The following is a 71,542-nucleotide window of genomic DNA, read 5'->3' as shown; positions in this document are numbered from 1 at the left end:
CGAGCTGCAGCAGAAGATTGATGTGGCAGGGGATGATCTTGCATTAATCAATATGCGTCTTGACGAGTCGCAAGGTATGTATTCGGTGCAATCCCCATACATTTTTGTGGTATAAGCATGACGCTAAAATCTGTGTGCTGGAGTATGCGTGGCTGCAGATGGTGCTGCCGCCGTTGAAGTTCTTCGAGCGGAGCAGGCCCGGTGTAGCAATGTTGTTGCCGAAAAGGCATCGGCCGAGCTGAAAGCGGAACAAGCTGCATGACGCTAGGACGAGGAGAAGATATCCATGGTGGCGCTTGAACTGGAAAATGCCACTGGCCGCTGTGAATTTCTGGAGAAGGAGAATAAAGCCTTAACGGCTGAACTAGACAAGGCCTTACAAGAGGCGAGGGAAGCGCGTTCGAAATCCAGAGCAATCCGTGAGGAGGTTCGGCGGGCTAGGGAGATTGCAGCTGGAAAGCCATTTTCTGCTGCAAACTAAGTTCGGTGACCCGAACTATGCTCAGCTTAACCAAGTGTGGAGTTCTCCAGACGAGTTCTTGGACTTGCCGAAGAGTTCTTCCGATGCGGCGCAGTATTACCAAGCGCAAGATGGGTATGCAACGGAGAAGCTTTTTTGGTCGCAGTTTGGCGCATCAAAGCGCCCTCTGTTGCTCAATGAACAATTGTCCCAATGGGCCGAACTTCATAGGATATCCGGCGCTGCCATGAAGGATGTCATAATCCGGTTGTGGCCAACCGAGCCTGTTCCGAATAGCTATTTCGGTTTGGTGCAGAGGCTTGTTGACGCGGTGCTGCGTATCGACGTTGTGAAGCGGTCAACATGAATTGAGGGTGCACGGATGGCTTTTGCTCGAGTCAAGACGTTCTGGGGGAAGATGAAGGCCATCGATGTTGCGACCAAGAGTCCACCCAAAGGCAAGGACCGTCCGGAACCGGAGCATTATTTTGAAGACGTCCTAGAGGCCGCCCGCTTGATAGAGGGTCAGTGCTCGAAAGACATAATGTTCGAGTGAGATATATGGGAATTGTAAAAGACAATTTTATAGTTAATCTGTTTTTATGTTTTTGCTCGAAAGCTTGAATTCCTCCTGTGCGGCCATTTTAATATAATCTGAAAGTTTTCCAGTCATCGGCTTCAGCCCCCTCGTAGGAAGTACGGGGGTGTTCGGAAAAGCATTTAATCACTCTTTATCCAACGTCTTGGTCCATGAAGGAGGTGATAATGCGGCGAACCAGGCAATCAGACTATAGGGCGTTAACACTTTCACTTAGCCATAGGAGTTTTATGGTGGGTCTACGACATAGCCCCTGGTATGTATGCGGCGTATGGTGCCTTACATATTTGATCTGAAAAAGATCCTTCGTGTGACATGGAGAATCACTAAAGATTCCAAGAAGTCGTCAAGTGGTTGACCAGCTCAAGCCGCATCATGACAGTTAGTTTTCGGCTTTCTCTACTAAGGTGCTCGTCCAGTTTAGACCAGGGCACAATCACAGTAGTTCTCCCTTTACTACCCTAGCCGATAGAGCGGAACGTAGGGTAGCAAGCACAGGAGTCGGGCAACCCAACTATTGACCCAAGACAATGATTCGGAGCTGATGCATATAAGGCCAAACTTGCGACGCCGAAGTATGCTATAGAGATGTTCGGACTTTTACTGGCAACTCATTTGTTCCCACACCAAGCCCCTGGCAGGTGATGCCAAGGTATTTCTTTGAAATAACCTTAGGAGCCATATTTTGTTGGGGAAATAATGCGGATGATTAGTTCGGATATTGTTTACTGGGAACTGAGCGATATGCCAATGATTAATTATGATATATATATATAAGCCATCCTCCCGGCTATTTGACATGCTCGGGGTTGGAGGCGGAGGAACAGGCATAGTACATGCTCAAGAAATAGAGTGCGGTCTACAAAAAGTTATTTTGGACCTCCTGTTGCACGTCTGCGCCACCAGTCCTCGGTGGGGGGAAATCCTTGATGGAAATAGCCCCTTAGGTGAGTGTACGGATCCGGACTCCGATAGAGCCAGTTTTCATATGTTTGTCCTATTCGTCACCTGTTTTTAAAGGATAGCGAAGGAGGAAATAAAGAGAAAATAAATAATAATAATAATAATAATAATAAGTTACTGGAGTGCTTCCAGGCTTGTCCGTATTGTGCTTCCGCCAATGCCCACGGTATCTTGAGTGCCTAGTGATGTATGCGCGGTACAAACTTTGTAGGTGTACGGAGTGGGCGGCGGAAGCCGGGTTGCTATTTCCGTTCTAGGAGTTCTTGATCCTCGGGTGGACATTGCTTCTGATCCCCGATGTTTCGTTGATGAACCTTTCCGTCATCCCTGTCGCTTGGTGGCCTCCTCCCCCTGTGTTCGGCGTTGAGCTTGCCGGCCTGTTTAAAGACCCAGCAGTTTCTGTTGGTATGAGTAGCCGGTTTATCGGGGTGGCCATGAATCTGGCAGGGTCGGTCCAATATCCTGTCCAGGTTGGATGGTTCGTCTCGATTCGCCTTGAATGGCTTCTTCCGCTGACCGGGCTTGAGGTTGCTGAATCCGGCGTTGACCGTTGTGTCGCCTGATCTTTCATTGTCATTGCGACTGTTGTTTTTGCTTCCTCGTGGCTTGTTGTTGCCGTCTCGGATTTCGGAGGTGCCCTGGTTGCTGGCGCTATTGCTTCTACGAGCGAGCCAGCTGTCTTCTCCCGCGCAAAAGCGGGTCATCAGAGCAGTGAGGGCTGTCATGGATTTAGGTCCTTCTTGGCCAAGGTGGCGTGCAAGCCATTCGTCCCGGACGCTGTGTCTGAAAGCCGCAAGGGCTTCCGCATCCGGACAGTCGACGATTTGGTTCTTTTTAACTAAGAACCGAGTCCAGAGCTCCCTGGCTAATTATCCGGGCTGTTGGACAATGTGACTTAGGTCATCGGCATCCGGTGGCCGGGCATATGTTCCTCGGAAGTTATCGAGGAAGGCCTCTTCCAAGTCCTCCCAGCTGCCTAAGGAATTTTCAGGCAGGCTGTTTAACCAGTACCGAGCTGGCCCTTTTAGTTTTACTGGGAGGTATTTAATGGCGTGGAGGTCATCCCCACGGGCCATATGGATGTGGAGGATGAAATCTTCTATCCATACCGCGGGATCGGTTGTCCCGTCGTATGATTCAATATTGACGGGTTTGAATCCTTCGGGGAATTCATGATCCATTACTTCATCAGTGAAGTAAAGCGGGTGTGCGGCGCCTCTATGTTGGGCCACACTGGGACGTAACTCCGAAGGAGTCCCTTTGCGGTTTTCGGCTCGAGCGTGGCGAGGTTTGATATGTCCGAATAGGTAGCCATCGTCGCATGTCAAAGCATGCTTTCGCGATCCATAGATTGGTCTTGCGTATTCTGCTCTATTGTCCGAGTACCTCTGCAGGTCGTCTGGGTAATTGTGACCTGCGTTGTTCCTGCCTTTACGGCGAGGTGGGGCGGTCTGGTGTTCGGCTTGAGTTGCCTCTTTATCCGGACAGAGTTGACGGCGACCTGCCGCATTGTGTGATGATGGTATGGGCTCCAACGCCCCGTCATCAGACTGGTATAGCAATATGTGCTTTGGGTAGCTTTTGGCTAGGCCACTAAGGCCGTATTCTTCGGCGACCAGGACTTCGGTCCATCTGTCGTTGAGTAGGTCTTGGTCAGCTTGAAGCTGCAGCTGCTTCTTTTTCAGGCTCCTTGCCGTACCTATCAGCCTGCGCTTGAAGCGCTCCTGCTCGAGGGGCTCTTCGGGTACGATGAAGTCTTCGTCGCCGAGGCTTACCTCATATTCGGAGAGCGGAAGGTAGTTGTCGCCCTCCGAACCGTCGCTGGGTGGGTGAGGGAGTCCTGGATTAGGGGGTCCTCGGACAGCCGGACTATATACTTTGGCCGGACTGTTGGACTATGAAGATACAAGATTGAAGACTTCGTCCCGTGTCCGGGTGGGACTCTCCTTTGCGTGGAAGGCAAGCTTGGCAATTCGGATATGTAGATCTCCTCCCTTGTAACCGACTCTGTGTAACCCTAGCCCCCTCCAGTGTCTATATAAACCGGAGGATTTAGTCCGTAGGACAACAACAATCATAATCATAGGCTAGCTTCTAGGGTTTAGCCTCTACGATCTCGTGGTAGATCAACTCTTGTAATACTCATATCATCAAGATCAATCAAGCAGGAAGTAGGGTATTACCTCCATCGAGAGGGCCCGAACCTGGGTAAACATTGTGTCCCCCGCCTCCTGTTACCATCCGCCTTAGACGCACAGTTCGGGACACCCTACCCGAGATCCGCCGGTTTTGACACCGACATTGGTGCTTTCATTGAGGGTTCCACTATGCCGTCACGATAAGGCTTGATGGCTCGTATTGTTGTCAAGGACAACATTACCTCTAGGGGAGCCCTGGCTGTAGGCCAAACTCTCCGACTAGGCGGCTTCGTCATGACCGCCCGTTCGGCCGTCGCACCGATGATGACTTCTCGGGTCATCAAAAACAGCCTCCACGTCGGCTCGGGATTCGCCGAGCAGATGGATCCAATGGAGCTCTCTTCCTTTAACGAGCTCTTGGATCGCATCGCCGCCCTCGGAGTCGCTACGGACTATGATCGGATCGGGCTTAAACCCGACCAAAGGGAGATTAACTCTCCGCCGGTCACCCATCAGATAGCGGTGGTGGAGGAGCAATGTAGCGATTCTTCCTCTATTTTGAGGACAAACTATGTCCGGATTCCCGAGCTCCCCGAGCCGGATACCCATCTACGGGAGGACATGGCCCAAGCTTCGAACCTAGAATCAGACAGCGGGCCAGAACTATTGGGCAACATCCCGGAGCCCGAACTGCCAAGCTCGGAAACTCCTCCGCCCCTGGGTCTCAGATCGGGTCAGGGTTTGGACCTAAATCTACCCACCCACCCAGACATAAGTGATCTTTCCCACATTAGACAAGAGCCCCAAGAGACAGTACATCGCTATTGGGCCAAATTCCTCCTTGTAATGAGCAAGGTCAAGGACTGTCGCGAGGAAGACGCGATTTCATTCTTTTGCAAAAATTGCACGGACAAGGGAATCCTCAATGCCATAAGTCGCCGTAACATAGCACACTTCGCTGACTTGGCGGCCATAGTACAGAAGTACTGTGCGATGGAAAGCGCCTGGAAAACCCAAACAAAATTCTGGGATCCTCCGGCTCTCACTAAACCCCCCGTCCGAACTAAAAGGGTGTACTCTCGTAAGTCACCTGATCCAATTACAAAGAAACCAAAGCCCACTACAGGGCATGGAACTGTATTGGAGGGATGGCTCAATGGGCCATGCAAAATTCACAGTACACCGGATACCATGCCAACACACAGCCTTAGAGCATGTTGGATACTCTGGCAGGTGGCCAAGAGCGGCGAGGATCTCCTCATCAACAATACCACAGAGCACCATCCCGTGGAAAATAACAATACAATATTGACATTCTTCGAGACCTTCGCCTCAAATAATAGGCGCAAATGAGCACTCCGCAGCCTTGCCGAAGTCTGCCATGTTGCAGCAATAAATCCATGGAACGACACGGCCATAACCTTCAATGCCAGTGACGAACCTCAATTCCGAACAGCCCGAGCACCAGCCGCTTTGGTCCTTAGTCCAATTGTGGACGGCTTCCGGCTTACTAAAGTGCTCATGGACGGTGGCAGCGGATTAAACCTCATCTACGAGGAGACTCTTAACAAAATGGAAATAGACAAGAGCCGCATTGAGCAAAGTAGCACGACCTTCAGAGGAATCATCCCTAGTGGGGAGGCACGATGTGCGGGAAAAATCACACTAGATGTCGTATTCGGCACGCCGGAGAATTATAGGTCCGAAGAAATCACATTCCAAGTGGCCCCGTTCAGTAGCGGATACCATGCCCTTTTAGGGCGGGAGGCATTCACAATCTTCCAAGCTATACCCCATTATGGGTACATGAAGCTCAAAATGCCCGGGCCCAATGGAATCATCACTCTAGCTAGTGATCCGGACATAGCACTCCGCGCCAAAAATAAAACCGCCGCACTGGCCCTTGAGGCGTTATCCGAAGCCCTTGCGGCCGAATAACTAACTGCGCTGCGCTCCACAGTGGACAGGGACAACGTGATACTCGACAAAAGACCCAAGTCCACCTCATTTAAACTAGCGGACGAAATAGTCAAATTCCAGGTCCATCCAGCGGACCCTACAAAAACAGCATCCATCGGGGCACAGCTGAACCCCACAACAGACGCCGCACTGCGGGAGTTCTTGCGCGAGAATTGGGACATCTTCGCGTGGCATCCTTCAGACATGCCAGGAATCCCACGCAGGCTGGCCGAGCATAGCCTAAACATTCTAAAGGGATACAAGCCGGTCAAGCAGACACTTCGGCGTTTCTTAGAGCCTAAGCGACAAGCCATGGGAGAGGAGCTAGCCAAGTTACTCAAGGCCGGATTCATTAGAGAAATAAAATATCCGGACTGGCTAGCAAACCTGGTAATGGTACCAAAGAAGGACAAATCCTAGCGCCTATGTGTCGATTTCAAGAACCTTAACAAGGCTTGCCCCAAGGACCCCTTCCCCCTCCCCCGCATCGATCAAATTATCGACGCTACCGCAGGACACGACTCATTGTGTTTCCTCGACGCATACTCCAGATACCATCAAATTAAGATGGCGGAGTCCGATCAAGCCGCAACGGCACTCATCACTCCATACGGCCCCTTCTGTTTTAACACCATGCCTTTCGGGCTCAAAAACGCCGGTGCAACCTATCAACGCATGATACAGACATGCCTGGAAACACAAATCGGCAAAATAGTGGAGGCATACGTAGACGATGTGGTCATTAAAACCAGACACGTCGAATCCTTAATAGACGACTTGAGGCTCACGTTCGACAATCTCCGAACATATGACATCAAGCTCAATCCGGAAAAATGCATTTTCGGCGTGCCCGCCGGTAAGCTCTTGGGCTTCATCATTTCCAATAGAGGAATTGAAGCAAATCCGGCCAAAATCCGAGCTCTATCATAGTTGGCTATCCCAACAGACCTCAAGCAAATCCAGAAATTAACTGGATGCGTGGCTGCCTTAAGCCGCTTTATCTCCCGATTGGGAGAAAAGGCACTACCTCTTTATCGCCTTCTTCGACGCACCGAACACTTCGAGTGGACGGATGCGGCCACGGCCGGATTGGAAGAAATAAAAGCCGTCTTGGCCAGCAACCCAATCTTGGCCGCGCCAAATATCGGTGAACCAATGTTGTTATATATAGCGGCAACACACCAAGTTGTAAGCGCAGTGCACGTCGTCGAACGAGACGGACAGACATAAGTTCCCGCTTCAAAAGCCGGTATACTATGTATCCACTGTCCTCACTCCATGCAAATCACGCTACCCACATTATCAAAAGATAGCATATGCGGTCTTCATGGTATCCCGGAAACTACGACACTACTCTCAAGAGTGTTCAATTACAGTGGCCTCTGAAGTACCACTCAACGACATAATAAATAACCGCAATGCCACAGGCTGGATTGCTAAATGGGCTATTGAGCTCCTCCCGTTCGACATAACATACAAACCACGGCGAGCCATTAAGTCACAAGTACTGGCTGATTTCGTCGCCGAATGGACAGAAGCCGAACTCCCTAAAGAGTACGGCGCGTACTCCAATTGGATCATGCACTTTGACGGCTCTAAGATGCTGGCTGGTCTGGGGGCAGGCGTCGTCCTGACATCCCCCACCGGAGATACAGTCCAATACGTACTCCAAATATTATACACGGACTCCAACAATGCAGCAGAATATGAGGCCTTGTTGCATGGTCTCCGGATGGCACTCTCCATGGGCATTCAATGCCTAGAGGTGCGTGGGGATTCGAACCTCGCAATATCTCAAATAAATGGAGACTTTGACGCCAAGGACCCAAAAATGGCGGCTTACCGCAACACCGTCCTCAAAATGTCAGCTCGGTTCGAGGGGCTCGAATTCCACCATGTGGTCCGAGAAAACAATCAAGCGGCGGATATCCTCGCCCGCATCGGCGCTAAGCGCGACCCTGTCCCACCTAATATCTTCTTGGAAAGGCTGTTTAAGCCATCCTTGGTGTGGGAAGGGGAGACCGGCAACAACAGTCCGGATCCGTCCACAACGCCAGATCCCGAACACTCTGACGTAATCGGAGGCTCGGCCACCGAAATAACACCTTCGGCCCATGTGATTATGGTTGTCATCGCTCCGTGGACAGAACCCTTCTTGGCTTACCTAACTAGGCAAGAACTCCCTGAGGACCCAAACGAGGCACGTTGCATTGTGCAGCGGTCTAAAGCCTACAAGGTCCAAGAGGGAGAGCTTTATAAGAAAAGCGCTACCGGAGTACTTCGAAGGTGCATCTCCGAAGAGGAAGGACGACAACTTTTGGCAGAAATTCATGCTGGACTCGGCGGCCACCACGCCGCAGCTCGGGCCCTTGTAAGCAAGGCCTTCCGTACAGGTTTTTACTGGCCGACAGCCCGAGCAGACGCACGGGACCTCGTCCAGCATTGCGTCGGTTGCCAGCTTTTTGCAAACCAAAGCCATATGCCACCTATCGCTCTCCAAACAATCCCCATTACTTGGCCCTTTGCGGTCTGGGGGCTTGATATGGTCGGACCCCTTAAAGGAGGAAGCCATAAGAAAAAGTACCTATTGGTCATGGTGGATAAATTCACCAAATGGATAGAAGCCAAACCAGTTAAAACGGCCGAGTCCGGACCAGTGATAGACTTCATATCCGGGGTTGTACACCGTTACGGAGTCCCCCACAGCATCATCACCGATAACGGCTTGAACTTTACAACCGACGAGGTAAAAACTTGGTGCGTCAACATGGGCATTAAGCTCGATTATGCCTCCGTCCATCACCCCAAACAAACGGTCAAGTCGAGCGAGCAAATGGTCTTATTATGAGTGGCATTAAACCCAGATTAGTGCGATCCTTGAAGGAATCAGATACGCACTGGGTCGAGGAGCTCGACTCCGTACTATGGGGGCTGCGGACCACACCGAATCGCACTACCGAATACACACCGTTTTTTATGGTGTACGGCGCAGAGGCAGTACTGCCCTGCGACATCATTCATGACTCACCTCGAGTGCGCATGTACGAAGAGCAAGAAGCCGAGCTTGATCGGCAGGACAGTTTGGACGCGCTGGAGGAGGAGCATGGCGTGGCAACAGCCCGCTCCGCATTCTATCAGCAACAGGCTCGACGGTATCAAAGCAGAGAAGTACGGGCCAAAACTTATAACGTTGGCGAACTCGTTCTACACCTACCAAAGAATAAAAAGGACAAGCTCAAGCCCAAATGGGAAGGTCCCTTCGTTATTGACAAAGTTCTAACCGGTGGAGCGTACCGTCTGCGGGATGCATCGGACAATCGACTCGAGCCAAACCCATGGAACGGGGCCAGACTCCAAAGGTTCTATGCCTAGTGCCGGATGCGACGCCGCCATGAACTTGGCTAGTGCCGGGCGGCCGAGGATCCCATTGTAGGGCAAGGGGATCTTGACTACATCGAAGACAATCCTCTTCGTCTTGTAGTTCAACTCGCCTCCAAACGTCACAGGTAACATGACCTTACCCTTCGGTTGGCTCCTTCCCGGGTTGACCCCTTGAAACATGCCCGTCTCTTCGAGGTCTCCATCAGGAATTTGCAGCCTTTTGATCACAACGGGTGAGATCAAGTTCAGACCGGCCCCGCCGTCAACCAGCATCTTGTTCACTATGAGGTTGCGTATCGTTGGTGAAACCAACAACGGCAAACACCCGACCGCAGTTGTGCGATCAGGGTGGTCCTCGGCGTCAAAGATGATAGGCGTGCTGGACCACTTCAGCGGCTTCTGAGCGTCGAACGCCGGCTCTGCTGCTATGATCTCACGCACCCACTCCTTAAGCTAGCGGTGAGAAGTATGCAGCGAGGCGCCACCATCGACGCACATGGCCTCCGTAGCCTTTTGGAACTCATGCTCGCCGGACTCGTCGTCCTCGTCATGATCGTCGTCTTCCTGCTTCTTGTCGCGGCCCCGAGCAGGCCTCTCTTGCTGGTTATCCTTGCCGCGGCGGCCTCCTTGGCCGCCACGCTTCTTGCCGGATCCTTCAGCACCATCCCGACCCTTCCCCTTGTCCCGCCTTTCATACTCGGCTTTTTGATTTTCAGCAAGCAGCTCGACTTGTCGGCAGTTCTGGAGGTCATGGCCCTTGGTGCGGTGGATCTTGCAATACTGCTTGTCGGAGCCTCCTGGCTTGTCGGCAGCAGCCAAGGCCCGGCAACCGGCGCACCCGGCAATCTCCTTGTCGGGGTCATCTGCCTTGGCCTTCTTGGCAGCGCCGGTGTTATCGGATCCCTCGACGGCAAGCACGGCCTTGCCCTTGCGTTTCCTGTTGCGGTGTCGGCCCTTCTTTGTCGGGGCAGCGGTGTCTTCATCCGTAGAGTCAGTTTCCGCGCCGGCGTCCTCACCGGGGTACTTCCTCCCCTCTTCAGATCGAGCGCATCTATCGGCCAGAACGTAAAGTTCGGCCACATCCTTGACTTTGTTCATGGCCAGCTCTTCACGCATCTTGCGGTTATGCACATTCTGATGGAATGCGCTGATCACGGTGGCGGGATGAACGTCTGGGATGTTGTATTGCACTCGGCTGAACCTCTGTATGTACTTGCGCAGGTTTTCACCTTCCTTCTGGGGAATGATATGCAAATCACTCGCCTGGCCATGAGCTTGGTGGCCTGCAGTGATGGCACCAACGAACTCATGACACAGATCTGACCAAGAAGATATGGAATCCGCCAGCAAGTGCATCAACCAAGACATGACATTGGGTTTCAGGGCCAACGGGAAGTAATTGGTAAGCACCTTGTCATCACCAGCTCCGGCGGTATGCATCGCGATGGTGTAGATGCTGAGGAACTCTGACGGATGGGTCTTGCCGTTGTACTTCTCACCGACGTCGGGCTTGAGCGTGCGGTGGGATGGCCACTGGAACTGCCGCAGCTCACGGGTAAAGGCTGGGCAACCCACCTTGTAAGGTAGGCCGCCGGAGCCTCCCGATGCTGGGTGGTCCATAGCGGGTCCCGCCCGCATATTTGACTGGTGGCGTGTATCGCGCCGGCGCTCGATGGTGGTTCGAGCGTCTTCATGGGCTCGCTCCCGAAGAACTTGGCGCTGGTCGCGGTGGGTCCGTGGGTCAGACGACGCTATGGAAATGTTATCGCAAGCGTCATCACGACGGATCGACACCCACGGTGGTTGGCGTGGAGGAGGAGAATGCACCATGGTCGCGGCACCCCCGGCCCCTCCATCGCTGGCGTGCGGTGGTTCGACGGAGCGGCGGCCTGAGGGCCCCGCTAGCCGCAGCTCGTCTTTGTTGGCGACGCCGACGAGGCTCCGGATGGTGGCTCTCCACTCGTCGAGCTTTTCCGCAGCAGGAGGGAAGTCGAGGAGCAACTGCACGTGCGCCAAAGCTTCTGCCGGCGTGGGCAACGGCGAAAGCTGCGTGGACTGTGGCGCGCTCCGACTCCTAACCACGTTAGAAGGAGCTCCATCACAGCCCTGCGGCTGTACGCCATTTCCGCCAGCACTTCGGCGGGCATGTTGGCCTCCTCCATCCTGCGAGTGATGCACGAGACTCTTCCCACAGCGGCGCCCGGGGTCCCCAGCATGGTGGCGTTGCTCGTTGCGCGCACCCTGGGAAGAGCGCGTCGTGGGCGCCGGCGTAGGCGACTTGGAGGTCACCAGGCCGCCCTTGGAGGGGCCCGGCTCCATCTTTGGATTTGGCGGCGTGCGGCCCGTCGTCTCGCGCACGAACGACGCCGCTCGGCAGGCTTTGGCTGCCAGAGTGATGTTGGTGCTCGCGGACCGCGCCTCGGGTTCTGTCCGCGACCGGCCCGCTGCTCGCGCGCATCGGTGCGGGCCGTCCGGCTCCGGATGAACCGATCACCGTGATCGTCTTCTTCTTGGGAGCCATGGCGATAAAGAACTGCTAGGCTAACCGCTAGACCGGATTTTCACAACTGCGCACCCCCTACCTGGCGCGCCAAAGATGTCGGTGGAAACGACACCTATGGGATCACTGGGATCCCTTCTACGGTTGGCGGGCGCGGGGTTGTGCAAAGAGCGGGTCTGACAGGAAGCACACAGATCGTTTACCCAGGTTCGGGTCGAAAGGATGCGTAATACCCTAGTCCTGCTTTGGTGGATGTATTTGAGTGTTGTTGTGTTTTTGAGCTAGCTACGGGGTGTGACTTTCCCAAAAGATCCGAATCCTCCTCCTGGTCGCCTCGGGCCTCCTTTTATAAGAAAAAGGGGTTGCCACAGCAGCACACAGGAGGTGGAAAGGTCTACAGTCGATGAGTCTATCCTCTGGCACTGCCGGACAAACGCATTTAATGCACTGCCGACGTGCCCCTCTTGCTTTATCGGGGACGGCAAGGAAGCACGTCCCAGCTGTCGCCACTTCGCCTGGCTTCGACACGCGTCCGAGCTGACGAGGCATCATGGCGCCACGTTGGTTGGCTGCTGGGCTAGCGCGGTGGTGGAGCCTTCACGAAGATCTACATGCCAGCACGCAGGTGCCTGCTGGGTCGGTGTAGAGGCCGCTCGTCGCCACGCAGGTGCCTGCCCAGCGGGTTGGGCTAGCAGCTGCACAGGGACGGTGGTGGAGTCTTGGCAGGCGCGGGCCTAGCTATGGCCCGCTGATGCCCTCGGCAAGGATCTTGCCGGGGCCCCGGCAAGGGTCTTGCCGTGGCGTCATGGTCGTCCCCGGCAAGGATCTCGCCGGGGGTCTTGTGGATTTCCTCGGCTGGGATCCCACCGAGGGTCGTCGTCTTTTGGTCTTCATATGACCTCGTGTGCTTATGATCTTGACAAAGATCTGCATGCCACCACAGAGGTGCCTCCCGAGCCTTGGTTCCAATGTAGTTTTTGGCGGCGTTTAGAAACCCTTGGGCTCAAGGGTGGCCCGCTCTGCTGGTGTTGGGCAAGCTGCCCCGGCAAGGCTCTTGCCGGGGACGCGGAGGGCGCCCCGGCAAGGGTTTTGCCAGGGGAGTCCACCTCGCCCCTTTGCTCTTTTGTGCTTCTGGTCTTGGCGTTGCCTTGTTTGTCTTGTGCTTCGGTTTCCCTCCGGCTTCCCTCCTCTGCCCTGTTAAGTGTGGCCGTGGACGCGGCTCTGACTGCCCGTGCACAAGTAAAGGGGTCAAAAGGAGAGCCCCTACTTTTTTACATCGACACATACTCAACTTGTTATCTTGTTTAGGTGTAGGCATTGACATAGGGGGAGTGTTGTTCTCTCAATGAACTCTCCCTCCCCCCATTATGCATAAATTGGTCAACTCTTGCACATTAACCATTTTTTATGGTACTTGTGCTTCAAAGACGAGTTTTGGTCATGGGCCCAAGGATAATTCTTCGCGGTGCCATACCAATTAACTCAAACATAGGTGGCTCTGGCCACCACCTTCTCTTTGGAGAGGTTGTGTCACATGTTTGGTCCTTGGTGTCTTTTGCCTTTCTTTCTTCGTGCCGAGCTTGTGTTTGAGTTGCCTTGTGTGTTAGCTCTTTGGTGTGTCCATTCGTGTGTCCATTCGCTTGAAGGTTGCATTGCAAAGGCTGTTTTCCTCTCTTGTTTGCGAAACTTGCATTTTCTTGGGTCTACGGTACTACCGTGGCTTGCCACGGTACTACCGCAGGAGCTGCGCACGGTACTACCGCAACCAGCACGACAGTAATTTTTTTACTGCCGCTGGAAGAGCGGTACTACCGCCCCTGGTGCGGTACTTCCGCCCGGGCGGTACTACCACGATGACCCGCGGTACTACCACGTAGTCGCGAGCGCGTGGGGGTTAAGAGCGGGCAAGGGGAGTTCTAACTCCCCCATACCCATTCAATTCCTTTTCCCCACGTCGTCTCTCTCTCCTACCCAAGAACGGCGCCGGAGGACCTCGCCGCATCTCCGTCTCCGGCCGCCTCCTCGCATTCCGTCCGGTGGGATCGTTCCCCACCACGCCCTCTTGCCATGGAACAAGGTTTCACACCAAATCCCTCTCTCTTTGCCTCGTTGTTTTGTCTCTAGGTTTTTGGGGAGATGCATGTTGTTCTTGAGATTTTAGGCCAAATCTTTGCAAGAGTAGGGTGTAGGAGAGTGGTAGTGCAGTAGAGATGCTATTTGGTATGTTGCCACACGAAATTTTTGATCAGCCGTAGTACCGCTCCACTGTTGCGGCTGTGCCCAGATCTGATTCACCTCGGATCTAACCCCGAGCGGTACTACCGCACCTGCCGTGCGGTACTACCGCTCTGGCCGTTTTCGCCTCATACGGTACTACCGCTCCTCAGGAGTGGTACTACCACGCGAGGCGCGGAAGTAAAATTCTACTTCTGCTCCAGGCGCGGTAGTACTACCGTTGAAGTCGAACCTTCCCTGTGGCAACTACCCAATGTTATTTCTACGTGCTTCATTTGTTTTGTTGTGGTCTTTGCATTGATCCTTCTCGCTTCTCTTGCGTGTTCTTGTGTTGTGTGTCATAGGTGGTGGCTCCGGTTCCAATGTCCGTCGGTCGAATCCCGTCCGCGACACGGGCTCGAAGCGCCTGCGCAACCAAGATGAAGCTCCAGAGGGCTCAAATGCTCCCCAACGCAGAACCAAGACCACCGCCACCAAGACCAGGGAGCCATCAATGGGCATGGATGAGATACCGCTAGCTGAGTTTGTCACTCAAAGGAAGATCAACCCCTATGTGAATCCCCGTGCAAACTTCAGAGGGAATGAGTTGTTCTGGACCAAGCAGCAGAATCTTATCTTTCTGGATGTGATCAAGGCCAAGCAGAACACCTACGTGGGCGTGCACTGGATTGACATGAATCATATGAGTCAGGATAAGCACCATGACTATTTTGGTGAGGCCTTGGACCTGGTGGAGCAGTTTGGCATTGAGGACATGATCACTTTCCACCTGGACTTTGACCCTGAGATTGTGGCTCAGTTCTTTGCTTCGGTCCACTTCCATACTGATGAGACACAGACCATGACTTGGATGACCAATGGACGACAGATGACCGCTAAGTGGAAGGTGTTCATGGATCTGCTACAGGTTCCTGATGAGGGGCTCAACACGCCCGTTGGTGTTCGCTCTCATGCCAACCCCAAGTCCGCCAGCAAGAACAAGCTTCAGCAATACTATGTTGAGAAGAAGCTTCCCAGTGGCAAGAAGGCGTGGGTGCTGAACCCGTTCCTTGACATCATGCATCGGATCTTCCGCAACTCCCTCTTTCCGCGCATTGGTGACAAGGTCAAGGTACATGCCTATCTCGTGGATATGATGCTCATCTGTGAGGAGGCGCGCCGTGCTCAGACGCAACCACTTGATGTCTCACATATCATGTGGTGTGAGCTACGGTTTGCGGTGTTCAACCGTAAGGTATCCATCTATCAACCTTACCTGTTTCACTTGATCTCGAAGACTTGGGAGAAGCTCTTCCCTTTTGATGAGTTTGTTGCCCCCGACTGGATTCGTCACGAGCCCATCAAGCTCCACATCAGCCTCAGTGGGCTAACACCACTACCCGTGCTGAGGCAGAGGCTGCTCAGATGGACGTGGATGAGGATGAGATTGAGGAGGAGGAAGCGGATGAGGACAGCTCTACTGGGTATGATCCTCCCTCTACTGAGCCCTCATGGGCTAAGAAGCTGAAGGCCAAGATGAAGGCCTTGTTCTGTATGCAAGCCAAGGGGCAGTATAGGACCCATGTTGCTTCCAAGGAGAGTCGCCGCCGCGACAAGAGGATCTTGAGGACGTTTGGCGAGGAGATATCCAACGGGTCCGAGAAGCACATCATGCCAGAGGCAGAATGGATGGCGAAGCAGGGCTACCAGTGGACTCAGTCTGAGGAGGAGACCATCCCCGCTGCCGGGACCGACGAGGAGCGTGACGAGTGATTGCTCCAGCTTGAGCTACCACCTGTGTCATAGGGGTCCTTTCTGCCTTTTTGGTGTCTCGATGCCAAAGGGGGAGAGAGTCTAGGATTTGCAAGTCTTGTGTCAGTCTTGTGTCGTGTGTTGTCTCGCTTTGTCACTTTGCTTTCGTTCTGTTCAACCTCGTTTGCTTTGGTTTGGCTTGTGCTCGTGAGTCGTATTTCCTTATCATATGGTGTAAGACATATGCACTCTAGCGTATCTTATTGTCTTTCTTGCTTAGTAGCCCATGAGCTTATGCTATCTTGTGCCAGTTACTTTATGCTCATATTTATTATCTTGCCTCCTGTTAGTATTAGTTATTTCATTGCATGATTTGCCTCGTCTATAAAATATAGGGGGAGTGTTGATCCTAGTATGTGTGCCGTGCAGTCCAAAGCACTTCTCTAGAGTGCACACATCTAGGGGGGAGCCCGTCTATATTTTATAGATGTTGGGTTTGCCTATGTTCTATTTTATATCCCTATGTGCAAATCTCGTATTGTCATCAGTCCACCAAAAAGGGGGAGATTGTAAGGGCATATTTACCCCTTAGTAGTTTTGGTGATTGATGACAATGCTTTTTGCGGACTAATCGTGTGCATTGAGCATTTCAGATATATCATGTCTAGGCACAAGACGATTTGGTGCCCCTCGAAGACTATTGAAGACGGCGTTTCTCTACGTTTCTTTTCGGTGGATTTGAGTCGTAGGAAAGCCGTACTATTAAGAGGGGGTCCACGTTGGAAAGGTTTGGGTGGAATCAACACGTACACGTCTATTCCTTTTTGCACCACCTTTCCTTTGGCTCTTTGGAGCATCCTCCGTCTCTCCGTGTCTCTGCAAAATGAAGGACTCCTAGTGTTGCTGAACAGGGCATGCGGTAGCACCGCAGGCCCTTGCGGTAGTACCGGCCACCGGAGTGATAGTGCCGCAGGTGCTCACGGTAGTACCGCTCCTTGGGAGCGGTAGTACCGTGGCCTTAGGCCCGGCACAGCTGCTCGAGCGGTAGTAGGGGCGGATGTAATTTTTTACATCCGCACCCTACGCGGTAGTACCGCTCCATGGGCGCGGTAGTACCGTGGGCTCTGGCCGGCACAGAAGCATGAGCGGAAGTAGGGGCGGATGTAATTTTTTACATCCGCGCCCTACGTGGTAGTACCGCTCCTGGCTTGCGGTAGTACCGTGCTGGATTTTTGCATAGATCGAAACTCAGCGGAAGTAGTCACAGATGTATTTTTATATGTCCGTGCCTTCCCAGCCTAGACTATTCCTGCCTTGCGGTAGTACTGCAAGGGGGCGCGGTAGTACCGCGCCAGCGGTTCTACTGCTCCCTGCCTTAGCGCATCAGGACTGGTTTTAGCCCCTACCGTGCCAGCGGTAGTACCGCAGTGCTTCACGGTAGTACCGCGGGCCCATGCTATAGTACCGCTTGTGTGGTGCGGTAGTACCGTGCGTCACAGGCTGAGTTGGTGGATAACGGTTGGATTTGTTCTTTCACTATAAAAGGGAGTCTTCTTCTCCGAGTTGACTACCTCTTCCACCCCCAAGCTCCATTGTTGCTCTAAGCTCCATTTTCGCCCGATCTCTCTCCCTAGCCAATCAAACTTGTTGATTTCCTAGGGATTGGTTGAGGAGGCCACGATCTACTCTTCCACCAAGAGAAATTTGATTCCCCCACTAATCCCTTGCGGATCTTGTTACTCTTGGGTGTTTGAGCACCCTAGATGGTTTAGGTCACCGCGGAGCCATATTCCATTGTGGTGAAGCTTCGTGGTGTTGTTGGGAGCCTCCAATTAAGTTGTGGAGATTGCCCCAACCTTGTTTGTAAAGGTTCGGTCGCCACCTCCAAGGGCACCAATAGTGGAATCATGGCATCTCGCATTGTGTGAGGGCGTGAGGAGAATACGGTGGCCCTAGTGGCTTCTTGGGGAGCATTGTGCCTCCACACCGCTCCAACGGAGACGTACTTCCTCTCAAAGGGAAGGAACTTCGGTAACACATCCTCGTCTTCACCGGCTCCACTCTTGGTTATCTCATCCCTTTACTCGTGCAAGTTTATCTTGTGTTACATCCCTTGCTTGCTTGTGTACTTGGTGTTGTTGCATCATATAGGTTGCTCACCTAGTTGCATATCTAGACAACCTACTTTGATGCAAAGTTTAAATTGGTAAAGAAAAGCTAAAAATTGTTAGTTGTCTATTGACCCCCCCCCCTATAGTCAACTATATCGATCCTTTCAGATATGGAGAGGGGGAATGATCTTCGCAGAAATGCTATTGTGTTGATGGCTAGAAAACATCTCATTAATCAGGATGGGAACATTAATAGTGCGGTTGACCCATCTGTGGCACCCCACTAGGTTGGTTTTGTGACCGATCAAGTCCTCCTGATCGAGAACAAAGGGGGAGAAAAGACTGATAAATCACTCATGAGCACCACGCAAAAGATACATGATAGTAAAAGGCTGAAGGCCAACATGACGGGGTCAACAGAAGAATTAGCGGTGTCCTCCTCCGTGGAGGGTCGCCGATCGCAATGAAACTTATAAGTTGGAACTGTCGGGGTTTGCTCGGTTCCCCGACAGTGAGGTCGCTTTTGGACATCCAGAGGCGGAATGACCTAGATGTGTTTTTTCTGTCTGAAACGCATTTGGACGAGGTTAAGGTAGAAGAGCTAATGAAAAAGTTGAGGATGGACCATAGGATTGCGGTTCCCTATCTTGATAGAAGGAGTGGAGAGTTACTATTAGTCTGGAAGAAGGAGGTGAGGATCTACTCCCGGACTAATACCTTTAGCTGCATCGATGTGTCAGTTCAAGAGATGGACGGTAAAATGTGGAGACTGACGGGAGTGTATGGTGAGCCTAGTTGGAATAATAAAGATAGGACATACCAGCTGATTCGAGACCTTCATGCTCAATCCAACCTCCCGTGGGTTGTTATTGGTGATTTCAATAAGATATTGTTGTCGTCGGAGAAAGAAGGAGGAACCCCGCGGCAGCATTCTAGCTACAAGCCTTCCAAGATGCCATGTCGGACTGCTCACTGGAGGACATTGGCTACCATGGCGACAAGTTTACCTTTTGTAAGAGGAGGATTGCGTGAAACGCTAGACCGTCCTGTCTCGAATTTGTGATGGATCGATATGCACCCGTTATGTGGCCTGATAAATCTGTACATGGGCAAGTTGGACCACCTTCCGATATGTTTAGATATAGAGTACCTTGTGGGAGTCGCAGCACGACAACGTTGTTCGGGGAGAAAATTCAAAGCAAGGTGGTTAGAGGAGGAAGCTGTGGAAGAAGTGGTGAGAACAGAGTGGCAGAAGGCTATCGTGAGGGGCTCTGTCCCACGGCCAACGACAAGTTAGCAGCAGTGCATAAGGATCTCCATCAATGGGATCGAAAAGTCTTGAAGGGCCCTCGAGCCCGACTGAAAGCAGCCCAGAAGGAACCAGAAACACTAATGCGAGTGCATTTCGATGCTGGTGCAAGAGTTGACGTTGAAGATTGAAAACCTCCTCGAGTAGGAGGAAATCTACTGGGCTCAGAGAGGACATGCAAACTGGCTACGCCGGGGTGACCGTAATACCAAGTTTTATCATCAGTACGCTTCGGCTCGTAGGCAACACAATTTAATTAAGATATTGAAAGATAATCATAATGCATGGGTTGAGAGGAATGATAACCTCAAGCCCTTGATTTTTGATTATTTCCAGAGTCTTCTCAATTCGGACGCAGGGTTGATCAATGAAGCTTTGCTAGATACAGTTAAACCTGTGGTTACGGGGCCAATGAATGACCTTCTAACTGATCCGTATACGAGGGAAGAAGTAAAGAACGCCATATTTCAAATAGGTGATATGAAGGCCCCCGCCCTGACGGTCTTCATGCTATATTTTTTGAACGTTTTTGGCATATCACTGGAGAGGGGCTTACAAACAAAGTGCTTGAAGCGAGAAACAACAAAAAGATCCCAGATGGGTGGAATGCCACTAATGTGGTGTTAATACTGAAGGTGGATAGTCCAGAGGTTATTACACAGTTTAGGCCTATCAGTCTATGTAATGTGGTCTACAAGATAATTTCAAAGATGCTGGCTAATAGACTGGAAAAAAAATCCTACATGAGGTGATTTCCCCTACACATAGTGCTATTGTACCAGGTTAGGTTAGTTACCGATAATGTGTTGGTCTCTTATGAATGCTTTCATTCCATATGGTATTTGTGCGGTTAAGCTGGACATGTTGAAAGCATATGATAGATTAGAATGGGAATTCATGAGGTAGATGATGATGAGGGCGGGGTTTCACGCACAATGGATTGAGCTTATCATGGAGTGTGTCTCCTCTGTCCAATATCAGATCAGATTTAATGATACAGAGATAGACGAATTTACACCAACTAGGGGCCTAAGACAGGGTGACCCCCTATCTCCTTATCTTTTTTGATCTGTTCTGAAGGATTATCAAGCATGTTGACTCGAGAAGAATAAATTGGTGGTATTGAAGGAATAAAGGTGTCAAGGAATGCCCCCTCGATATCTCACCTTTTGTTTGCAGATGACTCTTTGATCCCCAAGAGAGCTACGGTACAGAATGCAAGTACGTTGAAGAGGGTCCTAGATACATATTGTGAGAGTTCAGGGCAGCGTGTAAGTACACCCAAATCCAGTATCTTCTTTAGTCCTAATACCAGAGTAAATGAAAGGGAGAATGTATGTGGAATGTTGAATATACTAACAGAAGCTTTGTCTGACAAGTACTTGGGGCTACCAACTATTGCCGGGGTTGATCGTAGTGACTTTTTTCAACATCTTGTTGATAGAGTATGTCAGAGACTGAAGGGGTGGAGCTCAGGCAATTCCATCATTTGCTATGTCTGTTTTTAAGTTACCAAAAGGGATATGCAAATCAACCACTGATGAAATATCAAGCTTCTGGGTGGGGTGATGGAGAGGAGACAAGGAAAATGCATTGATTTGCATGGTGGAAGATGTGTGCAATGAAGAAGAAGGGAGGTATGGGATTTAGAGACCTTCATAGCTTTAACCTTGCTATGTTAGCAAAGCAGTGTTGGTGACTGATCCAGAATCCCGACTCTTTGTGTGCATGTGTTCTAAGTGCAAAACACTGTCCTGATGGTAATGTTCTGAGAGCTGGCCCAAATAAAGGGTCCTCGTTTACATGGCAAAGTTTGGTTGCTGGGATACAAACTTTCAAGAGGGTATGTATTTGGCAAGTGGGCATTGGTTCAAATATTAACATTTGGGATGACCCATTGATCCCATCAAGTCCAACAAGGAAGATTATCACCCCTAGAGGTGGAATCATGTTGTCAAAGGTGCAAGAGATAATTGACCCGCATACGGGTCAGTGGGATGAAGGACTAATTCAGAGCGTGTTCTCGCCAGTTGATGTACGCGGAATATTACAAATTCAACTACATGTTGAAGCACTAGAGGATTTTGTGGCATGTCACTATACAAAGTCTGGAACCTTCTCAGTACGCTCCACGTATCACTTAGAATTTGACCATCAGTTCGGTCGCCACTCTGCAAATTCAAACAGTCCAGGGAGTGCTCAACTTAGCAGGGTTTGGAAGGAGATATGGCATCTTTGGTTTACTTGCGGGCAGACCCATACCCTTGATCCTACAATGCCCGATATGCAAAATTGGTTTGGAGGACATTCAACATTTTTTGTTCACATGTGATAGAGCAACACAAGTGTGGTCGTCACTAGGGTTAACCGAGGAGATATGCGGAGCAGATGTGCAGGACCGGTCCGGGTCTATCACTCTAGACATTTTGATCCGCCTACATACGATAACACATGATATTCCCACTTCCGAGCTCATCCTGGTGGCCATGTGGTTTATATGGTGGCGAAGGAGGCAAGTTGCGAAGGGGGGGACTGTTCCAACTCCAGAGCAATCGGCCATCTCAATTCGGGTACTTGCTACCAATTTTGTTCGTGCAAATACACAAACCAGCCCATCCGCAAGAATGATCAAGTGTGGAAGAAGCCAAGTAGGGGAGTTATAAAAGTGAACGTTGATGCATCATTAGCATTACCTCAGTGGAGCTTGTGGAGTTATCGCCCGTGACGATCAGGGCAAATTTCTGGGAGCGGCAACACTAGCATTACCTCATGTATCAAGCGCGGGATCAGCTGAGCTAATGGCCATACGTTCTGGACTATACCTGGCAGTGAATCTGGGATGCACAAATCTCATCATTGAATCGGATTATATGAACGCTTTGAAATCTATATCTGACCCGGATGCGTACATGGGAGTGGACGTTTTTATGGTGGCAGAGTGCTCCCTCTTAGCAATGGAGTTTGCAAGCATTAGTTAGGAGTATTGTAGCAGAGAGGCAAATATGCTAGCGGATGGATTAGCAAAGCATTGTTTTAGCAATAGTACTTCGGAAGTTTGGGGGACTTTCGTCCCTGACTTTATTCTTCACAACTATGTAAATGGCCTTGCTATTATATGAGGAATAAAGTTACTACGACCAAAAAAAATGACGCAGAAGATGAGGAAATAATAATAATAAACAAAATTTAAGGAGAAAGAGCATACCGCCATGCATGCATAGCAAAGTTTTCAATAGCTGGAGAGGAAAATCATCTCCAAGAACTTTTGCTAGGTGTTCAACCCTCTTCTACCGGTCAGGATCACCGTATCTCGTTTCTCCACAACAAAGAAGTGACTACTGCCTTCTTCTACCACCTCCTTACCTTCAGAGGTGTCAACAGCATGTTCCAACAGTGGGTTTGGGATCATGTTATCCCCTTGAAACACAGAATCTTTCTTTGGCTGGCTTTCTGGGAGCGTCTGAATACCCGAGACAATATGGTAAAGAAGCAGTGGTCTTATATTGCTACTCATGCTTGCTGCGACATATGCCCGGCTGTCGAGTCCACCAGTCATCTAGCTTTGAGATGCATTTGTGCCCCTGCTATCTGGAGCAGGTTTGACCTGCTCGACGCTGCTAACAACTCCATGGATTTATTGGACTTTGTTCAACGTGCTCATCTACGTTGGCCTACATCTCCCAAACTGCATATTCTGATTGTTGCTGCTTTCGCCACTCTTTGGCATGCCAGAAATGATCGGGTTTTCAATCACAAGCGCTGGTCCCCGCCTTATACGAGAATGTATACCGCTGAACTGTTAACTTTATGGAGCCACCGTGCTCGGCGCCCTGGAGATAGAGCAACCATCATGCCTTGGTCTCAAACTCTTTTGGCTTAGTTTTTGGCATAGTTTAGCTTGCCTAGCTCATGCTCCCCTCTCCCCTGTTCTCTCTTCCAGGCTTCTCATGGACTTGCACCACGGTGCAAAATATGAGCCCCATGTACCGATCTTATGATCCTTTGGCTTCGGCCTTTTGAAATATATAAGGTAGAATATGATCTACCTTCTCATTTCAAAAAAAAAAATCATCAAGAGGACCAATCAAGCTACTGTACGTAGGTAGCCGGTAGCCCATGAAAACTCTGACTGTTGATCCCTTGCCCATGACCTACATAAACACGGAGAGAACTGCCCTCGACCGATCAAGACGTGAGAGATGCAAGAAGACTGAGCACTGGACACACCGCCGCCGCCGATGGATGATGGTGATGGATCCACCGGATCTTTTGCTAGCTTCTCAAGAGCTTGATCCACACGCACGTCTTTCTCATGTGACATGCACGCATGTCTCCAAACATAGCCGCCAAAACTGAACATGTCAAACTTGCTCACATGCATGCATGCTGCTCCGTGTTGAGCTGGGCTTGACACGGACGTGACGCTCATCCCTTGGGGAAACTGGCTCCACACGGCCGGATAGCCCGATCGCCTAAGATCTGGAAAATCTTCTCGGAACAGTGACCCGCAAGCGCGCGCGATCGTATCGTTTCAGCTTACACGCCGACGATCACTCATGATCGAACCTTGCTCTGGCCTCTGAGTACGCGCAATATACAATGAATAGTGATCTCTGGGTAAGCAAGACGATGATGATCGTATGTATGTTTCCCAGGTGGCGGGAAGGCGACGGCGACGATTATCACGACAAGGACTATGATGCGTGTGTAATGTTGCTAGTTAGGTCGTACTTGTATGAGAGGTGAGAGCCATTACCTGCCGCTGTCTGTTGATCCAGTCTCCCGGGGAATGATATTGATATATATCCATCCAGTTCAGTCAAATCAACAGTACAATATGCTGCTGCTAGGCTGCTACAACTGTAGTGGTGTACTTCTGAAGTTCTGAACCCACCCAACTTCGCTTGATAAAAAGCCCACCCTGCTGCCCAGTTGCAACTCGCCGCTCCATCCATTCCATCCTGCTGCAATTCCACCGCTGAGCTTACAGGGGAAGAAAGAGAGTTGCAGGTGTGTGCTGATCAGAACAGATCAGATCAGCAGGAGGCTCATAGTATCTCACCAACTGCAGCAACATTCAGAAGCAGCTAGTTCATCAGGTACATGTTACTTCTGTGTCCTACCAGAGTGTACCAAACTATACCTGTTTACCTACACATATGACGCATCTGCCTTTTCTGGTCTTTCTAATTCTTGGTTTGCTGCTCACATGTCAAATGGATATGCTATTTTATCATCACATTCTCTTTGCAGCGAGTGAGCGAGTGTGTCTCATACAGAGGAACAATGAACCAGTTCGTCCCGGCAGATTGGAGCGGCAACATGGGAGACGCCCTGCCGGCATTAAGGTCCGTCCTCATCACCGCCTGATTGATCATCTTTTTCTTTCTTGAAACAACCAATGGGGGCTCGGGAATCCGTGACTTATTGTCTGATTCTTGCATGTGGCGTGTCCCTCCAGCGGCGAAGACGACGGCCTCGTCGAGCTGCTGTGGTGCGGCGGCCACGTCGTCATGCAGAGCCGGGCGCCGCCAAGGCCGGCGGTGCGCGAGCAGGAGGCGGCGCCGTGGTTCCAGTACACCGTCGTCGACGAAGACGACTACTCGGTCGAGAGGGACCTATTCTCCGAGATCTTCGACGGAATGCCGGCGGATGGTGCAGGCAGGCCGTGCAAGGAGGAGGATAAGCAGCGAGGGGCCGCGGACGCGGTGACCGCGCTCCGAAGCGGGGTGATGCCGCCGCCGCTGCTGACGGGTAAAGCAGGGTTGCACGGCGACGGCCCGCGCGTCTCGCTGGCGTCAGAGGCCGGCGAGTCCTCTGTGGTCACGATTGGTTCCAGGAGGGTCGGCGGCGGGGGCAACCAGGCCCAGACGGCGCACGTCTCGGATGCCGCCGGCGACGACAGCGTGCCGCTGCCGCTGATCCGCAACCGCAAGGAGGCCAGGGACTCTAGGTCCTACCACAGCGCGTCGGCGACGTTGACCTCGTCGTCGACGTGGTCGAGGCCTTCCGGCACCAGCAAGCGGAAGCAGAGCGAGGGCCCCAGTGAGGTTATGCAGGACGTGGAGTCGAACTCCGCCGACGTGACGTGCGAGACGGCGCAGAAGCCGACGACAGCCAAACGGCGGCGCGCCGCCCAAGTGCACAACCTCTCGGAGAGGGTACCGGATTAACACCTTCGTCCTACTTCGAGTTTCCTTGACTCTTGGGCCTCTTCTTGGCCGCCATTGCTGACTCTCTGTTCTGCGTGATCGATGCAGAGGAGAAGGGACAGGATCAACGAGAAGATGAGGGCCCTGCAAGAACTCGTACCCCACTGCAACAAAGTATGTAATTCCTATCCCTCCGCAGCTTCGCTTTAGTCGCTACGAATGCGATCTTCAATATATAACTCTTAGCAATGGCGATGGCGATCGATCTGATCATCCCGTTCTTGGCATCGAATTCTTCACCAGACGGACAAGGCGTCGATGCTGGACGAGGCGATCGAGTACCTCAAATCGCTGCAGCTGCAGCTGCAGCTGATGTGGGCTATGGGCGGCCGCATGACGCTGGCTCCGGCGCCGGTGATGTTCCCGGCGGGCGCCCACCAGTACATGCAGCGGATGGCCGCCATTAGTTCCCGGATGCCGCCATTCACGACTTGCGCATACAGTTCAAATGACCCAGAATTGAGCTGAGAGACTTTGTTCGTGATCGCTTTACTTTGTTCAGAGAAGTTTGCTGTACTGTATTTTATTAAAAAATATCGTATTTAGGAATTTGACAAGTCAACCTACTAAGAATCAGTATCATCAGATTCACATTTGAAAGTAGTTCTTGTGGCTATCAAAATATTCATGAAAATATTGTGCATGAAATTTATGGTCAAAGTCCAAGTGGGCAACAAACATATGCCTTGCTTTTCCAAATTGATGGTATTATTTTCCCTTTATCGACGACATTATGCATATTTACACACTAATTTATAAAAGGGTCCATCTAAAACTCATCTAGATGAGACTTTTTTTTTTGCAAAAATGATCAGATCTAGATGAGACTTTGACATGTCACAGCTAAGTGATGTCATCTCTTTTGTGTGGTCTCATTTTCCTTCTTATCAAATATTTTTTTACCTTATTTTTTGTTTCTTGTATGTTTGTTTTTATTTGTTGTACATTGGCATGTTTACTTCCGCACACTCCACACACAAACAACCCCAGCAGCACTTGCGTTGAGGGCGTGCAGTTACAGTCGGGGCCAACACTTACAGTTGTGTCTGTAGTGGCAGACATGCAACTGTCCACCCATTAATATTTAAAATGCCACTTTTGCAACCCCCACACTAGAACAACCCTAGCTGCAGTCGCGCTGGGCGTGTAGTTGCAGTCAGGGCTAATACTTGCAGTTGTGTGTCTAGCAAGGGACATGCAACTGCCCACCCCTCGACAGAATGCCACGTCTGCAACCCCAGCACCAAAGTAGCCCAAATTGTTGTCGCTTCGAGAGCGTGCAGTTGCAGTCAGGGCCAACACTTGCAGTTGTGTTTCTAGTGTCGGATATGCAACTGTCCACCCTTCGATAAAATGCCACTTGCACAACCCCGCACCCAAACAACCCCACTTGCATTCTAGTTGAGGGTGTGCATTCTTAACTTAGCGTGGACACTTGAAGCTGTGTGTCTAGTGTCGGACTTACAACTGCCCACCCCTCAACAAAATGCTAGTTGTCCAACCCCCGGACGAGACTTGCCTGCTCTCCGCGTGTGCGCCCATCCGTGCTCCCGCGTACGTGGCTTGATTTGATTAAAACAAAATAAGGCCCGGCCCCACCCCCTTAAAATCAGGGGGGAGATGATTAGATTAGAAAGAAAAAAGGAAAAAAGGCAGCCATAGAATAAAGTGGGAGCACATATGGGAGCATGGGGAGGGAGCAGGCAAGGCGGATCCCCAACCCCCGCACCCAAACAACTCAGTTACAGTCGTGTTGAGTAGTGAGGACCAACACTTTCCATAATTACCACATCCATCATTGGAAAGTGCTACGACAATTTCTTGCACCTGGGGATTATTAGTACCCCTAGGAGGGATCGTGTAAATGTCACTTTTTTGTCTGGGGGCGCGTCACCCAGGTAAGCCACATGTCATGCGATGGCGCACCCTCGGGATTTTGTGTTTTTTTTCATGAGTTTTCATATTTCTTTTGTATTGTGAGTTTTGTTGGTTTTTTCAGTTTTCACTTGTTTTTTCTTGGTTTTGGCAAAAAAATCTGTTTTTCAGAAGTAGTGCTTTTTCACAAGAAGCACAACATGGGCTTCCGCGAGAAGCGCAACTATGCTTCTCGAAGATGGAAAAGCACAACCTATGCTTTCACAAGAAGCACAACTATACTTTTCCGAAAAGGGAAAAACACAGTTGTGCTTCTGGGAAGGGAAAAGCACGGCATGTGCTTCCTGAAAAGAAAAAAACACAGTCTATGTTTCCTGAAAAGGGAAAAGCACAACATGTGCTTTCACAAGAAGCACTGTGCTTCTCAAAAAGGAAAAACACAGCCTGTGCTTTTTGAAAAAGGAAGGAAAATCATAGTTGTGCTTAAAAAAAAGAGAAATACAACTATGCTTCTAGGTTCTTGTTTTTTTTTGGTTTTTCTTTTTTTCTTCCAATTCTCAGCTTTTTGTTTTTTTTTTGAAAAAAGTCACCGAAGCCTATTAACATGTGATCTAGTTTCAAAGATCTGAATGCGAAAAATTCAATTATACACAGCACGTATCAACTTAGAAAAAATGGTCCAGCACACTTGGGAGAAAAGGACAAAAATACAAAAACGGCCCATGCAGCCCTGAAAAACACAAATCTCCAAGCTTTTCATCTAAGGCATAGGAGTTAGATGTGATGAGAAGTAGCAAAATTATTTTATTAAATAGCGGTTATTTCCATGACTAGGTTTTCTGTTAAAACTAACGCCGCGTTTGGTTCGCAGAAAAACCATGGTTTCTGATTCCAGTGCTTCCCGAAACCATATCTTTGTGTTTGGTTCATCCGCAATGTCTTTCGTAGCCGTGGTTTCCGATACAGGATTTTACAAACCTGAAAACGCCCAGATCGGAGCTGACTAAAAAAACGGAACACATCTGCACCAACCAAACGAAGCGCGTGTTCCATAAAACTAATGGGAAGCGGAGCTTCATGATACAGTAAACTCAATACGTTACCGGACCGGTGGACCCCAACCAAACGCGCCGTAGCTGATCATAAACTTTGACGTCAATTCCCGGCGAACGTTCGTTGCCAAACATGGCAGTTTTGAATGCCGCGGTTGGTAGGTTTAGCTTAGGGGGTTGGCATTTTCTTTTAAGAAAAAAGAAGCCTGGCTAGCGCAAGTGTCCAACAGAAACTGCCATCCATTAGATCTGGATCAGACGGCTCTGGAGACGTCCGCTGGGATCCCAGCCCCAGCGAACGGTTCGCCAGATATCCATATTGTATAAATATATAAAACTTAATCATAAATAATCAATTTCCTCCATATGAAGGCCATGTATTCAGACCTCTTCCGGCCTCCTCTTGCAAGGTTCCTGCGAGGCGGCGACGTCGTTCGCTCCGGCCGGTGCTGCTTCCGGAGCCGTTCTGATTTTCGAACCGACCGGCGGGGATGTCGGGGTCTTGGTCCAATCCAGCCCTCGGGGGAGCAACCAGCGACGATGATGCCAACACATCGCCCCCACGGCGGCCTCCGAGCCCGAGCACACCGCGGCGCCGGCTGCCGCCGTGGCACCCAGACTTCACGGGCCTGTATCGGCTGCCGGAGACAGAGTACCATCCTTCAGAGCTTCAGCCACCGGGGCGCCGACGGCCGACGAGCGAGGATGCATCTGACTCCGCGAGGACGAAAAAGATCAAGTCCAGGGCATCGGAATCGGAGTCAGATCCTGACATGTCTTCACAGGAGGAGCCGGGCTCAGGCTCAGGCTCAGGCTCAGACTCCTCGGCGCACAGCTCCCCGGCCCGTGAGCCGGAGATGCCGCTCGTACCAATCTGGAGGAACTCCAAGGGGAAGTTGGTCTACGGCTTCTCTGACGACAAGGCCGCTGTGGCCAAATATCACCAGGATTTACGCAAGTATGAGGAGAAGCTAGGTATCCTATTTTGATTGCCTTCCGTTCCTTTTGATTCTTTATATAAATTGAACGATTCCAGCATTCAACGTTATTCACTTTTTTCTATCTGAGGCATAACTGTAGGATGATGAATTGAGTTGTTTGCAGCTCGACAAGAACAATTACTGACGCTCAAGCTGCCTTCCAAGGCCCCTGGTACCAACGAACTCTACGGCTGCCCCAAGCACAAGGACATGATTTTAAACGCTGCCAAATCTATCCTGAGTCTTTCAGCCTATCTTGGTATTTTTATTATATTATATCTCTGTAACTCTATTGGATAGAAGTTGCTTGTTAACTGCGGTCAGCGTATGTACAGATGGAAAAGAGATTAACCGGTGCGCAGGCATTGTTGTCAATCGAGATGAAGATAGGAAATCTCTTACTGTTCTCACCTCTGCCTGGATTATCTGCACTGAGAAACCATCTAATGATTGGCTCGATAAAGAATATGCTCCTCAAGCTAAGGTAAAAGTGATGTTCAACTATCATGTTAGCTAGCTACACAAATATTTCCTTTTTATTTTATTTGGATATGAATGGAGACAATAAATGTGTTGGAGTTATTGGCCATAACCCATATAATAATTCATATTTTGTGCCAATAATTCAAAGTAAATCCCAGAGGCTCATGTGGCCCATCCATGCATGACAAGGTTGTGTGGAAAATTGACCAATGCCACGTGTATGCGCTGTTTTATCACGCGAGAAGAAAGTTGAAACAATTGACACATAAATGGGAGAAGAAACTGAACACTTCGTGTGAGTTTTAGTGCGCTCGTTTCTTCTCTCCTTAATGGTTTTTAGTGCGTCTGTTTAATGGTGTTTATTGCACCAGTTTCTCTTCTACTAATGAAGGCCAGTTTCAACTCTTCTCACGTATATAAGAGGTCGCTCCTCTGTTGTTCCAAGCAGCACAACAACCTTTCGTATCATTCCAAAGCATTGAGCCGCCTATCTCTTTCCCATCTCTCTTCCTGGCGTGCACCGGGAAGTGAGACAGCAGGCCTCCGAAACCCCGCCTCTTGTGATCCGGTACGGGAGAGGGGCGGTCAGGTTTTTGGGGAGCGTCCTTACGCGACTGCTGGAGTCTTGTTCATCGTGGCTGCGAACGGCGACATCACTGACGACGAGTTCCCTAACGACGACTTCTTCCCCGATGTCAACGACCTCTTCAGCGACATGACGATCGGGACATCTGCACCTTCTGCTACTGCGCCGTATGCCATCTTATCCTCACTGTTAGGGCTAGCATTTGGTTTATTGCTAATAGTAATTGACATAGATATGATGCATTTTGCTTATGATTTTGATTGCATGACTAGTCTCAACGAATTGTTGCTAGTTTCTAGTTTCATCAATATATTGCTATTCATGTTTTATCCATTATTTTTCTGGATTAAACTAAACGGGAAAATGCCTAATTATTCAACAATCCAAAAACCTGATTTGTGTAGGCAATTTTCTCCAACTGGATTTGCTGCTACTCTTAAGCCTTCTGTGTTCGAGGGTGTGAACTATAAGAGGTGGCGTGCGAGGGCAGTGTTGGAAATATGCCCTAGAGGCAATAATAAATTGGTTATTATTATATTTCCTTGTTCATGATAATCGTTTATTATCCATGCTAGAATTGTATTGATAGGAAACTCAGATACATGTGTGGATACATAGACAACACCATGTCCCTAGTAAGCCTCTAGTTGACTAGCTCGTTGATCAATAGATGGTTACAGTTTCCTGACCATGGACATTGGATGTCGTTGATAACGGGATCACATCATTAGGAGAATGATGTGATGGACAAGACCCAATCCTAAGCCTAGCACAAGATCGTGTAGTTCGTTTGCTCAGAGCTTTTCTAATGTCAAGTATCATTTCCTTAGACCATGAGATTGTGCAACTCCCGGATACCGTAGGAATGCTTTGGGTGTACCAAACGTCACAACGTAACTGGGTGACTATAAAGGTGCACTACAGGTATCTCCGAAAGTGTCTGTTGGGTTGGCACGAATCGAGACTGGGATTTGTCACTCCGTGTAAACGGAGAGGTATCTCTGGGCCCACTCGGTAGGACATCATCATAATGTGCACAATGTGACCAAGGAGTTGATCACGGGATGATGTGAGTTACGGAACGAGTAAAGAGACTTGCCGTTAACGAGATTGAACAAGGTATAGGGATACCGACGATCGAATCTCGGGCAAGTAACATATCGATAGACAAAGGGAATTGCATACGGGATTGATTGAATCCCCGACATCGTGGTTCATCCGATGAGATCATCGTGGAATATGTGGGAGCCAACATGGGTATCCAGATCCCGCTGTTGGTTATTGACCGGAGAACGTCTCGGTCATGTCTGCATGGTTCCCGAACCCGTAGGGTCTACACACTTAAGGTTCGATGACGCTAGGGTTATAAAGGAAGTTTGTATGTGGTTACCGAATGTTGTTCGGAGTCCCGGATGAGATCCCGGACGTCACAAGGAGTTCCGGAATGGTCCGGAGGTAAAGATTTATATATGGGAAGTCCTGTTTTGGTCACCGGAAAAGTTTCGGGTGATATCGGTAACGTATCGGGACCACCGGGAGGGTCCCGGGGGTCCACCAAGTGGGGCCACCAGCCCCAGAAGGCTGCGTGGGCCAAGTGTGGGAGGGGACCAGCCCCAGGTGGGCTGGTGCGCCCCCCCCCACCAAGGCCCAAGCGCATGGGAGAGTGGGAGGGAGCAAACCCTAGGTCCAGATGGGCCTTGAGGCCCACCCTAGTGGCGCCCCCCCCTCTCCTCCCCTTGGCCGCCCCCCTTGGATGGGATCTAGGGCTGGCCGCCTCCTCTTGGGGTGGGAACCCTAGAGGGGGCGCAGCCCCCTCCCCCCTATATATAGTTGAGGTTTGGGCTGCCCAAGACACATGAGAACGTCTCTCTTTCGACGCAGCCCTACCCCTCTCCCTCCTCCTCCTCTCCCGCGGTGCTTGGCGAAGCCCTGCGGGATTGCCACGCTCCTCCACCACCACCACGCCGTCGTGCTGCTGCTGGACGGAGTCTTCCCCAACCTCTCCCTCTCTCCTTGCTGGATCAAGGCGTGGGAGACGTCACCGGGCTGCACGTGTGTTGAACGCGGAGGCACCGTTCTTCGGTGCTTAGATCGGAATCAACCGCGATCTGAATCGCTTCGAGTACGACTCCCTCATCCGCGTTCTTGCAACGCTTCCGCATCGCGATCTACAATGGTATGTAGATGCACTCCCCTTCCCCTCGTTGCTAGATTACTCCATAGATTGATCTTGGTGATGCGTAGAAAATTTTGAATTTCTGCTACGTTCACCAACAGTGGCATCATGAGCTAGGTCTATGCGTAGTTTCTATGCACGAGTAGAACACAAAGTAGTTGTGGGCGTAGATGTTGCCAATTCTTCTTGCCGCTACTAGTCTTATCTTGTTTCGGCGGCATTGTGGGATGAAGCGGCCCGGACCGACCTTACACGTACGCTTACGTGAGACAGGTTCCACCGACTGACATGCACTAGTTGCATAAGGTGGCTAGCGGGTGTCTGTCTCTCCCACTTTAGTCGGAACGGATTCGATGAAAAGGGTCCTTATGAAGGGTAAATAGAAATTGGCATATCACGTTGTGGTTTTACGTAGGTAAGAAACGTTCTTGCTAGAAACCTATACAAGCCACGTAAAAACTTGCAACAACAATTAGAGGACGTCTAACTTGTTTTTTCAGCATGTGCTATGTGATGTGATATGGCCAGAAGATGTGATGAATGATATATGTGATGTATGAGATTGATCATATTATTGTAATAGGAATCACGACTTGCATGTCGATGAGTATGACAACCGGCAGGAGCCATAGGAGTTGTCTTTATTTTTTGTATGACATGCGTGTCATTGAATAACGCCATGTAAATTACTTTACTTTATTGCTAAGCGCGTTAGCCATAGAAGTAGAAGTAATCGTTGGCGTGACAACTTCATGAAGACACAATGATGGAGATCATAATGGAGATCATGGTGTCATGCCGGTGACAAAGATGATCAAGGTGCCGCGAAGATGGAGATCAAAGGAGCAAAATGATATTGGCCATATCATGTCACTATTTGATTGCATGTGATGTTTATCATGTTATGCATCTTATTTGCTTAGAACGACGGTAGCATAAATAAGATGATCCCTCACTAAAATTTCAAGAGAAGTGTCCCCCCTAACTGTGCACCGTTGTGAAGGTTCGTTGTTTCGAAGCACCACGTGATGATCGGGTGTGATAGATTCTAACGTTCGAATACAACGGGTGTTGACGAGCCTAGCATGTACAGACATGGCCTCAGAACACATGCGAAACACTTAGGTTGACTTGACGAGCCTAGCATGTACAGACATGGCCTCGGAACACAAGAGACTGAAAGGTCGAACATGAGTCGTATAGTAGATACGATCAACATGGAGATGTTCACCGATGATGACTAGTCCGTCTCACGTGATGATCGGACACGGCCTAGTTTGACTCGGATCATGAATCACTTAGATGACTAGAGGGATGTCTATCTGAGTGGGAGTTCTATAATCAGATGAACTTAATTATCATGAACATAGTCAAAAGATCTTTACAAATTATGTCATACGCTTTAGTTCTACTGTTTAAGATATGTTCCTAGAAAAAATTTAGTTGAAAGTTGGTAGTAGCAATTATGCGGACTGGGTCCGTAAACTGAGGATTGTCCTCATTGCTGCACAGAAGGCTTATGTCCTTAATGCACCGCTCGGTGTGCTGAACCTCAGCGTCGTCTGTAGATGTTGCAGAACATCTGACATACACGTTTTGATGACTACGTGATAGTTCAGTGCGTATTGCTAACGGTTTAGAATTGTGGCACCAAAGACGTTTTTGAAACGTCGCAGAACATATGAGATGTTCCGAAGACTGAAATTGGGATTTCAGACTAGTGCCCACGTCAAGAGGTATGAGACCTCTGACAAGTTTCTTAAGCCTGTAGACTAAGGGAGAAAAGCTCAATCGTTGAGCATGTGCTCAGATTGTCTGAGTACTACAATCATTTGAATCGAGTGGGAGTTAATCTTCCAGATGAGATAGTGATGGTTCTCCATAGTCACTGCCACCAAGCTAGTAGATCTTCGTGATGAACTATAACATATCAGGGATAGTTATGATGATCCTTGAGCTATTCGCGATGTTTGACACCGCGAAAGTAGAAATCAAGAAGGAGCATCAATTGTGGATGGTTAGTAAAACCACTAGTTTCTAGAAGGGCAAGGGAAAAGGGATACTTCATGAAACAGCAAATCGTTTGCTGCTCTAGTGAAGAATCCCAAGGTTGAACCCAAACCCGAGACTAAGTGCTTCTGTAATGAGGGGAACGGTCACTGAAGCAGTACTACCCTAGATACTTGGTAGATGAGAAGGCGGGCAAGGTCGACAGAAGTATATTAGATATACATTATATGAATGTGTACTTTACTAGTACTCCTAGCAGCACCAGGGTATTAGATACCGGTTCGGTTGCTAAGTGTTAGTAACTCGAAATAAAAGCTGCGGAATAAATGGAGACTAGCTAAAGGTGAGATGACGATATGTGTTGGAAGTGTTTCCAAGGTTGATGTGATCAAGCATCGCATGCTCCCTCTACCATCGAGATTTGGTGTTTGCGTTGAGCATGATTGGATTATGTTTATCGCAATACGATTATTCATTTAAGGAGAATAATGGTTAATCTGTTTATTTGAATAATACCTTCAATGGTCTTGCACCTAAAATGAATCTCGATCGTAGTGATACACATGTTCGTGCCAAATGATATAAAATAGTAATGATAGTACCACATACTTGTGGCACTGCAATTAGAGTCATATTGGTATAGAACGCATGAAGAAGCTCCATGTAGATGGATCTTTGGACTCAGTCGTTTTTGAAAAGATTGAGACATGCGAACCATGTCTATTGGTATATATGCATGAAGAAACTCCATGCAGATGGATCGTTTGGACTCACTTGATTTCGAATCACTTGAGACATGCAAATCATACCACATGGGCAAGATGACTGAACGTCCTCGTTTTCAGTAAGATGGAACAAGAGAGCAACTTATTGGAAGTAATACATTTTGATGTATGCAGTCCAATGAGTGCTGAGGCATGCAGTGGATATCGTTATGTTCTTTCTTCACAGATGATTTGAGTAGATGCTGAGTGTATTTACTTGATGAAACACAAGTCTGAATTATTGAAAGGTTCAAGTAATTTCAGAGTGAAGTTGAGGATCGTCGTGACAAGAGGATAAAATGTCTGTGATATGATCATAGAGATGAGTATCTGAGTTACGAGTTTGGCACACAATTAAGACATTGTGGAAAGTGTTTCACAATTAATACCGCCTGGAGCACCATAGTGTGATGGTGTGTCCGGACATCATAGCTGCACCCTATTGGATATGGTGCATACCATGATGTCTCTTATCAAATTACCACTATCGTTTATGGGTTAGGCATTAAAGACAACCGCATTCACTTTAAAAGGGGCACCACGCAATTCCGTTGAGACGACACCATTTAGAGAAAGCTAAGTTGTCGTTTCTTAAAAGTTTGGGGCTGCGATGCTTATGTGAAAAAGTTTCAGGCTGATAAGCTCGAACCCAAAGCGGATATATGCATCTTCATAGAATACCCAAAATAGTTGGGTGTACCTCCTATTTCAGATCTGGAAGCAAAAGTAATTGCTTCTAGAAACGGGTCCTTTCTCGAGGAAAAGTTTCTCTCGAAAGAATTGAGTGGGAGGATGGTGGAGACTTGATAAGGTTATTGAACCGCCACTTCAACTAGTGTGTAGCAGGGCACAGGAAGTTGTTCCTGTGGCACCTACACCAATTGAAGTGGAAGCTTATGATGGTGATCATGAAACTTCGGATCAAGTCACTACCAAACCTCGTAGGACGACGAGGATGCGTAATACTTCAGAGTAGTACGTGATCCTGTCTTGGAAGTCATGTTGTTGGACAACGATGAACCTATGAGCTATGGAGAAGCGATGGTGGGCCCATATTCCGACAAATGGTTAGAAGCCATGAAATCCGAGATAAATGGATCTTTAAGAAGAAGACGAACGTGGACGGTAAGGTTACCGTCTATGAAGCTCGACTTGTGGCAAAGAGTATTTTCACAAGTTCAAGGAGTTGACTACGATGAGATTTTCTCATCCGTAGCGATGCTTAAGTCCGTCGGAATCATGTTAGCATTAGCTGCATTTATGAAATCTGGCAGATGGATGTCAAAACAAGTTTCCTTACCAGTTTTCGTAAGGAAAGGTTGTATGTGATACAATCAGAAAGGTTTTGTCGATCCTAAGGATGCTAAAAGGTATGCTAGCTCCAGCGATCCTTCCATGGACTAGAGCAAGCATCTCGGAGTCAGAATATAAGCTTTGATGGAGCGATCAAAGTTTTTGGGTTTATACAAAGTTTGTTAGAAACTTGTATTTACAATAAAGTGAGTGGGAGCGCTACAACATTTCTGATAAGTATATGTGAATGACATATTGTTGATCCGAAATGATGTAAATAAATTCTGGAAAGCATAAAGGGTTGTTTGAAAGGAGTTTTTCAAAGGAAGACCTGGATAAAGCTGCTTACATATTGGGCATCAAGATCTATAGAGATAGATCAAGACGCCCGATGATACTTTCAAAGAACGCACACCTTGACATGTTTTTGAAAGAGTTCAAAATAGATCAGCAAAGAAGGAGTTCTTGGCTGTGTTACAAGGTGTGAGTATTGAGTAAGACTCAAGACCTGACCACAGCAGAAGAGAGAGAAAGGACGAAGGTCGTCCCCTATGCTTCAGACATAGGCTCTACAGTATGCTATGCTGTGTACCGCACATGGAGTGTGCCTTGCCATGAGTTGGTCAAGGGGTACAATAGTGATCCGGGAATGGATCACATGACAGCGGTCGAATTTATCCTTAGTATCTAGTGGACTAAGGAATTTTCTCGATTATGGAGGTGAAAAGGAGTTCGTCGTAAAGGGTTACGTCGATGCGAACTTTGACACTAATCCGGATGACTCTGAGTAGTAAACCGGATTCGTATAGTAGAGCAATTATTTGAAATGGCTCCAAATAGCGCGTGGTAGCATCCACAAGATGACATAGATATTCGTAAAGCACACACGGATCTGAAAGGTTCAGACCCGTTGACTAATAACCTCTCTCACAAGCATAACATGATCAAACCAGAATTCATTGAGTGTTAATCAGATAGTGATGTGAACTAGATTGTTGACTCTAGTAAACTCTTTGGATGTTGGTCACATGGTGATGTGACCTATGAGTGTTAATCACATGGTGATGTGGACTAGATTATTGACTAGTGCAAGTGGGAGACTATTGGAAATATGCCCTAGAGGCAATAATAAATTGGTTATTACTATATTTCCTTGTTCATGATAATCGTTTATTATCCATGCTAGAATTGTATTGATAGGAAACTCAGATACATGTGTGGATACATAGACAACACCATGTCCCTAGTAAGCCTCTAGTTGACTAGCTCGTTGATCAATAGATGGTTACGGTTTCCTGACCATGGACATTGGATGTCGTTGATAACGGGATCACATCATTAGGAGAATGATGTGATGGACAAGACCCAATCCTAAGCCTAGCACAAGATCGTGTAGTTCGTTTGCTCAGAGCTTTTCTAATGTCAAGTATCATTTCCTTAGACCATGAGATTGTGCAACTCCCGGATACCGTAGGAATGCTTTGGGTGTACCAAACGTCACAACGTAACTGGGTGACTATAAAGGTGCACTACAGGTATCTCCGAAAGTGTCTGTTGGGTTGGCACGAATCGAGACTGGGATTTGTCACTCCGTGTAAACGGAGAGGTATCTCTGGGCCCACTCGGTAGGACATCATCATAATGTGCACAATGTGACGAAGGAGTTGATCACGGGATGATGTGAGTTACGGAATGAGTAAAGAGACTTGCCGGTAACGAGATTGAACAAGGTATAGGGATACCGACGATCGAATCTCGGGCAAGTAACATATCGATAGACAAAGGGAATTGCATACGGGATTGATTGAATCCCCGACATCGTGGTTCATCCGATGAGATCATCGTGGAACATGTGGGAGCCAACATGGGTATCCAGATCCCGCTGTTGGTTATTGACCGGAGAACGTCTCGGTCATGTCTGCATGGTTCCCGAACCCGTAGGGTCTACACACTTAAGGTTCGATGACGCTAGGGTTATAAAGGAAGTTTGTATGTGGTTACCGAATGTTGTTCGGAGTCCCGGATGAGATCCCGGATGTCACGAGGAGTTCCGGAATGGTCCGGAGGTAAAGATTTATATATGGGAAGTCCTGTTTTGGTCACCGGAAAATTTTCGGGTGATATCGGTAATGTACCGGGACCACCGGGAGGGTCCCGGGGGTCCACCAAGTGGGGCCACCAGCCCCAGAAGGCTGCGTGGGCCAAGTGTGGGAGGGGACCAGCCCCAGGTGGGCTGGTGCTCCCCCCCACCAAGGCCCAAGCGCATGGGAGAGTGGGAGGGGGCAAACCCTAGGTCCAGATGGGCCTTGAGGCCCACCCTAGTGGCGCCCCCCTCCTCCCCTTGGCCGCCCCCCTTGGATGGGATCTAGGGCTGGCCGCCTCCTCTTGGGGTGGGAACCCTAGAGGGGGTGCAGCCCCCTCCCCCCTATATATAGTTGAGGTCTGGGCTGCCCAAGACACATGAGAACGTCTCTCTTTCGACGCACCCCTACCCCTCTCCCTCCTCCTCCTCTCCCGCGGTGCTTGGCGAAGCCCTGCGGGATTGCCACGCTCCTCCACCACCACCACGCCGTTGTGCTGCTGCTGGACGGAGTCTTCCCCAACCTCTCCCTCTCTCCTTGCTGGATCAAGGCGTGGGAGACGTCACCGGGCTGCACGTGTGTTGAACGCGGAGGCACCGTTCTTCGGTGCTTAGATCGGAATCAACCGCGATCTGAATCGCTTCGAGTACGACTCCCTCATCCGTGTTCTTGCAACGCTTCCGCATCGCGATCTACAATGGTATGTAGATGCACTCCCCTTCCCCTCGTTGCTAGATTACTCCATAGATTGATCTTGGTGATGCGTAGAAAATTTTGAATTTCTGCTACGTTCCCCAATAGGTAGTTCTTTGGCTTACCACCATGAATTGTTTTCACGCCTCTAAGGGCAAGCCAGAGGGAGAGCTAACTGATGAACAGGAGCAAGCTTTCCAGGCTACGGACACCCTCTTCCGAGGTGCTGTTCTGAGTGTTCTTGGCGACAAGATTGTCGATCCCTTCATGACCATCATGGTCGGTAAGGATATGTGGGATGCGCTTGAGGCCAAATTTTGAGTCTCAGACGCAGGAAGTGAGTTGTACGTCATGGAGCAATATTATGACTACAAAATGACTGATGACCGCTCCGTTGTAGAGCAGGCTCATGAGATTCAGTCGCTCACAAAAGAACTTGAGCATCTTAATTGTGTGTTACCGGACAAATTCATTGCCGGAGGCATCATTGCCAAGCTTCCTCCTTCATGGAGGAATTTTGCTACCTCTCTGAAGCATAAGAGGCAAGATTTTACTGTTGTCAATCTAATTGGCACTCTTGATGTAGAAGAGAAGGCGAGGGAAAAAGACACACGTGCTCGTTTCCATGAGGGGAATTCCAGTGCCAATTTGGTACAAAAGAGAAATTTCCAAACCCGCAAACCCAAGAACAAAAACTATGCGGGCAAAGGAAAATTTGATGGCAAGTACAAAGCTCCACAACATGTCAACTTCAAGAAGAAGAAGGAGACTTATAAGAAGAAAGGAAAGTGCCATGTATGTGGCAGTGAAGAACATTGGGCTTCATCCTGCAAGGACCGCTGGGACATGCGTCAAAATGAGAACAATAGCAAGACCGCTAATGTTGTTATTGGCGATGTTGACATGAAAGATTTCGGGTCGCAAGAACTACACCTGTGCTGATGGGAAACGGGACACATGCTTCTGTTCATGGTGTTGGTACGGTCGGTCTGAAGTTTACTTCGGGAAAGATCGTGCGACTGAAGAACGTGCAGCATGTCCCTGCTATAAATAAAAATCTTGTCAGCGGTTCTTGTTTGTGTCGAGATGGTTATAAATTGGTATTTGAGTCCAATAAGGTTGCAGTATCTAAGTATGGACAATTTGTTGAGAAGGGCTATGAGAGCGGAGGCTTGTTCCGCTTATCTTTGTCAGACTTTTGCACTAAAGTTATTAATCATGTTTGCAGTGAAACTGAATCAAATGTTTGGCATTCACGACTTTGTCATATTGACTTTGGTGTCATGACGCGGCTAGCAAATTTGAGTTTAATCCCAAAATTTACAATTGTCAAAGGTTCTAAGTGCCAAATTTGTGTGCAAGCAAAGCAACCTCGCAAGTCTCATGCGACTGTTGAGGCGAGGAATTTGGCACCACTTGAACTCATACATTCAGATCTTTGTGAGATGAATGGTGTGTTGACAAAAGGTGGAAAAAGATATTTCATGACTCTAATCGATGACTCTACTAGATATTGCATGATATATTTGTTGAAAACAAAAGATGAGGCTTTACACTACTTTAAAATCTACAAAGCCGAAGCAGAGAATCAACTCGATCGAAAGATCAAAAGGCTTAGGTCGGATCGCGGTGGAGAGTATTTTTCCAATGAGTTCAATTTATTTTGTGAGGAACATGGTATAATACATGAGAGGACGCCTCCCTACTCTCCCAGTCAAACGGGGTTGCCGAACGAAAGAACCGAACTCTAACTGATTTGGTTAACGCCATGTTAGATACAGCGGGACTTTCCAGGGAATGGTGGGGGAGGCTTTGATGACTGCAAGTCATGTCCTAAATAGAGTTCCTACGAAGAATAAAGAGATTACCCCGTTTGAAGAATGGGAAAGGAAAAGGCTTAAACTTTCCTACTTACGAACTTGGGGTTGTTTGGCGAAAGTCAATGTACCAATTACCAAGAAGCGTAAGCTTGGGCCAAAACAGTTGATTGCGTTTTCCTGGGTTATGCTTTCCATAGCATTGGCTATAGATTTCTAGTGGTGAAATTTGAGGTACTTGACATGAATGTTGGTACCATCATGGAGTCGAATGGTGCGACTTTCTTTGAGGATATTTTTCCTATGAAGGATATGCCTAGCTCATCTAGTCAGAGGTCACAGACAACTCCTGGACCTACTGTTCCATTGGAACATTCCGAGAAGAAACACACAGATATTCCTGAGGAGGATGACAATGAAGCTCCTAGAAGGAGCAAGAGACAAAGGACCAGAAAGTCATTTGGTGAAGATTTCATTATGTACCTCGTGAATGATACTCCCACTTCTATTTCAGAAGCTTATGCATCTTATGATGCTGATTACCGGAAAGAAGCTGTGCGTAGTGAGATGGATTCTATCATGGCTAATGGGACATGGGAGATCATTGATCGTCCTTATGGGTGTAAACCTATAGGGTGTAAGTGGGTGTTTAAGAAAAAGCTTAGGCCCGATGGTACAATTGAAAAGTACAAGGCACGACTTGTTGCCAAGGGCTATACCCAAAAAGAAGGTGAAGATTTGTTTGATACTTATGCGCCTGTGGCCAGATTGACCACCATTCGAGTACTACTCTCATTGGCCGCCTCACACAATCTTCTCGTTCATCAAATGGACGTTAAGACAGCTTTCCTAAATGGAGAGTTGGAGGAGGAAATTTACATGGAACAACCCGATGGTTTTCTAGTAGATGGTCAGGAAGGAAAAGTGTGTAAATTGTTGAAATCTTTGTATGGTTTGAGACAAGCACCTAAGCAGTGGCACGAGAAGTTCGAAAGAACTTTGACATCTACGGGCTTTGTTGCAAATGAAGCCGACAAGTGTGTGTACTATCGCCATGGTGGGGGCGAAGGAGTTATATTATGTTTGTATGTTGATGACATACTTATATTTGGAACAAATCTCAAGGTCATTCAGGAAGTGAAAGATTTTCTGAATCAGAACTTTGAGATGAAAGACCTTGGAGTAGCTGATGTTATCTTGAACATCAAGCTTTTAAGAGGTTGTGATGGTGGGATCACTCTCTTGCAGTCTCACTATGTGGAGAAGATTCTGGATCGCTTTGGATATTCAGATTGCAAACCTTCTCCGACACCTTATGATCCAAGTGTTTTAATTCGGAAGAACGAGGGAGAAACAAAGGATCAATTGAGATATTCTCAAATCATTGGCTCGCTTATGTATTTAGCTAGTGCTACGAGGCCTGACATCTCATTTTCTGTGAGTAAACTAAGCCGGTTTGTTTCAAACCCGGGAGATGTTCATTGGCATGCACTTGAGAGAATAATGCGCTATCTGAAAGGTACTGCGAGTTATGGGCTTCACTATACCAGGTATCCAAGAGTACTTGAAGGTTATAGTGATGCAAATTGGATATCTGATGCTGATGAGCTTAAAGCGACAAGCGGTTATGTGTTTACACTTGGTGGCGCTGCTGTTTCCTGGAAGTCTTGCAAGTAGACCATCTTAACAAGGTCAACAATGGAAGCAGAACTCACATCATTAGACACGACAACAGTTGAAGCAGAATGGCTTCGAGAACTTTTGATGGACTTGCCGGTGGTTGAAAAACCAATACCAGCTATTCTAATGAACTGTGATAATCAAACAGTGATCGTCAAGGTAAACAGTTCTAAGGATAATAAGAAGTCATCAAGACACGTGAGAAGGAGACTGAAATCTGTCAGGTTCATGAGAAACTCCGGAGTTATAGCGTTGGACTATATAAACACATTGAAGAATCTGGCAGATCCCTTCACAAAGGGTTTATCACGAAATGTGATAGACAATGCATCGAAGGAGATGGGATTGAGACCCACTACATAAGTTGTTCATGGTGGTAACCCATTCTTTGTGATCGGAGATCCCGTGAATTAGAATTGGCGAGACAACCTATTGGATAACTGAGAGGAGAATATTTATTTGACAAAAATCCACTCCGCCATGATGCAATTCTCTCCTAATCTGTATGGTAGGCTGATATTTATCTTAATGTGTTCTGAATGGCTTGGGTAGGCAAAGATGTTGTCCTACAGAACATCTAGAAAGAACACACCTATATGAGTTAGACTGTTAAACGTCGCGGTCTGTGAGAGTTGGGTGTTCTCTAATAAACTCATGAAGAGGCCCCGGAGTATGACGCATATGCTCCTACCCGCGGGAAAGTTTTCAGCGGTCTAGTATCGGTCAAGGCTTTTACGTGAAACTTGTTTGCACAAAACTTGCAGTTCAAGGCGTAGTCCACTGTTCAAGTTGTGAATGAGTGTAGCGTGGAGTTCTAGGTGGAAGTTCAACTTAACAGTCTCCACCGAAACACCGGTATATAAACAATGTTTTGGAATGGTAGGCAAATTTATGTGCCTCTGGGATCTGGTGGGGGATTGTTGGAGTTATTGGCCATAACCCATATAATAATTCATATTTTGTGCCAATAATTCAAAGTAAATCCCAGAGGCTCATGTGGCCCATCCATGCATGACAAGGTTGTGTGGAAAATTGACCAATGCCACGTGTATGCGCTGTTTTATCACGCAAGAAGAAAGTTGAAACAATTGACACATAAATGGGAGAAGAAACTGAACACTTCGTGTGAGTTTTAGTGCGCTCGTTTCTTCTCTCCTTAATGGTTTTTAGTGCGTCTGTTTAATGGTGTTTATTGCACCGGTTTCTCTTCTACTAATGAAGGCCAGTTTCAACTCTTCTCACGTATATAAGAGGTCGCTCCTCTGTTGTTCCAAGCAGCACAACAACCTTTCGTATCATTCCAAAGCATTGAGCCGCCTATCTCTTTCCCATCTCTCTTCCTGGCGTGCACCGGGAAGTGAGACAGCAGGCCTCCGAAACCCCGCCTCTTGTGATCCGATACAGGAGAGGGGAGGTCAGGTTTTTGGGGAGCGTCCTTACGCGACTGCTGAAGTCTTGTTCATCGTGGCTGCGAACGGCGACATCACTAACGACGAGTTCCCTAACGACGACTTCTTCCCCGACGTCAACGACCTCTTCAGCGACATGACGATCGGGACATCTGCACCTTCTGCTACTGCGCCGTATGCCATCTTATCCTCACTGTTAGGGCTAGCATTTGGTTTATTGCTAATAGCAATTGACATAGATATGATGCATTTTGCTTATGATTTTGATTGCATGACTAGTCTCAACGAATTGTTGCTAGTTTCTAGTTTCATCAATATATTGCTATTCATGTTTTATCCATTATTTTTCTGGATTAAACTAAACGGGAAAATGCCTAATTATTCAACAAAATGTACTTCTCACTTGAATCTTATAAGCTTCTTCGATGTTGTATTTACATTCAGCCCTCTTGCATTCGCGGTATAACTTATATTACCCTTTTTTGTCTTTGTTTGATGTTTGTGTGTACATTTAGCTCTTGCTTTATCATGTGACCAATATTACATTCTTCTTTGTTACTTAAATCTCAAGTATTGCACGTTATAATTTACTGCAATATGCGCAATATTTTTTCTGCTTCTAATCGACTATTTCATTTTAGGTTATTGTTCACCTATCCGATGGCACAACCGTCGATAGTCAACTGATGTACTTTAGCAAACATTATGACATTGCCTTCTTTGAGATTACGGGAGGTTTACAGTTGCAGAGTTTACCATTGGAAGGTAACTCGGAGTTCGGCCATGAAGCATTTGTGTTAGTTGGTAGGGATGCAAATCTAGATTTAATCTACAAAGAAGCCAAGCTGGCATCTGTAGGCCCTTGTGAATTCCAACACAATCATTATAAGTTCATCACTTGTTCAATTCCTAACAAGGTAATTATATTTGTTCTTTTGTATTATTCTTACCTAATCCTAAGTTATCAAATAAGTGTGCCTCTAAATGTAGTGTGGAACTGGAGGTGGACTGTTGGATTTTAATGGGAAAATTGTAGGGTTATTATCCTACACATTCCCTCTTGTTGCTTTTATTCCAAGCTCTCTTATAATGAAGTGTTCAGCATTGTTGAGTATATTTGGGTAAGATTTTTTACTTTATTAATTTTCAGTGCTGAAATGATTCGTTATATGATGCTTTCTCTGGATGTTAGTAATGCTATCTTCTAATGTGGCACGCGCTTATGTTGATGCATCTCCTCGATCATCAACTGATGCATACAAATCAAACAGCTCAACTAGGACTAGGACGATCAGAAGAGAGCGGCAGTGATGCTTTCTTTATATCATGCTTTCTTTGGATTACATCAGAAGAGAGCATGTCACACTTATGTCTTCACTGATTAGAAGATAACATTACTCTGCTTTGACTAAACTAAAAGAGCGTTACATCCCCTCGATCGTCAAATGATGCATACAATTTAGTTGACGTTTCATCACTACTCTGCTTTGACTAAACTAAAAGAGCATTACATCCCCTCAATCGTCAACTGATGCATACAATTCAGTTGACGTTTCATCATTACTCTGCTTTGACTAAACTAAAAGAGCATTACATCCCCTTGATCGTCAACTGATGCATACAAATCGAACAGACTACGACTTGTCCTACTCAAGTAGGATGAGTTCATCTTCTGCATGGAGGTGTCGTGATTAGCAAGTTGAGAGAGATAACAGGGGATAGGTTAGAGAAATTAGAGGGATAGGGATTAACGTTAGGAAGATGGAGGGTTTATTTCTGCTTGGCCCGAAAGACACGAAATGCATACCCTCTTATATGAGAACCAGCACCTGATGCATACAAACGGAATAGACTAAATGCACTCCTACTCTACTCGGGACCCTGCTTTGACTCTTACTCAGTCACGTACTCACATCCCTGTTTGTTTTATCCGGCTAGACTGATGTAGTAACCGAATGGGCTCTACTAATGCCACAACACCGGCCTGAAAGAGGCAAGGCGAGGCGAGACAGTAAGGGTAGTTGCACAACTTTAATCTGGCATAGAGGTGCGGGGTGACACTAAAGTTGTTGGTTTGTGCCGATTCAACCTTATGCTAACAACGTGGTTTCATATTTCGGAAAACATTTGGATCAAATTACAACAATGGTAGAAATATATGGTCCTGAATGCAATATACCCTGTTTTTAAGTATATTTGTTGATTTAGTGACGATTTTTTGGCAGGAGAATTGTGCGACCCCAGCTTGGACTAAAGCTAAAGACGTTGGGCTTATTAGGCATGTCGCGTATTGAGCAGTTGTCACATAATTTCAACATCTCCTCTGGTCTTGTAGTAAGAGAGGTATACAAAGTTATTGACCTATTGGTTAATAGTCTTTTAGTAATTCTTATATTAAGTTATACTCCCTCCGTCCCAAAATAAGTGACTCAAGTTTGCACTAACTATAGTACAAAGTTATTATAAAGTTGAGTCACTTATTTTGGGATGGAGGGAGTATAACTCTTCTGAAATCTTTTCAGGTTTCAGCAGGATGTGTTGCTGAGAGGCTTGGCATTAGAGTGGGGGACGTTATTTTATCATGCCAAGGAGAGACTGTTTCAAGTATAGGCCAGGTAATGATTGTACTTCTATATGTGTTAATTCTGTTGTGTTTTATTTATATGGTTCTGACAGTTTGTTTCAGTTCGAAGATATACTGGTACGTGTTGGTGAGGAACATCTTGAGAAGAGCAATGATCTTACGTGCAAAGTTGATGTGCAGGTAAAATGCCATGCACCTCTAGACCCCCCCCCCCCACACACACACACAGAGAGAAAAGGGTTAAGGCTCATTTCACGGTTACTGAATTATTCTATATTCTTGTTAGCTTGCTATAGAAAAGAATTCATAAGTCTATTACTATGTTTTGTAAATCAAATTAAAACGTAGGTAAATTCTGTTAACTAATGGTTCCCTCTTGCCTTACATCCTCTACGGTCCAAAACACAAAATATATATAGCCAAGCCTCCAAAATATCTAAAAGTAGTCCAATACAAAGGAATTACCACAATCCACCTCAGTGCCAAACGGAGCCTTTAAAAACAAGGCAGGGGGTTCTACCTTGATTGAAAAGCTCAATGAAGATGGACACTTGCATGCGTACTTGCTGAAAGCTTAAGGGACTCTTTGATTCACATGATTCCAAAAATATCAAATATGATAGGATTGCATGTGCAAAACAATCTGTAGAATTGGCTGTTTAATCACAGTAATAGGAAAAAACACAGAAATCATGAAAATCATGGTCAAAATAAGGCCAAAGCATATCCAATGGTAAGCTAAGGTAATATTATGCTACTTATGACCTTTGCCTTTTTCTTTGTGCATAGGAATGTAAAAAGGTGGTTTGAGTGGATTGTAGAACTCCTTTGTTTTTCCTATGAAACTCAATCCAAGGGGAAAAATCCTTCATTTTTCTTATGGTCTATTCATTTAAATCAAATGGATGAATAGTGTCATCATAGAAAATATTCCTAATTTCCTATGTTTTCCCTTATTTTCCTTTGAATCTAAGAGGCACTAAGTTAAAATCAAAATTTCACCATGGTTAAAAAGCAACATACAATGTTTGAACGGTCTAAGACGAGCAATTAGTGTTTGTCGCCTTGGTAGTGCGGCAAGTACCTACTGTGGTCTCGAACTGTGTTGGTTGCTTGCAGTGGTGCCATGTAGGCGAAAATCTTATGCTCACTGACAAATATTTACTTGTGCCCACACAGGTGCCATACTACCATGCCCTACCTAGCCATGTGACCCTCTAGTGAGGGAAATACTTCACACCCCATAAGTATGATGACTGATATTCTATGCATTGTTCCTACGTAGGTAACTAGGTGACATATGTGCCCCTATCTAGATATGTGACCATGAAGTGATGGCGGTGCTTCATAGCATGCACTTACCACCCCTACAACCAAACAACCCTTCAAAACCATACACGTTATATCCCACTTCTATGTGAAGGTGTTGATGTTTTATCACTTACGCTTAAAATAATTGAAGACCTAACATGGAGCTAAACTCCCGCATAGCAACACACACGAGCTTTGGGTGTTGAGTACAATGATATTTTAGGTCTTATTTCATTTTGTCAGCAATATCTTAAAAAATGTGTTTGGCATCATAGGTCGGAGTATTTAATAGTCGCAAATGTACAAGGAAACTTGTTACTTTGAAAGTGAAGTTATCTGATGGGGTTGAAGTCTTCCACTAAGGTAATGGATTCCCTTTTCTGTATCATCGTACTACATACCTTCCTTTGTGTATCAAAAATGAGAATGATGATTCAAATTCCTAACCTTGATAACTGAGGAAAACTCAATTAGGAGCCTTTGTCTATCTCCTCTGATATTTAGCGTTGTAGTTTAAATTCTTTGAGGTGGGGCAGATGTTTCCTCTTCAATCGGATCACACAGAGATATACAATACAATAGTATTCTACAGATGTTTCAGTTCTAAAGTTTCGAAGTACTCTTCATACAGTAAATTTTTGTATACTATTATGTTCAGTGTGCTAGTTGAACCAAGTGAAATGACGATTATTCTCCATCCTGATATGAACTTTCAGGCACATAGACATATTATGTGGACAGAAGTCTAATCATTAACAGATGGGTGGAAGTAGTGTATGAAAGCAAATGAAAAAGTTGCACAGAGAATCATATTCTTCACGCAACATGGTTGTGCAGCCTATATTGTTATGATAGAATACTCTTTCTTCAATGTTGCCCTTTAATTTAGTTATGTTCTTAAATGTAGTCGAGGTACCTCATTGTGTTCTATGGATTTATTGGAATAGAATACTCTTAAAAATATTTTCGTAATCCTATATCATTATAATATCTAATGCCCTTCTTGTATGGCAAGTTTCGGAGCATAAAACTTAAGAGTTAAAAGGGAAATATGGTAGGTGTGTGTGTGTCTGTGTCTTGTGGACCTCTGTTGGATGTTGTGGCTTGGTGGTTGCTTTATTTATAAGGCGGGGCGAAAGCCTTTCTCGGTTAAAGGGAAATATGGTAGGAAAGAAACGAATGGCAATTTTCGTAGAACGTAACTTAAGAAAACAAGATCTAATAGGTTACCACTAAGAATAATATCAAATGGAAGAAGAACAAGTGCGGGTGGAACAATATAATTCCAGTGGTATATGTAACTAAATCAAGTCACAATAGAACAAGGATTACGTGTGAGATGGCATAATCTGCCGTACTGTAATAAGGACTTGGAATAAAGAGTCCATAAATTTGTAGTCGAAAGAACCATGCACCAGGACTACCTTCTGAACACCCCCGAACCTAGCAGGTGGGGCACACACCTACAGAAACGTCTGCAACCGTCTATGTGCGTCATTATCCGGAAACTTGTTTCCACTTACATTGGATAAAAAATAGATGAAAATTAGTTATCATGTGAATACAGCGCAATATACTTGTGCTAATACTTCGTGTAACCGTCCTTATATGTTGCTTTTGTGTACGTTTTGTCCGTCTTCACCCTGTGTTATCAACCGGTGCTTCTGTTCATTCGAGTTCTTATCCATTGTTCATGTTCTCATTCTTCTTCCTTGGTCGATGTGATGCACTATCATGATGCAGTACTCTTGTCTTTCTTGTCATATGCCTCCTTCCTTTCACTCCTTTCATCGTCTTCTTTCTCAACTCGTTTTACATTCGTCCAAGTATTATCCTCTTCCTGTTCTATCTCCCCCCCCTCCCCACACGTGTTCACAACCGGTGCTTTTGTTAGTTCGGGTTTTTATCAATTGTTCTTGTTCAGTTTCTTATTCCCTGGTCGATGTGGTGCACCATCATGATGCAATACTCTTGTCTTTCCTGTCATATGCTTCCTTCCTTCCTTCCGCTTCTTTCATCGTCTTCTTTCTCAACTCGCCTTACATTGGTCCAACTATTATCCTCTTCCTATTCTGTATTGACATCGGTTTGCATATGATAAGGTTCTTATCCAAGGCGTGGCCTTGGAGCGCGGTAGTCATGAAAGTCACAACGATGTCAGGCTAGAAAGGGGAGGAAGGAGCAATAGAAATCGGTGTAAGCATCAACATTGGTATGACATCCGGGTAGGGTGGCACTGGCCACACCATTGTGGTGGAGAAGAGGAGGATATTTACTAAGGTTTTGATTTTTGTATTGCCATTTCCGTTCAAGGAAAACACTCCTCGGCTTTCGATGGGAACGTCCACTTTTGGCACTTCATTTGCGCTCTACTCAAATCAGACTTTGACGTCCCTATCTACGGTTGAAGAAAAAGAGGCAACTTTACACTCATTTTGTAACCAAATGATATATTTACTCCAATTCAAATAAAATATAAGGCACATTCTGTTTTTAGAAAGTAACCGTTTCTTATTATTCTTACTATTTGATTTTAAAACAACCTACTACTCCTACTTACGAGTGTTGTTAAAACGATATTTATAATGAACCAAATTACGTCGTTCGTGCATCTCGCCGTCACCTCGCACCACCCCGAGGTGTCCCTCGTCAAGTCCGTGCACAAGGCGCATGTCGACGAGGTACTAGCGAAGGCTGGGATCAAGGTCCATAGGACCATAGCACCTAGTTTCAGATTCGACCTTGGCGGCCCCACTCGCGTGCCTTGGTCGTGGCCATGTCCTTCCGCGTGCTCCTGGAGATGGAGAATGTGTTGGCGTATGCTTGGACCACGCAAGTTGTCGAGCGCATCATCAGCCACCGCTGCTCCTTAGCCCGCCTAGAGCGATGCTTAGCGTTTATGGAGTCGACCGAGACCCTGGATGTGTGGGTTTGGACTACCAACCATAGCGCCACCCTGAAGGTTATCAGGCTCACCTTCATGGGCAGGTCGCTCACGGACCGCGCGTCCGAGATCCTGGTCACAGACTGCTGCCTATCCGGAGTCAAGAACGACTCGACTTCCTGGTTCCTCCTGTACCTCGCCACCGTGGAAAACTACACGGTGGCGCCTCTCGACTACAACAGGAGTGCACCGTGGGAATAACTCAACACAGCTTGAGCTTCACGCGCACTTGAACGACCATCAGGGAATGAAGCTGCATAGTTCTGTACAACTCAACTAGGAGGCTCTTGGTTACCAGCGCCGCGATTGGATTGATGCTGATTTCGATGAGGAGGAGATCAAGGAGGTAGTGTTCTCCCTTTCCCCCGGGAAGGTGCCTGACCCTGATGATTTCATCAGGGCCTTCTTCAAGTCGTGCTGGGACATTATTAAGGAATAAGGATGACATTATGGCGGCCATCCACCTCCTTGTAGATCTTCGGGGAGACTGTGTGATCCTTATTAACACCACCAACATCATCCTTATTCGCAAAATGGCGGACGCCACCAACATAAAGAACTATCGCCCAATTAGTCTGATCCATAGCCTTACAAAGATTTTCTCCAAGCTCATGGCTAATAGACAAGCACCTATTCTTTGCAACATTATCTTCAAAATCCAAAATGCTTTCATTAAGAAAAGATGCATCCACAACAACTTGTTGTTCGTGCAAAACCTCGTCAAAGAGCTCCACCAGTCTAAGACACCAAGTTTGTTCCTTAAGCTGGACATCTCAAACGCTTTCGACTCGGTCAGCGGGGCCTACCTCGTGGAGGTGATGGATCATATTGGCTTTGACCTGCGATGCCATGACTGGATCTGCTTGTCCTCAATTCTTTGACCTCGCGCGTCCTCCTCAACGGCAGTCGCGGCCCCCTTTTGCCCATAGAAGGTCTTTGGCAATGGGACCCGCTATGACCTGTGCTCTTTATCTTGGCCATCGACCTCCTCCACCACCTCATCAGGCTTACGACGGACTCCACGTCCTCATGTCGGTCAGGGCGAGGGTGGCCCGATGTAGGATCTCACTCTACGCCGATGATGATGGCATCTTCGCCAACCCCAGCAAGGTCGAGTTCACGACAATTATATTCTTGACTGCTTCGGAAATGCTTCTGGCTTGATCTCCAACCTCCTGAAGACTAAGGTTTTCCGCATCTGTTGTGAGGGCATTGACCTTCAGGATCTCCTCACCGTTTTCCAGGCCAAGATCTACTCATTTCCAGGTCAGCATTCGGGCCTCCCCCTTCACTTCCACCGGTATCGTAAGGTCCACCTACAACCACGTATTGATAAGATTGGTAGCAAGCTTCCTGGATAGAAGGGTAAAAACATCGTCAGGGCACGGAGAGTCGCGCTCGTGAAGACGAACCTTACTTCCATCTCCACCTTTGACATGACGGTCATCCCTTGGCCAAAGTGGGCTAGTGCCAAGGTCAACCATATCTCTAGGGGCTTCATTTCGTGTGGTGATAACAATGAGACTGCGAGTGGAGGGTATTCGCTCGTAAACTAGAAGACAGTATGCCGCCCTAAGGCGTCATGGGGCTTGGCAATCATGGACCTGGATCGCTTCGGTAGGGCGTTAATGCTTCACTGGCTTTTGCTGCAATGGAATTACCATGATCGGCCGTGGGCCGGCTCCCACCTCCCGTGTGATACATCCGATGTAGCCCTCTTCAGAGCCTCCACTGCCATCACCATCGGCGATGGGCCATAAGGATGCATTTTGGCATAACAACTAGTCTGGTGATGGTGATCTGTGCCTTCGATGCCTAGGCCTATTTTCCATTGCCACCCAAAAGAACAGGTCGGTACATGCCGAGCTCCGTAATGACAATTGATCAGATCGGCGGCTAGGCTGAGCCGCCCTGGCCAAATGCGGGGGTTCATTAACCTGACAACTATTGTCACCTCCACCACTCTGTACCCACTTAAGCAGGACTTCATCTCCTGGATCTGTCACCAAAGTGGGGAATACTCGTCCAATTCGACCTACCAAGTGCAAATCATGGGCTCGCATCCAAAGTACTCGACCGACAAAATCTGGAAAGCGCACGCGGAGCCAAAGTGTAGATTGTTCTTCTCGCTTGTCCTTCATAACAGGATCCTCACGACTGATCGCCTTGCCAGGAGGGGCTGGTAGCATTACCCTGTCTGCCAGCTTTGTCTCAGTGCCCTCAAGACTGCATCTCACCTCTACAAAGACTGCCCTTTCATTGCAGCAGCTTGTGGCCTGGTGCTCAGCTGGATTGACGACTAGCCAACCATTAGTCTCGTACAGTGGCGGAGCTAGCAGAGAATGGCAGGGGGCAGAGCATGAAATATGATTGTTGGGGGGAGGGGGGGAGGGGTTTCTTCAATCTTAGCCCCTAGAAAAAAATCTTCAGTGTTTTCACTAATCTTTGGGTTGGGGGGGGGGGGGGGGGGCACAGCCGCCCAGAAGTGCACATAGCTTTGCCGTTGGTCCCGTGGCTAAATTCCCCTCAATTGACTCCTGATGGGAGAGAGGGCTCAAAGATAACGACAACCCAGAGAGGAAGTGTTGGAGTGGTATCCTCATCTGCACCATGTTGAATGTCTGGAGGGAAAGGAACCGACGCATTTTTTTCAACGGCATGAGATTGACTTATGTTGAGGTGGCCCACCTCACCTTCGAGGAGATTGCGCGGCGAGATTTAACCTTTCGACCGAGAGGTATTCAAACCACGGGTAACCGTATGCGGTTGTTTTTCATTGGGGTTTTCCGGCATGTACCCCTTCCCCTTTAAACATGCTAATATGTACATATTTTCCTTTTAACGAAAATGCAACGCTCCTGCCAGTTCAAAAAAAATTTACGTCGTTTTCTGCAGAGCCTCAAAGAAGGAGGAAGCAGAGGAACGCCACCATGGCGAGGAACACCCATATCTGCCGCAACCTGCGCGCCACCCGCCTCTGCTGGCGCGCCATCCTCCAGCCCTCGCCGTCGCGGTACAACGACGGCGGTGGCGGCCTTCCACCGGCGCCCCTCGTCGCCCATGGGAGTAGCACCGCCAGCGCGATGCCGCCGAGCAAGCGCTCCGCGTTGGAGCAGTCCAGGCCATTGATGCCGACGTTGTCGTAGTAGTAGTAGAAGTTGCCGCCATCGTCCGAGTCCGGCCCGTGAAGGCGCTCCTCCACGTTCGGCCCCGGCACCGGCGAACGACACGGCACCTGACAGACGCCGCCTCCTCTGCCTCCGGCCGGGCTTAGGGTGGTGGCGCGAGCGCGGCCGTAGAGCGGCACGAGGTGGTCCTCGGAGACGGCGGCCTTGCAGACGGGGCAGCGCGCGGAGGGCGAGGCGCGGGACTTGGACTTGGAGGAGGTGGTGAGCCAGCGGAAGATGCAGGGCCAGCAGTAGAGGTGGCCGCACAGCGTCACCACCGGCTCCGACGCCACCTCCAGGCAGATGCTGCAGTCCCAGCACGCCGCCGTCGCGCCGCCAGGCACTCCGACGATGGCATCATTGATGCTATGCTGCAGCTTGTCGGCCGGCCGGCATTTCTCCTTGGTCACCTCCGTCATTAGAAGATCACAACCTGAGTACCAGAAACAGACCGACCTTGTCAGAGAACGACGAAGGGAAGGCAAACCAATCTCCTTCAGATCAGATTAGCACACATACAGATTCGCAGTTGAGGATCGACTTCAGTTCTTCTTCCTCTGCTATTATCAATTCAGACCTCCCCCCTTGCGTGTCTATGTGTGCTGGGGTCTGCTTTTCATATATAGTACGTCCTCCCTCCCTCCTTGCGGATTCATGTGTATCTTTCTTGCTTGCAGTGGCACTGTCACTGTCGTGGCATGTGTCCACCGAACGCCTAGTTGTTGGATAATTGGATATGGACGATGATGAGAGTTGCAGCGGCGGCAGCTAGGGTCCAAAGTTATGGATATGCTGGATGATGTGGCAGCTGGAGTTTTCCTTCAAAAGAACCTCGAGCATATCTTTTCTCTCATCCATCCATGCAGTGCAGGAGTGGACGGACGATGCTCTTGTGTGCACGCATGACGCCCGTGTTTGATTGCTTGTTTTGTTTGCTTGTAAGAGCACCTACAGCCGTCCGCCCATCCGCGTGAACGGTCGTCACTCACTGATAAAAAAAAGACACAGAGAGGCTCCTCATACCGACCTAAAGATCCAGTGGCGGAGTTAGGGCTAGGCCGAACCCGGCAATGGCCCGCCCAGGCCCAGCTGCACAAGATTTTTGTTTTGGCCCACCCAGATAAATGACTATAGCTCAGCCACAACTCATATCCGGCGTAAATTTGGGCGGATATGGGGACTTCTAGTCGCGTCCACCACATCTAACACATGTGGACCCTATCCCAATTACACCAAAATGGCCTAGTCCGTCAAACTCATCGCCTTCCTCCCACGTTCGTCCACCATTTTCTGCATCCGAGCAGTCACATCGTCCACCCTTCCCCCTCATCTGTGCCGCCGGCCCCATCCACCGCCCTAAGCGTCCCCAACCGCCGTCACGGACACAACCTCGGACTCGCCCGTGGGGCTCCCATCCTTGGTTCAGGCCTGCAAGCCAGAGAACATCGCCCGGAGGGACCGGCGAAGGAGGCAACATGAGAGGGAAGAGGCGGTGTCGCAGGGAGTTCTGCTAGTGGGCCTCGAGCATGAACTGACCCCTCCACCGCGCCTGCCCCCCTGAACACCGTCCATCCAGCTGCCAATAAGGAAGGTGTTGTCCGCCCCACCTGAGGAAGAGGTCGATCCCACGGCTAATTGGGCCATTTGGATAGTTTTCCAGCAACGCAGGCGCTGGTGGACAACGCGTGTCACTCGCTACAGCTCCAACGGGCGCAGACAAGCACGGGCAGCGGTGGCGCCCAGACTGCCCACATCCTGTTCGACGAAATGACGCAACAGGACACGATATATTTTTTCCTCCTTTCCGGTCAATACCTTGCATTCTCTATCGGACATGATCAATTAGTTGCATACACCGTAAATTTATTCGCAGTCATGGTAATTTTAGGACAATGTCATGTCGGACATGATCAATGACAATCAAGAAACTACCCAAATTGTCTGGCGTTTGAAGTTAGTGGAACATCAAACCCCAACAAGAAAAGAAAGGCAAAGGCAGCCAAGGCAAAGAGGTCCGGCATTCACAACTTTTGAGGATATTTTGTTGGTTAAAGCTTCGTTGGCCACAAGCATGGACACTATATATGACACGGAGCAAAAGGGCAATAAGTATTGTGAGAATTTCCACAAGCACTATCATGAACACAAGGAATATGTCGAGCCGCATCCTACCAAATGCAACGTGGCATCTGTCCAACATTAATGGGGGTCATTCAAGGAAAAGTGAACAAGTATGTTGGCTACTATTCATAAGTGCTTGGCCGCCCTCAAAGTGGGATGGAAGTGGTAACCGACACAAGTTCAATTGCTTCATTTTGACATCGTTTGAATTGCTTATTGGCATTCTCATATAGTTATTGTTTGCTACACGGTGGTGGCGGACACTATGGGTGTGTTTGGTAGAATGTATGGACCTAGTCTAGTTGTTCTCCTCTGATACATGCTGAGTTCATGCATTTGCTGTTGTTTGGCAACGGTGTATTCACTTAGACATGCTGAGTTGAGACTTTGTTTGGCAGCATGCATGTGTTTAGACATGCTGAACAATTACGAATTCTGAAAAAACAATTGAATGGTGAACAAAATTGAAAAACCATGAACAAAAATTTAAACATTTTCTGAAATTCTGAACTTTTATTGAAAATTTGAACAAAATTTGAAATTCTAACATTTTCTGAAAATTTAAATAAATTTTAATTTTTTTAATGTAAACATATTTTGAAAGCCTGAACTTTTTTGAATTTTTTTTAAAATGTTTTTATTAATAAATAACATTTGAAATTCTAAAGAAAAATTGGAAATTTATTTTTTTTCGAAATTCTGAACATTTTTTAAATTCTAAAATTCTGAACATTTTTAGAAAAATAATTTTTTTTGAAATTATGAACATTTTCAAAATTTTAAACAAATTTTGAAGTTCTGAATATTTTTTGAAAATTTAAACAAACTTTGAAATTATGAACATTTTTTTTTTAAATTTAAACATATCTGGACGTGGTCTGGTAGGTGGGGACGAGGGTCGGGGCCAGCATGGCTGCCTCCATGCACCCTCTCTGGGGTGCACGAGATGAGCATAGCTGAGGGCCCTTTTTGCATCAGTTGAGCATGGTTCACGTGAGGCCATGCACCCTACCAAACAAGCAAAAGTGCGTCGGATTGGGAACTTTTGCCCTCATGCATCCTACCAAACACACCCTATGTACCAACAAATGGAGAAGAAGCCATTCGATTATGGCCATTGTTGGATGATATTGGATGGCAAACCAAAGTGACAACACTTGTGGAAGAACTCAAGGCCGACAAGAGGAAGAATGATGACTCAAGCTCGCACCACTTAGTTGGATTGGATGAAGAAGGAGAATTTTTCAGGGAGAATGAAAAAGGCACCGTGACTATTAAATAACCGGCAAGTGATGGGGAACAAGTGGGAGAAGGGGAGGGTCGCCCATGACGCTGCGGCAACAAAAATGTCCACCACATGGACGAGCATTTTTTGACACAAAGGAGGCCAAGAAAGAGGGGAGGTACAAGCTCATGTTGGATGCGCAAAAAAAGATGATGGATTCAGACCAACAAAGGGTGAATAACAAGTTGACAATTGAGAGCAACAAGTTGGCCATTGAGAGGGAGAAGATAGAGTTGGAGAAGAAAGAGGCGTGTCTCAAACGGGAGATAGAGAAGGTCCGGGCTTTTGGATCAACAAAGATTGAGAAGGAGAGGCTGCAACTTGCTCGAGACACAAAGAATTCGAGGATAATTTGGCGAACACAAGCCTCTTGAATGAACAAGGAAATATATGACCCGCCGGGAAGAAGTAGATCAACGAGCGTAGGGAGTACGAGGCGGTGAAATCGACGATGGCGGCAGCGGAGCAGGTGACACTTATGGAGCCGGAGCAGGCGACATGGACGGTCTCAAAGCAGGCGGCACAGATGGAGACGGAGCAGGCGGGGCATGGATGGTATTTGGCCAGTGATCCGTCCGGCAATTGATTCATCAAGCTCGGACTTTAATTTCATTTTGCCATGTTTGGATTGTTGAATTTTAATTTATTTTACTATTGAATTGTGATGAATTTGTGCTATATGATCCACGTGCATGGTCTAGCACGAGGGAATATAAACATCCAATATGTGTGTGCCTCCAAAACTCCAAACACACTAGATCATTTGCATCACCCCAGTTTTGGCCCAAACCATTCCTAGTCCCAGGCCTCAAGTAGATGCTCTGCAGTGGAGACCTCCTATTTGGTGACATGTGTGCCGGAAAACGGTGAAACGCACAATCTTTCTATACGCGCCCTTTTGGGCCTGCCCATGTGCGGGCGGAATGCCCCCTTTAAAAAAATACCTTCAAGAAAAGTTCCAAATTTTTTTACATGTGGATTTTAAAAAAAATAGTCAATCATAAAATTTCACCGATCAAAAAATGTTTGAGATTTCAAAAACATGTTTGCATATTCAAAAAATGTTCATAGTTATTTTTAAAATGTTCACAAAATTCAAAAAGTGGTCGTGAAGTTTTAAAATTGTTCAAAAATTTCCAAAAATGTTCGCCAATTTAAAAAAATTGGTCATGAGTTCCAAAAAAATTGCACAATTTTTATAAATGTTTGCGAATTCGTAAAAAAATGCTTATGAATTTGTAGAAAAAAGTTTAGGAATTTGGAAAATGCTCATGATTTTAAAAAGTGTTCGCAGATTCAAACGTTCATGATTTCAATAAATATTCACAAGTTTGGAAGATGTTCAGAAAATGAAAATGAAAAATAAAAAACTAACAAAAAATGAAATAACAAATAAAAAATTAAAAACGTAACAGAAAAAATGTATAAAACAAAGGAAAAAACTGTTTGAGGGAGCTTCAAGAACCTTCCCAAAACCGGTGCGGAAGAAACCTGGAAATGGGCCTGCCCATAGATATGCCAGGCTATCAATGACCTACGCGCCAAATAGGATCGAGGGCTGCAATGTCGCACCTGCCAACTCAGATCTTTTTCTCCACTTGTGAAACAACTCACCCATCTTCGGGCCCTCCAAACCAACATCAAAGCAAAGGAAAGTCCGAAAGTCCTATCCTAACCCCGAGCTGAAATACACCGTGATGAACAGTAAAATGGAAAATTAGTTAGAAAATTCTGAAAATTCTGAATTTTTTTGTGGAAAACTTTAACAAACGTTTTCTATCATCAACAAATTTCAGCAGAAAATAACATTCATGGAAGTCAAGGCAAAAGAACAAAATCAGCACTCCAAAATGTTTCCAAAAACCTTCCCGCAAAAAAAAGTTTCCAAAAACCAGCATTTTTTGAGCATTGATTCTTTTTGCCACGACATGCACGAATGTCATCCGGACTGAAATTTTGCAAGTATACAAAACATTTGTCAAAGTTTACCCAAAAAAAAGATTTTTCAATTTTACTGTTCATCGTGGAGCATTTAAGCTCGGGAGCAGATACTGAGCCAACCTACCCTATCAAGGAAAAAAGGAAAGCCAAGAAGCACAGGAACAGCAAAACAGAGCAGTCCGGGGAGTCCTAAATCCTACCGGATACGTTAATGCGCGGACTGTAACACCTATCGGCTGCCTCTCCGTATATAAATACCAAAACCTCCCGGCTTTGGATCGGAGGTCCAACACCAACACCCCGGTTAACTAGGAGATCTGCACCGGCACGCTGGACTAGAATTTCCATCTGCTTTCTGCTTCAGCACTGGAGTCGATCAATCGACGATGCAGAAAGACAAGATGCTGGCCACCGACTGCGTCACGGGAGGCTCGAGCAGGGCGCAGCGGGCCATCAACAGGTGCATCAGACGCGGCGACGAATCGCCGTCGCTGATCGCGACCGGGATCACCACCTGCCGCAGGACCATGGAGGAATACTGGATACCTAAAATGAAGAGAGGTGCATGCATGACCTTCCCGCCCGAGCTGTCCCCGACACTCCCTACGAAGAGAGGCCGTTCGGCCAAGCCCTCGCCGACGAATCCACCGCCCCCGCCGCTAAACACGTCGTCTCACTCGCTCTGTTCGACGGTGATCATCTACACTACAATGCTTGCTAATCATGATAGTTTCAGTCCAATTCTGTACCCCATCATTCATCACTAGCGGCTAATGATTCGGTAAATCGCGCGCAATCTTCTTGCCCAGGAGACGAGATGCTATTCGCGTGCTCGGGCATAGCTCTGCCAAGCGGCGGCGGCGGCGCAGGGAAGCACTAGACGAGGTTCCTCACGTCGGCGCGCCTGGTGAGAGAGTTTATCGACAAGAGGAACAAAGATGATAAGCTGGGGGTTGAGGTGCGCCTCCCGAACAACAGAGCCGCCGACGGGTTCTTGGGGCTCTACGACGACGATATCGCGGTCGTCACCTCCTTCAGCCGCCCCTCGGGTCTTCGTCCAGTGGACATCAACCGTCAGACTGACATGTGCCGTGGTACTAGTCAGATCACGGCTCTTGGGCGGGCCTTTGGCTCGGGCCGGCTGATGGGCCACGAACTGCCGCTGCCGCTTTCTGCTGTCGACGACGCTGAACCTCGCAAGGTCTTGCTTTCAGATTTCACCGAGGTGCTACACACTGTCCAATTATTTCCTGCTGCAATGATGGATAGAATTTGAAACGAAACACTTCTTCCTACAACTAAACTGATCCTTTCCTTACCACTGTACTGTACTGCTGCTGCTGCTGCTCCAGGCTGCGCTTGGAGGGCCGCTTGTTGATTCTAATGGCGACTTTCTTGGGATGATCCATCACCATGGTCATGACACGTCTGAGACGTGGGCCCTGCCACTGCCTTTGCTTCGCCAACGCTTAATGCATTTTGGGATACTCACGTATGTTTTCCACGCCTGAGTTCATGTATGCATGTTTTGCTGTTGGGCCAGTACTTCCGTGTACTCCCTCCGTCCCATAATGTAAGACGTTTTTTAACATTAGTGTAGTGTCGAAAAACGTCTTACATTATGGGACGGAGGGAGTAGTATTTACCATAATGACTATTATGCCTTGTCTTGTGTGCTTTGTTACAGGGAAGGAGAAGATTCAGATGATGATGAAGGTGAGCTCTTCTTGTATTTTCCATGTTATTTTTTTCATTTCTGAAACTGATAAAAAGACATCTTTCCTTGTCATCTTTCCTTTCATAATATAGATTGTGATTATTTTGTCTTGCATTTTTACAGATTGTTGCATCGTAATCTATCTATCTGAACTTGGTATTCTACAAAAACGAACTATCTGATATTTCTTCTTAATTTACTATATTAAAACGCATACTGTAAACAGCTATGTCTTCGGCATTGCGCAACTTCTCCATGTAACCAAACTAAGTCTTATATTTTCCGTATGCTAGGTTGGAATAGGAGGTCCCCTTATTAATTCTAACGATGGGAGTTTTGTTGGCATGAACTTTTATGATAATACCGACAAAACCCCTTTTCTGCCAAGGAGTAAAATTGTTGATGTCTTAAAAGGCATTGATCTTCCATCGCAAAGGTATTTTCTTCTCTTGTTATGTCTTCATCCATGCTAACTCCTTATGCCATCTATGTTATGCAACGAGAACTTACATTCGAAACATATGTTGGACAATAGAGGATTGAACTATCCTGTGAACATGGTGGATGAAGCAACTAATTAAGAAAAACAGGTATTCTTCTACTTATTTTTCTTCAGGGCCAACTGTTTCTTGTGACATCTACTTATTCAACTATGAGCTTATATCGTGAATTTGCTTATAACTGGACAACAAGTGGCCCGTGCCCGAAGCATATTGGTATCATCCTCTATTTGATGAAGATTTGGATCCATATCCCGTCCTTGTTGGAAGGGTGCTCCAGTAGATGTGATCGTGTTGTCGAAGTATTTACACGGTGATCCAATAGATATGGATCAAGTTGTTTCAATGGTATAATATAGGTGGCATGTGCCTGATGCACGGTACCATCCTCTATTTGATTGCGATATACTGGTATCATCCTCTATTTTATGAGGGTTTATATCCATTTCTCCGCCATGTTGGAAGGGTGCCCCAATAGATGTGATCGTGTTGTTGAAGCATATTGTTGTTCTCACTCTGCTAACTTTATTACGATTCGAGTACGAATTTCAAGTACTGAAGTACAAAAGAGCAAATAAAAAGCCAACTGTTATACCAAACCGGTTGTATGTATCCGTTTTACCATCTCTCATTGGTTGCGCTCATAATCCATAAGCTTCCGCACTTTCACATGGTGTAATAAGGACCACTTACAGATCCATCATGCAGCTGCAAAGATAACTTGCAAATAAATGTGTATACTCTATTAACACAGCTCCCATAAAGTCCAAAGCATTGCAGCGCCCACATGGATGTTTGCCTTGGTCTTCGGCTCTACCCCACCCAATCAGTTGCAAACATATTTGATAAACTAATAGGCGGACGCAGGTTAAAAGCCACATGAATCGTACTTCACGGTAACTTAGCAAGTGAGCAAGAAATAAATAAATGATGTTTCCTCTTGTTCACAAAACAACTTTAATTAACTAATAAAATATAAAGTATATATCACGAAAATCATATGATGAGAATCCTCTTTCAAATATAAATCCAAGAATATAATTCTTTGTTGAGTATTAATAATATAGATGATCAAAATTTGGCCTGAAATACAAAGGGGGCTAATAAACCCGGATAGAAGACCTAAAGGGTGAGTGAGTCTCCCTACCGTAATCCTTTCTTGCAATTAATCAGTGCATCGGGCACATCATTGAGCATGAGCAAAAGCCGCAACATCGTAGTATGGGTATCAGAGAAGTCCGCTAGAAGGAATCGAAATCCTTGCAAAAAGCTAGTTTATAACTAGACGAGTGTTACCTTGTGGTTCTCGCAAAAAAGGAGTGTTACCTTCTGGAAGAAACATGAACCAGTTTGGGATATGCTCCCTATGTTCACTATTATAAGATGTTTTAATTGTTTTTCTGAATTAGATGTACATAGATGTGTTTTAGTGCCTTGTTCACTCATTTCAGTCCGCATGTAAATTATATTGAAATATCCAAAATATCTTATAATAGTAAGATGTTTTAACCGTTTTCTGAATTTGAAGCGAGAGAAACGCACGTGTGTTCCGTAACACCGCAGTGCTGGTAGGGGTACTTGTTGCTAGAATCAAAGATGTATCCAAGCCATGGTGCCTTGCAAGGGCAAAGTATTTGAGTAATGTAGTGCCCTGAGAGTAATGTGTTGTAATTCGGCTGTTGGCCAAAACATCTTCTTAATCAATGTGGCAAGTCTTTTGCCTAGTTTCAAAAAAAAAGTGAACGGAGGAAGTAGTTTCTTCCTTCTCGACCGTACGTTTGACAACATTTTGTTGATCGATTTATAAGTAATAATTTATCAGTCAAGATAAAAAAAAAATCTGAAGATGGAAGGGAAAACTGAGATGCAACCATGCTGACTGGGGATTTACCCGAAAGCTCGGTTTGGGAGGCCTGGACTGGGCTGGGCCGACTGCCGCTGGACCATTACGGCAATGCAGTGCCTCAGGTCCAAAGCCTAAAAAAAGCAAAACTTGCAAATTCTAGCACAAGCTAAGCTTCTAAAAAAATGTAGAAATGCAACAGACAGAATGGGATACTGATTCATGCCCAACAATGCATGCACATGTCTCTTTTCTTTTGGCGGGGCGTATGTCTCTTCCTACTCATGATTCTGCTTTTTGTTGAGAGATACCGATTCATATGTTGACAAATTGAAAATCAACATCTGCAGCTCCATGTGCCACCCGAATTTCTTTAAACGAAAAGTGCGCATAAATATCTTTGCGCCTACTACGAGATCCGGAAAAAAGCATGGCTGATCCGCGTAATCATCCAGCTTATCCAAAACAAAGGACACACTGCTACAAACCAACGAAGATCAACATGGGCATCATCTCTCCCTCTAATGATTTTCCCCTTGACACCAACCAAGTAATCATCTGTCTCTCTAATGATAAATGATTGACCTGCGTGCCGTGCGCGCATGGCCATTGGCCACCCAACCACCCAGCCAAGACGACCACTGACTCGCCATTTTCTTTGGTTGGCTGTGGTGCACGAGACGCGGCCTGTTTTGATTGATGCCAAAACAGCCAGCGGGGTGTGCAATAACACTGGAGAGAGGCAGCGAGGGGACCCTGGCACTGGCAGGTGGGCCCGGGAGGGGTCGCGCACCTTTTGTTGTTGCTGCTGGGCAGACCCGCCATCTGTCATTGGAACAGTTGGCAGTTACTGTTGCCAGATGCCAGCCATGGTGTCATGCATGGACGTTATTGAGGTTTCTGTGAATCGGATGACGCATGCATGGAGGCATGAACCTGGCTTTGGGGGACGCTGAATGGTTACCAGGCAGGCCCCGCGCCCCTCCCAGGAGGGGCGACTCGGTCGAAACCCTAGCGCAGCCGCCACCACATCCCTCTCCGATCCTGCTTCCCTCGCCGCCGTCGAAGGCCTCCTCCGGTTGAAGAGCGCGAGGCCGACGGCGGTGGGGGGTCCTCGTCCTCCTCGCGCAACTGATGGCGGCGGGGTCCCCATCCTTTCTCGCGTTGTGGGATCTCCGGTCGGAGCTTCACGAGGGTCTTGGACGGCGTGGTTCGCCCGACGGAGATGGGCGCCGACGCGACGGCCCCGGATATCTTCGGCGACCTCGGCTTCCCTTGTGGCCATGAGGACGACACGACGTTTGGTTCAGGGGGCTCGATGCGGGTTGGCTACTCATCTTCGCATGGTGCGGACGGTGGCGGCGGTGCTTGCTGAGATCTCCGACATGCTGTTGGAGCCGGCGGGTGGCGCGGCCCTTGGGTTCTTTTTGCACTAAGATGGTGTTCTGCCGGTTGCCAGCCCTCATGCATCTGGCCGTTGACGAGTTCCGGAATGCTCCGCCGGAGATCTTCATCGGATGGGATTCGGTCGTGTGACGCGAAGCTTCGTTTTCTGCTGACATTACGGGACACGTCAGTATTTCGATTTCCATAGTGAAGACAGTGGCAAAGAACGTCATGGTGGCTGAGGTCTAGGGCCTTGTAATGGCGGATCGAGTCTTCATGGCGATGGAAACTTTGCTTGGTGATTCGTGACTCGTAGCAGCGGCATTGGCAACTAGGGATGACAGCACAGGCGAAGTACGGAGTCTTAGCTATCAGGGTGAAAATCCAAGGTCTGGTCTTAATTGTTTGAGCCTGACCGTGCCTTAATTGGTTTTGGGAGCGTGGGTCTTCTCCAGGGTGAAAAATCTAAGATCTAGGATCGGGCGATGACGGTGCTTGTGCATTGTTTCCTTCTTGGAGGTGTTGCTTTCGGAGAATTTCGACCTCGGGTGTTGTTTAGGTGGTGGTTCGTGCTGCAGCTACAAGGAATTGATCACTGTAGCGGGATCTTTTTTTTACTTCTTCTTATTGTCTTTTGGATGTGTGTGTCCGTAATGTTTTTGCGATATTGTGTTGTTGTAAAGGCTGGGTGTAACTGGTATCTCCGCGATATTAATATATTCTCTTTGTAGAAAAAAAACTGCTTTAGAGGAAGAAGGGTGGAATTCTCAGTTTTGAGGGATATTTTTTTTGGATTTTGATACTGCATAATCTAAGATTCAAATTCGAGCAACAGTGCATTTTTATCTAGTTTTTTTCAAGAAAACTTCCGTTCTATTCATCAACTGTCAAGGTAGTACAAAGAACACTAGAAGTGAAATTCACATCCAGGTCCGTAGACCACCTAGCGAAAACTACAAGCACTGGAGCAAGCCGAAGGCGCGCCGCCGTCATCGCCCCTCCCTCGTCGGAGCCCCGCAAACATTATTATAGTAGACAGTCAGGAAGTCGTCGTGCTAAGACCCCATAGGACCAGCGCAGCAGAACAACAACCGTTGCCGATGAAGAGAAGCGTAGATCAGAAGGATCCAGCTTGCAGACACTCACACGTAGACGAACGAAGACCGTATCTAGTCGGATCCACCGACCGAATCCCACGAGATCCATCAGAGACAAACCTTCACACGCCTCCCGACGACGCTTGAAACATCATCGGAACGGGGGCTAGACAGGCAGGACCTTATTCCATCTTCAAGAAGTTGTCGCTGTCTCGTCTTCTTGAGCATGGCACAAACCAGTGACGAAGCTAAACACGCTTCACTTGGCGGGCCAAAACGAACTAGCTTATGAAACATGTCTGTAATTTTGCTCTCATGACCCAAATTCAGCACCAATCTATACTGAATTCTTATTTGGCTGGGCGGGTCATGGCCTGGTTTTGCCCAGCCGTAGCTCCTTCACTGGTACAAACCCTATCAAAACTAAAAAATGCATCTAGAAACAGAGCCCTCCCGCCCGCAAGGGTCGGGATCCAACGCGTCTTCATAGTCCGAGGACCATAAAAGATGAGGCAGACCGACGACGGTGCCGGTGAGAGGCAGGAAAACCCTAGACGAGAGTTCGGACGAGGGCTGAGGGCACCCACGCTCCTGATGGGAACAAGGTGGTAGTACTAAACAAGTCAGAGAACCAAAGTGTGACAACAAGTGCAACCGCATCGTCAGTAAAAAAAAGACAGTACAAGTCGTTTTGTACACCAGGTCGATGGGTGCCACAGTACCCTCCGACCGTACGCATTGAGAAAGTCGGGGTCCGTCACAGTGTTACAAACGTCGTCTACAACTACGTGGTGTTGATCTGATCGATGATGCATGTGCGTGTGTGCTGTTGAAACTTGAAAGAAAGAAACACACACGGGAGGCGGCAGCATGCACTACAGCATCATGTGTTGAGCTGTTGCTGGCAGCCAGTCAGCCTTGCACGTACTAATAGTACATCCGGTCGAATGTTTGGATCCAGGTCCAACTGCCAGTGGCTGCTGCTCCGTCAGATCAGGTGGGTAGGCCAACTCCATCGCGCAACCCCATCCAGACGTCCGCTTTTATCTGTTTGGGGTGCGATAGGGCGGACGTCCGGGGGTGGACAGGCGCATAGGGCATCTGCGCCCAACGCGTAGAAGACGTCCGGGACCCCAAACTGTCCGTCGCGCCCTTTGCCTCACCAGAGGTCGCCCACGTCGTGCCCGCGCCTCGCCGGAGCTCGTCCGTGTCCGTGCCTCGCCGGAGCTCGCCCGTCGTGTCCGCACGCCCGCCTAGCCTGCCCCGTGCATGGCCCTGCCCCGCCCGCTGCCCGCCCGCCCTGCGCGAGCGGCCGCCCGCGCTCGAGCTCGCCGCCGCCCCGCCGGGCGGCCTCCGCGCCCCCGTCCGCGCTCGAGCGCGCCGCCGCCCTGCTCCCGCGCGTGCCCCCGCCCAGCCCCACGCCGCGCGCTCGCCGCCGCCCAGCCCCGCCCCGACCGGCGGCGTATGGGATGTGCTGTGGTGGCGCGGTTGCTCTATGTCTCGCTGATTTGTGGGCCAGAGAGAAGGCACGGGTGGACAGAAGCGGACGAGAGGGACGAGAGAGCGTCTGTTTTCTGTCTGTTCGGGGGCATTCGTGGCTCAAGTTTGGTCTGGATTTGGGGTTGAGCCGGACAAAAGCGGACGCGAACGGATGTGCCTGTCCGTTTGGGTATGCCCGTTGGGAGCAGGTTTTACCCCATACGGACAAAACCGGACCAGATGGGTCGCGCGGTGGAGAGCATCTGCAACAGCCGCCCAACGCGCCGCGCGCTAAAAACTACTTTGCCGCGCGCCCTTCGCCTGGTTTTGCGCGGCCGGCAGCGCTGGCTCCAACAGCCGCGCTAAAATGCAGCGCGCACGCCGCTCCAGCAGCGCGCAAAAAATGCAACGCGCGCGACTCGTCCGGGCATTGCATATATTGCATTTTGGACACAAAATGGATTTCAAACATTCAAAATGCAATGAACATGACATATAAATTTCACACAAACAAGTTGATGAATAAAAGTTCATGCCCACAAGTTCAAAATCATGCCCACAAGTTCATCCAACCAAGTTCAAAATGCAAACCAAGTTCATGAGACACAAACGAAAGACACATCAAGCCTCGTCCTCGTCTTCGTCCTCATCTTCAGAAGAGGATTCTTCCTCCTCCGAAGATGATTCTTCCTCCTCCTCCTCATCATTGTCGCGCACCGCATCACGTGAAGCTCCGACAGTGTTGGCAAGATCTTCAACGGCATCTTCATGGGAAGGTGTGTGAGGAGGCACACCGGAAGACATTCCGCCCATGGCGGCCGGAGGTGCACCCATGCCTCCCATGAGAGAAGCAAAACTCATGCCTCCCATGGCGGCCATAGCGTCGGGGTGTGCTCCAAAGCCACCCATGCCTCCCATGGTCCCCATGGTAGCTCCAAAGCCACCCATGGCACCTAAGCCGCCCACGGTACTGTTGGGAATCGTAGCATAATTTAAATTTTTTCTACGCTCACCAAGATGCATCTATGGAGTCTACTAGCAACGAGGGGAAAGGAGTGCATCTACATACCCTTGTAGATCGCGAGCGGAAGCGTTCCAATGAACGTGGATGACGGAGTCGTACTCGCCGTGATCCAAATCACCGATGACCGAGTGCCGAACGGACGGCACCTCCGCGTTCAACACACGTACGGTGCAGCGACGTCTCCTCCTTCTTGATCCAGCAAGGGGAAAGGAGAGGTTGATGGAGATCCAGCAGCACGACGGCGTGGTGGTGGATGTAGCGGGTCTCCGGCAGGGCTTTGCCAAGCTTCTGCGAGAGAGAGAGAGAGAGAGAGGTGTTGCAGGGGAGGAGGGAGGCGCCCAAGGCTGTGTGTTGCTGCCCTCCCTCCCCCCTTTATATAGGCCCCCTTGGGAGGGGGGCCGGCCAAAACCCATCTACGGTTGGGGGGGGGGGTGGCCAAGGGGTGGAAAGGGTTGCCTTGCCCCCCAAGCCAAGGGGGAAGTCCCCCCACCCTAGGGTTCCCAACCCTAGGCGCATGGGGGGAGGCCAAGGGGGGGCGCCCAGCCCACTAGGGGCTGGTTCCCTTCCACTTTCAGCCCATGGGGCCCTCCGGGATAGGTGGCCCCACCCGGTGGACCCCCGGGACCCTTCCGGTGGTCCCGGTACAATACCGGTAACCCCCGAAACTTTCCCGATGGCCGAAACTTGACTTCCTATATATAATTCTTCACCTCCGGACCATTCCGGAACCTCTCGTGACGTCCGGGATCTCATCCGGGACTCCGAACAACTTTCGGGTTTCCGCATACATATATCTCTACAACCCTAGCGTCACCGAACCTTAAGTGTGTAGACCCTACGGGTTCGGGAGACATGCAGACATGACCGAGACGCCTCTCCGGTCAATAACCAACAGCGGGATCTGGATACCCATGTTGGCTCCCACATGTTCCACGATGATCTCATCGGATGAACCACGGTGTCGAGGATTCAATCAATCCCGTATGCAATTCCCTTTGTCAAACGGTATGTTACTTGCCCGAGATTCGATCGTCGGTATCCCAATACCTTGTTCAATCTCGTTACCGGCAAGTCTCTTTACTCGTACCACAATGCATGATCCCGTGACTAACGCCTTAGTCACATTGAGCTCATTATGATGATGCATTACCGAGTGGGCCCAGAGATACCTCTCCGTCACACGGAGTGACAAATCCCAGTCTCGATCCGTGCCAACCCAACAGACACTTTCGGAGATACCCGTAGTGCACCTTTATAGTCACCCAGTTACGTTGTGATGTTTGGCACACCCAAAGCACTCCTACGGTATCCGGGAGTTGCACGATCTCATGGTCTAAGGAAAAGATACTTGACATTGGAAAAGCTCTAGCAAACGAAACTACACGATCTTTTATGCTATGCTTAGGATTGGGTCTTGTCCATCACATCATTCTCCTAATGATGTGATCCCGTTATCAACGACATCCAATGTCCATGGTCAGGAAACCGCAACCATCTATTGATTAACGAGCTAGTCAACTAGAGGCTTACTAGGGACATGGTGTTGTCTATGTATCCACACATGTATCTGAGTTTCCTATCAATACAATTCTAGCATGGATAATAAACGATTATCATGAATAAGGAAATATAATAATAACCAATTTATTATTGCCTCTAGGGCATATTTCCAACAGTCTCCCACTTGCACTAGAGTCAATAATCTAGTTCACATCACCATGTGATTAACACTCACTGGTCACATCACCATGTGACCAACATCTAAAGAGTTTACTAGAGTCAACAATCTAGTTCACATCACTATGTGATTAACACTCAATGTGTTCTGGTTTTATCATGTTATGCTTGTGAGAGAGGTTATTTAGTCAACAGGTCTGAACCTTTCAGAACCGTGTGCTTTACGAATATCTATGTCATCTTGTGGATGCTACCACGCGCTATTTGGAGCCATTTCAAATAATTGCTCTACTATAAGAATCCGGTTTACTACTCAGAATCATCCGGATTAGTGTCAAAGTTCGCATCGACGTAACCCTTTACGACGAACTCCTTTCCACCTCCATAATCGAGAAAATTCCTTAATCCACTAGGTACTAAGGATAAGTTCGACCGCTGTCATGAAATCCTTTCCCGGATCACTATTGTACCCACTTGACCAACTCATGGCAAGGCACACTACATGTGCGGTACACAGCATAGCATACTATAGAGCCTACGTCTAAAGCATAGGGGACGACCTTCGTCCTTTCTCTATCTTCTGCTGTGGTCAGGTCTTGAGTCTTACTCAATACTCACACCTTGTAACACAGCCAAGAACTCCTTCTTTGCTAATCTATTTTGAACTCTTTCAAAATCATGTCAAGGTGTGCTGTCTTTTGAAAGTATCATCAGGCGTCTTGATCTATCTCTATGGATCTTGATGCCCAATATGTAAGCAGCTTTATCCAGGTCTTCCTTTGAAAAATTCCTTTCAAACAACCCTTTATGCTTTCCAGAAATTTTACATCATTTCGGATCAACAATATGTCATTCACATATACTTATCAGAAATGTTGTAGCGCTCCCACTCACTTTATTGTAAATACAAGTTTCTAACAAACTTTGTATAAACCCAAAAACTTTGATCACTCCATCAAAGCGTATATTC

At 47.9% G+C, this 71,542-nt stretch overlaps 3 protein-coding genes and 1 pseudogene across 3 annotated transcripts; 3 read left to right on the top strand and 1 right to left on the bottom strand.

Annotated features, from left to right (window-relative positions):
• Positions 1-23,952: 23,952 nt before the first annotated feature.
• LOC109775123 (transcription factor PHYTOCHROME INTERACTING FACTOR-LIKE 13) lies at positions 23,953-26,296 on the top strand. The gene is made up of 5 exons (XM_020333884.4): positions 23,953-24,484; positions 24,639-24,733; positions 24,847-25,546; positions 25,646-25,711; positions 25,841-26,296. The coding sequence occupies exons 2-5, from the start codon at positions 24,672-24,674 to the stop codon at positions 26,063-26,065; spliced, it is 1,053 nt and encodes a 350-aa protein (XP_020189473.1). The 5' UTR covers positions 23,953-24,484; positions 24,639-24,671; the 3' UTR covers positions 26,066-26,296.
• A 2,617-nt stretch (positions 26,297-28,913) lies between these two features.
• On the top strand, positions 28,914-47,306 carry LOC109775130 (putative protease Do-like 14). Its single transcript, XM_040389290.2, has 7 exons — positions 28,914-29,499; positions 29,629-29,763; positions 29,840-29,988; positions 45,138-45,413; positions 45,487-45,617; positions 46,722-46,839; positions 47,019-47,306. Exons 1-7 carry the CDS (start codon positions 29,016-29,018, stop codon positions 47,262-47,264), a joined length of 1,539 nt encoding a protein of 512 aa, XP_040245224.1. The 5' UTR covers positions 28,914-29,015; the 3' UTR covers positions 47,265-47,306.
• Positions 30,937-40,532, top strand: LOC141022226 (uncharacterized; annotated as a pseudogene).
• A 6,746-nt stretch (positions 47,307-54,052) lies between the features above and the next one.
• On the bottom strand, positions 54,053-55,156 carry LOC109775122 (uncharacterized). Its single transcript, XM_020333883.3, has 2 exons — positions 55,022-55,156; positions 54,053-54,935 (listed from the first exon to the last, which is right to left on the bottom strand). The coding sequence occupies exon 2, from the start codon at positions 54,919-54,921 to the stop codon at positions 54,235-54,237; it is 687 nt and encodes a 228-aa protein (XP_020189472.1). The 5' UTR covers positions 54,922-54,935; positions 55,022-55,156; the 3' UTR covers positions 54,053-54,234.
• Positions 55,157-71,542: the final 16,386 nt, after the last annotated feature.

The sequence above is a fragment of the Aegilops tauschii genome, chromosome 5, assembly GCF_002575655.3.
Source record: "Aegilops tauschii subsp. strangulata cultivar AL8/78 chromosome 5, Aet v6.0, whole genome shotgun sequence".
NCBI lineage: Eukaryota > Viridiplantae > Streptophyta > Magnoliopsida > Poales > Poaceae > Aegilops > Aegilops tauschii.
The sequence above is the reverse complement of the archived record's forward strand: the minus strand, read 5'-3'. Positions and strand labels throughout refer to the sequence as shown.

What these genes read in the sequence shown, in the direction of transcription:
- LOC109775130 (XM_040389290.2), top strand. Translation starts at nt 29,016, where the DNA reads ATGTCGGGGTCTTGGTCCAATCCAGCCCTCGGGGGAGCAACCAGCGAC. An exon ending in CAAGTATGAGGAGAAGCTAG is followed by an intron (nt 29,500 to 29,628) that starts GTATCCTATTTT and finishes AGTTGTTTGCAG; the next exon opens with CTCGACAAGAACAATTACTG. An exon ending in GAGTCTTTCAGCCTATCTTG is followed by an intron (nt 29,764 to 29,839) that starts GTATTTTTATTA and finishes GCGTATGTACAG; the next exon opens with ATGGAAAAGAGATTAACCGG.
- LOC109775123 (XM_020333884.4), top strand. Translation starts at nt 24,672, where the DNA reads ATGAACCAGTTCGTCCCGGCAGATTGGAGCGGCAACATGGGAGACGCC. An exon ending in TGCACAACCTCTCGGAGAGG is followed by an intron (nt 25,547 to 25,645) that starts GTACCGGATTAA and finishes TGATCGATGCAG; the next exon opens with AGGAGAAGGGACAGGATCAA. An exon ending in TCGTACCCCACTGCAACAAA is followed by an intron (nt 25,712 to 25,840) that starts GTATGTAATTCC and finishes ATTCTTCACCAG; the next exon opens with ACGGACAAGGCGTCGATGCT.
- LOC109775122 (XM_020333883.3), bottom strand. Translation starts at nt 54,921, where the DNA reads ATGACGGAGGTGACCAAGGAGAAATGCCGGCCGGCCGACAAGCTGCAG.